Source organism: Pavona decussata, unplaced genomic scaffold (genome assembly GCF_977016875.1).
Source record: "Pavona decussata unplaced genomic scaffold, jaPavDecu1.1 SCAFFOLD_51, whole genome shotgun sequence".
In the NCBI taxonomy this organism is placed as follows: Eukaryota; Metazoa; Cnidaria; class Anthozoa; order Scleractinia; family Agariciidae; genus Pavona; species Pavona decussata.
The window spans coordinates 3,480,001-3,532,500 of record NW_028145473.1 but is presented as its reverse complement, the minus strand read 5'-3'; the positions used below and the strand labels follow the sequence as shown (position 1 = coordinate 3,532,500).

The 52,500-nt window shown below is 39.0% G+C and overlaps 3 protein-coding genes and 1 long non-coding RNA gene across 4 annotated transcripts in view; 1 reads left to right on the top strand and 3 right to left on the bottom strand.

Annotated features, from left to right (window-relative positions):
* The first annotated feature begins 10,655 nt into the window (after positions 1-10,655).
* On the top strand, positions 10,656-14,595 carry LOC146481115 (uncharacterized). Its single transcript, XR_014864534.1, has 2 exons — positions 10,656-11,549; positions 14,508-14,595. It is a non-coding gene; the product is annotated as an uncharacterized LOC146481115 (long non-coding RNA).
* Positions 14,596-33,983: 19,388 nt separating this feature from the next.
* Positions 33,984-35,334, bottom strand: LOC146481114 (uncharacterized). Its single transcript, XM_085108832.1, has 3 exons — positions 34,890-35,334; positions 34,651-34,787; positions 33,984-34,185 (listed from the first exon to the last, which is right to left on the bottom strand). Exons 1-3 carry the CDS (start codon positions 34,995-34,997, stop codon positions 33,999-34,001), a joined length of 432 nt encoding a protein of 143 aa, XP_084964958.1. The 5' UTR covers positions 34,998-35,334; the 3' UTR covers positions 33,984-33,998.
* Positions 35,335-35,880: 546 nt separating this feature from the next.
* Positions 35,881-39,983, bottom strand: LOC146481113 (uncharacterized). Its single transcript, XM_085109014.1, has 3 exons — positions 39,388-39,983; positions 38,776-38,964; positions 35,881-36,018 (listed from the first exon to the last, which is right to left on the bottom strand). The coding sequence occupies exons 1-3, from the start codon at positions 39,601-39,603 to the stop codon at positions 35,881-35,883; spliced, it is 543 nt and encodes a 180-aa protein (XP_084965140.1). The 5' UTR covers positions 39,604-39,983.
* Positions 39,984-52,253: 12,270 nt separating this feature from the next.
* LOC146481112 (uncharacterized) overlaps positions 52,254-52,500 on the bottom strand; it is a 14,716-nt gene continuing 14,469 nt past the window's right edge. The window contains exon 2 of the mRNA XM_085109013.1: positions 52,254-52,352. Within this exon, the coding sequence (XP_084965139.1) occupies positions 52,254-52,352 (99 nt within the window). The remainder of the gene's footprint in view (positions 52,353-52,500) is intronic.

Sequence of the window (52,500 nt, the reverse complement as noted above, 5' to 3'; positions counted from 1 at the left end):
ACTTCAAATTCCGTAACTTGGTCTCTGAAACGGAACCCTGGGCAAGTTTGCTTCTAGATAGTAGAAATGTGGAAGTAGACACACCTGCAAATACTGCAGAACACCATAGTTGAAAATTCCTCTTGTGTCAAAAGTTTCAGAAGTTCCTTGATCCTTGCAGAGCGATGGTAGGCAGGGACGTCCAGGAAATGATTTGCTGCAGCAGCAGCTTGCAACGGTGGTCTTCTAAGGTTTTCTTTGCGCTTGTGGCCTGGGTACGTTTGGAAATGTTTTCTTACTCCTTCACCTGTTTGGTAGGTTTTCACGCAGTCGAAACAACTAAAGACCTTGGGCATGGTAACAGTTTAAAGTATTACTCAAACACAAAAACTCATGGGTGCATCTAGTGATGACGTGATCGTAGCTGCAGGGTAAACATCTGACAAGGGGTCACCCGAGGAGCCTCTTAAACTTCCCAGAATATTTAAATGGTTTAAATAGACGTGATATTTATATTTTCTTATTAAGCCTAATTTTATGTCCAGGGTTTTAATTCTGCCAGAACGTGCTGCTAGATTCCAAAGCCATTGACTGATGAAAATGTTTGGGTCGGGGTAAATCATAGCGGAGAAATTTATACACGCGATTGACTCGTTGCAGCTAAATATCTTAAGAAATAACCACACTTTGAGCAGTTCGTTTTATTTCAGTAATGTTAGGCTTCTCTGATCATTAGTCCGTCTGAAACTAAAAAGGAAACTGTCTGAAGTAATTCGGGAGAAATGGATCGAAATACGAACTCCTGGCCAAGAACGAATTTTTGTTTTAGCAGGTGAGTTAACTGAACTAGCTTCGAGCTGAGGTGTAGTGTACCTATTTTCCCCACGTCCAATTATAAAGAAAGCCTATTTTCAAACCCAAAGTACAAAGTAAAGTGCCAAAGAAAGGTTATTTTCTCCCGGCTAACAATGAAAATAAACCGACGCCATTTTTTCTGCGCATGACTTTTACAATGGGAGACTGGAGCTAGTTCCCCCAAATTTTTAATGCAACATGCACCGCAACTTCCGGTAGAAATCAGCAGGATGTTTTACAAACCCATTTCACATTGTTGTTGGGTTTGAAAACATAACAAAATTAGCCTTGCTTTGTCTTATCATAAGCTACTTTTAACTTTTTAGTATAGTTCTTGGTTCTCAAAATCACAAAAATAAAACTGGAAGTCATTTATTTGCAGCCAGGACTTCTGTAATTTCCTCACCTTCATCAAAATAAAGGTTGTATGCTTTCACACGTTGCAACTGAGATTTAATATGTGGGTGGACTAGTACTTCCAGTACTGGACTCAACTGATTCGGTTGACTCAGATGCACTGTCTGTTGACAGCACTTCTTCTCTGGTAAAGGGTCTATCTTTCTGCTGGCATCTCTCGGCTCCCTGATTTTCTTTAAAACTGTTTCCAGGACTGCTTCTCTACCTAATCCACATTCTGTAAAAAGATGAGTGTCATCTTCGACCAGTTTTGCCACAAACTTGTCTACTTGGATAGCATCTGCCCTATTTCTATAAACTGGTAAGGCACTTCCAGGGGGCCATCTTTTCTCTACTTCCTTTGTAATCTTTTTTTTTCGTGGTAAAAGAGATTAATATTTATTTACAAACTGCTGTTTGATCTTATGTTTTTTCTGATAGACACAGGACCTCAAAGTCATCAGAACGTAAGTTGACCATCAAGTGTTACCGCAATAATTTGGAAGAGAAATTCCACTCATAACAGAAAATCATCTTAGTTTTTCATATTTGTGTGATTTTCTAAGTGGCAAGAGGTTCTTGGCACTACCAGTAATCAAGTCAGTTTCATAAAAGCACAAGAAAAATTATGTTAACGTGATCCTCAGGTTAACTGCCAGAATAGCACACAAAATACTTTACAATACTTATTTGTGCTATTTATACCTACTTTGTATTGTAAATGCCCTTTTCCTTGCAACTTAGCTGCTCTCTTTCTCCTCTTGTAAGCAGCCTGTCATAATCCTTGAATGATGATCTGTCAATCTTCTTTCTCTTGTGACAACTGCCAAAATGTTGGAGATAACTAAGAAAGGAGCAATAAAATAATATTGACAGTTCTGAGATTACATGTGGTTTCCAGTTCTAAGAGAGATTTTATACTCTGCGTGATCATAGTTAATAGTGGTGTGATGAAGGAGAATACCTCGTACCAGTAATGCGAAAAACTTAGATTTCTGGGATGATTTGACCCCCGCATTACCAAAAAATTTTTGAGGAGGGCTTAATCTTGGCAATGCTTGCGTTAAAAGTAGAGTTAAATAATAAGTTAGAAAATAACTTAGCCAAGGAAGAATATTTACCATTCACAACGGGTTTAATAGCCATGAGCTCCCTTGAGAAGCGTTCTTTCTTCCCAATTGTTGTCACCCCCAGTTTTTCAAGTGTTGAATCCTCTTCCAAGTGTTTGCCTAATGTCGCTTTTCCATCTATCTCTTCTACGAATTTTTGACCAATTGACTCGCCAAAAAACATGCAAATCAACGTTTTTACTTGTTCTGGTGTCCAGCCTGCAAATAAAAAATGTACCATCACCAGTATCAAAGAAATAGGAGACACTTAAAGGAGCTACGACACGATATTTTGAGTCATTTCTTCGGCCACGATTAAATTGTTGGGAAACCTAAAACTAATGGTTTGCAAAGGAAGAAAAACACCAAAAAGGAAAAAAGGAACAAGGATGGTTGAGGATGGAGAAGATTGAAACGGATTAAAAATGACGATTTTGAAAGTACTTCAAATTTATTTCCTGATCGTAGCCGCTTCCTAGACTTTGGTCTATAATATATGATCTCTTACTCTAATATGTAATAAACGCAAGCTTCGACTTGAGAAGTGGAAAATGATGTTAAACTTTGTCGGTTTAAATTAAGCTTAATTTGCCTTCGAATATATTATTATCAAGTGAATCCTCTATTTTGCAATTCGATATAATTTCCCATTCCATCCAGGGAAACACACAAAAAAAAAACCACCAGAACAACCCTTGCATCGGGAGCGTGGCCAGACCGCGGAAAACCGTGGCCAAAGCCTGGTCTGAAAGCCGAGGTAAGCTCGGCCACAAGCCGAGCTTTGGCCAAGCTGGCCAAAGGATAAAAAAAACTTGGTTTCCGCGTGTGAGATAACAGGCCAGGAAGGCCAGGTTAGCGTGGCCAAACTGGTTAAAAAAAACTTGCGAAAACTGCGGCTGCATGGCCAGCTTGGCCAAAGTGACCTGGTGAGGAACGAAAATGTATTGGCTGGCCACAGTGACTACATAGGCCGAGATATGTCCAGAAATGTAGGCAATGGCAAATTTGACGATATTTCGCTAAAGGTTGAAATTCAGTTAAACGAGCTCAAGAGAAGGGTACCAACGTAGCGGCGAATCCGACGAATTTGGCGAATGTGGCGATTGTGACGATATTTCGCCAAAGGTTGAAATTCCGTTGGAAATTCAACGAATTAGGCGAATATGGCAAATTGACATTTTTTCGCCAAAGGTTGTAATTCAGTTGAATGAGCTCAAGAGAAGAATACCAACAGAGCGGCGATTTTGGCGAAAATGGCAAATTTGACGATAGTCCGCCAAAGGTTGAAATTTAGTTAAACGAGCTCAAGAGAAGGGTACCAACAGAGCGGCAAATTTGACGATGTTTATTTACTTGTTAAGTTTTGAACGACCAGTAGATTTCTATGTGTAATAGCTGATTCGGGGTGCACCCTCATCAGCTATCATGTGATAGAAATCTCAAGCTCATCATCTGGTTATGACCAAATTATAATTTTTACTCTACCACCTGATGTCTCGATGTTTCTTGACCACTCTCTCTCATGCTTTATATAGACCAGTCTCTTGTGTAGTTTGACTTACTTAGATTTATTAATATAATCTCATGCCAATCACAACAGTAACAACTTGCTATTTAAAGGCAGCCTCTTATAATCATTTTTTTACTAAAGCTAAAATGCAAATGATTTGTAGAAATTGTGCTCTCTCAATTGTGCATGCATATTATAAACGCACGTCAGTAAAATAAGTTTATAATTATTATAAACGTATAGCATATTTATATTTTGGAAAGTAGACCCTCTATAATACATCTTTTATCAGCAATATACAAAAGAATTAAGTTATTAGTGACATTTATAGTTTGCATTATTTTAACAAATTTATGTGAAAATGCCCTGAAATGAAATAGTGACCTCATTTAAATAGGGAAAATGGCTATGGTCTTGTTTTTAGAACATGTAAAATGTATCTGAATAAACCTATTCGGCTAACGCAATGCTGTACATAAAATGTTTCGTTTTAAGTATTTCCATATCATCTAAATGGGAATGCATGTTCTGAAAAATGCTTTTAGCAGAACAACCTGTGTGATGTGTTGATTTAGGTGAGAAAATAAAACTGAAAAATATGCATGGGTATTGTGAGGTGGACTCTGAGATACTTTTGATTTAGCCATCAAATTTTTAAAACAAAGATTTACTAATTTCACAATAAAAAATTGGAATTCTCTGTAAATAGCAACGTGGGAAAATTTCAACATGGTATCATATGTTGAACTTAATAAGCGTAATTTAAAACAGGATGATAAAAGAAGCTTGCTTATACTGTAAACAGTGCTTTGTATAAAATCACTGGTCAGTGAAGGTAGATGTTGTACCATTGTCTAATTTTGCACGGTTCGCTGATGGTTGCTGTTCTTGACATTGGTCATATTGTGCAATTGTGTCAACAGCATTTGGATGTGTCACATTGCGGTATGCACCATTGCACGTTTCCGGAGTTATCCCCAGCTTCTGGAGGGTCATCAGGAATATTGGTATTTCTTCTTCTGCGAGGGTTTTACTGTCCTGTTTAATGAAGAATGTCACCTGACATGCAAGAAAAGAAAATTATGCGAATTACTTGTCAGAAGAGTTTTGTTAAAAAAACAAATAGTGACCATCTAGCTTGTAAAGTAATTATATTTATGTATAAGTATATGTTATCGTATGACGCCAAGTAGAATCAAGGATTAATTTTCACATGTATTTTCAAAGTTTTCCCAAGTAGTTTTTTGGCACAAACAATGCGGCTTTAAAGGTCAAACTTCAAAGAACCTGAAAGAAGTTGTTGTTGTTGCGACCCAAAATGAAGAAACCAACTAAATGCAGAAATAGCATGCTCAGCCAATCAGGAGCAAGTATTTCGCCACTCAACCAATCAGGAGTGTCAAATTTTGCCCTCGGTGAAAGGAAAATTAAGAAAAAATGCCCTCTATTTTAACCAACCAGCACTAAGAAATTTTGCGCTCTATTTTTTTGCATGTGATACCTACAGAACATTAACCCATTGCCCCCTCAGAGCGTGACGCGTGACATTATGCTAATTTCCTAGTAATTTTGGAGTAAAGACTGCGTGATCCAAACGCTTGAAATTAACCATATGCGCAGTGGCACTATAGACGGGATCAGGTTTCAAAGCAAAGCTCATCCGAAAGAGGAGGAATTTTGCTGCCGGAAAGTGTAAAAGTTTTATCATTTGATGCATGGACATATAGGACAGGGAGAAGAGCACAAATCAAATTAATTTTTTCTGTGTTTTACGCGCGGCGAGCTCCAAATATGAATAATTAGCGGCCGCATAAAACTGTTAAGACAGGTCATGTCAAGAACCGAAAATGGGTAAAATCACTGTTGTATACATCAAACATGAATTTTAACTGTATTTATTGAAGTTTTCTTGCAGATTCAAGGCCATTTAAAGGCAGGCAAGGATAAGAGAAGGAGAGAATGACTCGAGCCGCACAAGAACTCTTCGCAAAAAGCAAAGTACAAACGCATCGCATCGCAAACAAAAACTCACGCAGCGCAAGGAACGACATAACAAACAAGTAGAGATTCCAAGTCAGTTCTATTTACAAGATAAAGAATTCGGCAGCCAAAATGTGACAAGTGACGCTAAATAAAAACTTAAATCGTGCCAAATAAAGGCCAAATTCGTGTGACCGGTCCAAACCAAAATGAGATTCAAAATACTATATTCTACGCATCATTGAAAAACAATTCGCGGCCTTATTGCAAACTAGTGAAACGTGTCACTATTACTGGCCAAAGGTTATTTAACCAAGAAAAGATCTCAAATATTGATTAGGCCAAAATGCAATGAAATCATTATCGTATATACTTTCGAAACTCACTGATAGTTCATAGAGCGCAGCGTCGCAGATGGGGACTCAGGTTATAAAGAATGCAATTTCAAGCCGCGTGGTATTCATGAAAGCAAGTCTTGCAAAGCGCTACACTACATGGTAAACACTGAAAAGTGGTCTCTACTGAACGTCCCCCACTTGTTTTTCTACCCACCCTCTTATAATGCACACAAACTTTCTTCGTACCTTCAATTTTAAAACTAAAATGCTTCCCAATATTTTCTGGGGCGACCCACAAATTATCAATCTTGCGGCGCTTTGAAAAGGCGATCGAAATTTTCAGCACCACGAGCGGGCTCCTTAGTTGAATCGTTAAAATGCAAATACTGACTTATTTCCTCAAACCTGTTCTTAGTCATTACCCTTTTGATACCCTGGTTGCCAAAAAAATCATCGTTAGACCAAAATAAAGCATGAATTGGGCGGCGATTTATTCCCATGATTAAATTTATCCCGATAAAAGCCTTTAATTCCGCACGCGTGATTTGATGAAAACTAGCAAATCGATCGCCTAACTTTTACTGCGCATAGCGATTACTTTCCTTTACAACTCTATCCCACAAATCGTCTCCTAAAAAATTCAAAAAGACATCTAATTCGGAAGGATTATCTAAGGCTATATTAGGACCAGACGCTGCCACGAACGGAGGAACTTGAACATCTGAGAGGTGAGCCGTCCATCTCGCTTCTTCTTCTTCATCGTCTGTGTCATGGCTTGGCTGTGGAACTTAAGCTTCTTCTTGATCAACAGCATCTTCTTGGTCTTCTTCAGTGTCTAGGCCCTTGAAATCTAAATATAAATCATCGTCACTACTAGATCCTCCCTCCCCAAACCCATCAAAGCTTTCTTCATCCCCCGAGTCCCCCAAAAGGGCCGCTCTATCTGTATCATTTTCGAGCGCATTTGCCATTATCTTGCAAATTTCAATTACCTCGCGCGATGAAAAAATTACTGACCTTGGGGTGCTTGACATGACCTGTCAAAAAATGCGCAAAAGATGGCATTTGATTGGTTAACCATCTCTTTTGATCTCCATGACAACAAAAAAAACGAAAAAGCCACCAGGGGGAGGTAGAGAGGCAAAGAACCAGCCGCCATTTTGGACGGGCGGTCTCGGGCGTTTCAGGAAATTCGGGGGTCGCGCACGGTCAGTTACGGGCGTTTGAGGGGTCAATGGGTTAATTGACCCTTAAGGTCTAAATTTGCTACATTTTGGAATATTTGGCAATTAACTAGTATACTATGGTGTTACTGACATGTTGTTAAGTTTCATTGGATGCAATTCCTGTTCAATAAATGACAGGCGATGATTTTAGTAATGTTAATATTTTTGTAACAGGGGTTGTTAAGGTAATGATTGTGATCATTGAGTACATGTGTAAAAGTAAAAGTAAGTAAATGGAGATTTTACATAAAATGTTATTTTAAGTGTCTTAATATAGACTGCTACCTTCCCTCTTTTCCTACCAAAAAACAAATTAAGTTACATGTTGTCAAGGACATTTGGCACTTCCTTGTTTTTAGCATGTTGAATTGTGCCAAGGTTTTTGTGCTCCAAGGCAGTTAATGTCATCAGCACTTTTTGTTTCCCGCCATCTCGACGAAATTTGCTTAAGTTGTTCAGCTTTGAAGCACTTACATACTTCCCAGGGTACGTTAACACCATTTGAGTTTTGCAATAATTCTTTGTTGGTGATGACTAACATGCATGAAAAAGCCTTATACAACTTGAAGTCAAGAGTAAAGCATAAATATTTTGAAAGTAAACGTGTCACAGTTTCTAAAAATTTATTAACCCTTTGACTCCTGTCGTGTTTCCATGGTTTTCGCACAAATTACCTTTTTCCTAGAGCGGTTTTACTCGTTAATTGTGCTGTAGATAAATAAATATTCTTGGCTTCCAAAATTAACTGCATATTAAACTGGAATGATTAAACAAATGTTTTCCGACGTAAAATAATATGGTTACCGATTAATCATTTGCCGAAAAACACACTTGAACGCAAAAATTGCTAAAATTCACGGCATGTTGATGAAGACCTTTGACATAAGAAATTTCAACCCGGTTATGCAAATTGTTCTTGATTACGCATCTGTTGCTTCTCAAACGAATATATGAATTGACAAAGAGACAAAAATCAACAAAAAACTTTTCCAACAAAACTTTTTATTGAAATAAACAATATACAGTCGAACCTCATTTTGCGACCACCTCTCGTAATCGACCACCTCTCATTAGCGACCACTTTTCCAAAATACAAAAAGTTTTCAAGTCGAATCCCTGTAGATGGAACCTCTCGTAGGCGACCACCTCTCGTAAGCGATCACTTTTAGAGATGATTGTTTAAAATTTTCAATTTTCAATTGTTTTTAACCTCCCGTAGGCGACCACTTGACACATAATCTGCTGTTTCCCTCACGGGCGGAAATTGCAAAATGTGTCGCTGTAACATATTGGCCCACATCATTACAGCGGACGCCGTATTAAAATTTCACAGCCGGAGCTACCGGAAGTGTCTCCCGAAATAGCTTGAGCATTGAAACAATTGATAACATACACATGCACAAAAGTGTACACTGAAATAAACTTTAATCAGGTCGAATCCCTTGTGGGAAAGAAACTCTCTTATCTTGTAAATAGCATGTACATGCATGGCCGGTGATGACTCTCTCAACCTTGTATTACTCAACAGAAAAATTGTGGCGATAAAGAACGTCAAATGGATTATTGTAACAAACAAACAAACAAACGCGAATATTGTAGATACTTTATGCTTGAAATGTAACATTGCAAAACTGCCGTTTTCTATTTGCTCCTAAATCAGGCAGCTTAAAGAAAAGTTATTACTTTGGGTTTCGATAAGCACTGGCAAAAGGGTTAGGTCTCCACAATTACCATATGTAAATTACCCGAAATTTAGACCCCCTAAGGTCTTAACTCTGGTAAGCGACCACCTCCCGTAAGCGACCACATATCCTTGACATTATGGGTGGTCGCTTACGAGAGGTTCGACTGTATTTGCTATTCGAGGCAAAAAACTTTCAGTTTTTTTGCGTGCGTGCAAACACGCCTGTAAAATTTGAAGACGCTCCCTGTTTGTACAAGGTGATCACTCGCAGTAAATTCGCGCACGTTTGCGATGAAAATTACAGAAGTTACAGAATTCTGGTTTAAATCGTCACTTAAACTATTTGTAAAAAGCAAATCAACATCGGGAAACATCATTTACTGTGTTGTCAACATTGTCCTGTTCTCATAAACTCTGTTTGAAGCCCGCGGTTCGGTTTTAACTTTTGAGGCATATTTCGGTAGCGGCTTGGAAATTGAAGAGATCCCAACGCGAAACGGCTTTTCGCTGTTTTTTAACGCCTCCAAGTTCTCTTCTTTGATGGTAGATTATTGTTCACGGTTATTCCTTTCCATTGTGAGCTTAAAAAAGATGTACTTGCTTTAAAAGATGAAAAAAACATGTCTCGAAACTTCAGGACCGATTCACGCGCGGCACCATTTTGTAGTTTTGCTCAGCTCCATACGGTAGGTTCAGAAGGATCTTTTCCCCTACCCTCTAAAATGCCTTAAAATATGCGCAAAAGACAGATTCTGATTGGTTTATCATTCTACTAGCTATTGTGACCTTTTCAAGACGAAAAAATCCCCAGGAGGGGAGGGAGAACGTATTGAGTTTCACGCGCGGAGCATGCGCGTGGGACGGCCGGTTTTGGCCAGTGTAGGAGTCAATGGGTTAAATTTTGAGTAGGGTTTGGAACGTTACCCACCATGGCATGAACCACCGTGGGATGAACCACCATGGCATGAACCACCATGACGTGAACCACCATGACGTGAACCACCATGGGATGAACCACCGTGGCATGAACCACCATGGCATGAACCACCGTGGGATGAACAACGGTGGCATGAACCACCATGGCATGAACCACCGTGGCATGAACCACCATGGCATGAACCACCGTGGCATGAACCACCATGGCATGAACCACCATGACGTGAACCACCATGGCATGAACCACCATAGGATGAACCACCGTGGGATGAACCACCGTGGCATGAACCACCATGGCACGAACCACCGTGGCATGAACCACCGTGGCATGAACCACCATGGCATGAACCACCGTGGGATGAATCACCGTGGCATGAACCACCATGGCATGAACCACTGTGGGATGAACCACCGTGGCATGAACCACCATGGCATGAACCACCGTGGGATGAACCACCGTGGGATGAACCACCGTGGCATGAACCACCATGGCATGAACCAGCGTGACACGAACAACAATGAGCTCATGTCACGCTGGTTCATCTCGTATGAGAGGAACCAGCGTGACATGAACCACCACCGTGACATTAATCACCGTGGAATTAAATACCGTGACATAAATTACTGTGGGATTGAACACCGTGACATGAACTAGCGTGGTATTAAATACCATTATGTGAGCTAGCGTGGGATTAAGAACTACCGTGGTATACCGTACTGTGACATGAACCGTGGAACGCAAACTACTCAAACTTTGATTTCAACTTTTATTTCTCTTAGTAAACCGCTTCACTAAGAATCCTTGGAGTACTATAGATAAATACTTCCCCATATTTTCATTAAGCCATCAAAATAGCCGAGTCTTAATTCTACATGAAATGAACTCAACCATTTATTTACTAGCCTGCGACAGCAGATGCCTTTCTGGTTTTTGTTTCACCCTACGCGAAATCCGGAAATGCCGTCTGCTCCCGTAAGCTATTAATTCAGTTCCAATCTAGTAAACGTTTTTAAATTAATCATTTTAGTCATTTTATTTTAATCATTTTTTCTCATTTTAATGCATTAATCTAATACTTACCGGAATCTTTCCTCGGCCGAAAAAGTGCGACTTGTCGTTACTCTCTTCTCAGTTTATTCAGGGAAAAGGTTCAAATTAGTACGACTTGATCACTAGACGTAAAGTTAGATTCGTTCTCGTTTACTATGCTTTTCAAGGATAATAACCTCCCAGTTTATCTAAATGACTATGAAACTGCATGAGAAAAATGCATACAGAATTAAGAATTACATACAAGTTATATGCTAATCTTGAGTCTAAAATATAGTCCTTGCTTTTCAAGCAAGGAAATAGTGGGGAGACAATTGTCAGTGTAAAAAGGAAAGAAGATAGGCCTGCGCGACTCCCACTCGCGTGTTTTTATCCATGTTCAGTTATAGTTTTGCTACAACGAGTATGTCTTTCAGGGAAAGCCCTCTCTTGTATGAGCGGTGCCGCTCCCTGTAAATTTAAGTTTAATTTTAAATTTAATGTAAGTCTAAGGCGTAATCAAAACACAGCAGGAAAATACTAAGCTCCCGCAACATAAACACAAACCTCAGTTACAGAGCGGAGCGGAGCAATGACAAAAAACACAGCCGTAACTAAAGCGGCATTTAGCCCTCAAATTAACGCATTGTACAGCTTTTTTAAAAAGTAGCTCCAATGCTAAAGAAAGGACAAATAACCGTGACAAGTAACAGAACATCTTGCCACAAAAGCCGGGACCGGCGATACAAAAGCTGCAAGATAATGATTATTACTCGGTTCAAATCCTATCCTTACAATTACAAAGATAAAAAGAGAGGCTATACTGTCGCAAGACACTGAAATGAGCCGTACGAAGCCTGAACCAATTGCCACAAACGGCATAAGAACGACAGTCGCTAAACTGAAACAACAAGAGGTCAAATAGATAGAACACAAAACCCAGAAATGACCTTTGAGATCAAAATACAAAACATGTGACATTTAAGCAAATGGCTTTGTTCAGTGACTATCACGCAAATCCTCCAAACCATAAATGGTATTTAATAAGAAGAAAATACAGCGCTAAAAGGAAATTTGCAGGGAGCACCGCTCATACAAGAGAGGGTTTTCCCTGAAAGACATACTCATCTTAGCAAAACTATAACTGAACATGGCTAAAAACGCGCGAGTGGGAGTCGCGCAGGCCTATCTTCTTTCCTTTTTACACTGAGCCCGCAAAACGTAGCTAAACTTTAATCTGAGCCCTCGTTTTAGTTTCGGCCTTCCATGCCAAATCACAAAACAGTCTGAATATACCACTGTCGTCCGATTTACCCAATAAAATTGTCATCGTATCAAATTTTTAAAATTTCTATTAGTTGCATGAACCATTTTATAAAAGTAATAAAAAAGAATGGTGTAGCATTGCGCTATTTTCGATTCCGGGTGATTGAGTGATACAGTCTTTCCACTACTTTAGCTAAACGACCCGTGTGCAGCTACATAATAGTTGTTTTATTTTTTCAGTACTAGTTGCGAATTAAAGTGACTGTTTACTGTGTGGTGAAGCATGCACCAAAGCACATGCATGGCAAGTTACATTTGTCACTTAATTAAAATTGAAAACCGCCCCGATTAAAAGAAATACAGTCGAACCTCCCTTTGCGACCACCTCTCGTAAGCGTCCACCTCTCATTAGCGACCACTTTTCCAAAATACCAAAAGTTTTCGAGTCAAATCACTATAGATGGAAGCCTTCGTAGGCGACCACCTCTCGTAAACGACCACTTTTAGAGATGATTGTTTATAATTTTCAATTGATTTTTACCTCCCGTGGGCGACCACTTTACGCACAATCTGCTGTATCTCTCACGGACAGAAATCGAAAAAATCTGTCTTAACATATTGGCTACATCATTACAGCAGACGCCGTAAACGATAAATCTTACAGTCGGAGCTCTCGGAAGTGTTTCCCGATATAGCTTAGCATTGAAACAATTGATAAAATACACATGCACTATACTTCACACTGAAATAACATTTAATCCATACATTTCCCTGTATTTTTTCCCGCGAACCATTTTTAGTAGCAGTTCACGCCTGGCTCGCTATACAGACAAATGTATGGAAATTTCAAAACACGGCTGGACGCTTTCTGGCACAGCTACATCCCTCCAATTTTTCTCTTAAAATCCTTTTCCTAGTGCCAAAAGTTTCCAATTCATGAATTTTTCAGAAGTGATGTTTTATGAAAATTATTTGACATGGGATTTCCATACAAACACTGTTATTTCAAGCCTGTTTGCCTACTCGTCAAAATGGCGTCGAAAACCGTGATAAGGCCTATTACCATATGTAAATTACCCGAGATTTAGACCCCCTGTGGTCTGACCTCTGGTAAGCAACCACCTCCCGTAAGCGACCACATATCCTTGACATTATGGGTAGTCGCTTGTGGGAGGTTCGACTGTAGGACTCAATAACAGATGATTTCATTCTTCCTCCTCCTCATCGAAGCGACGCAAGATTTCGCCAGTGACAAAGGCTAAACAATTAGCTGCCATTTTTTGTCGTCTGCCCTGTACCCTCTCTTCTGTTCCACCCCAGATGCGTTGGAAAGCGTCTGATAAGATCTTCCTCTAAAGCATTTGCTAGAACTTCCGAAGCACTCAACCGTGCATTTGTATTCCGGCTGAAAGCTGTTATCACTTTTCGTCTTTGTAGTTACATCCAGGAAAGCAGCCAGTCCCCTTCCGCTACCTCGGCCGAGATGCTTTGCAACGCCCTTGCTTTCTTTCACTGCCTTGTTAATGATCGATTGGAGTTCCCCTTTCTTTTTCAATTCATCTAGCATGGCTTTCACCTTCCTTTTCGCTACCTCCTCCTCCTCTTCTGTTTCATCGGTATGTTGGTGAAAGAGAAATCTCCTGGCAATTATTATTTTTTATTCATTTATAGAAAAAAAAATAATGCTTCATGGCTTATTCGAAATGCCATTATTATAGGCCTGAAAAACAGCGGGAAAATGGACAATACCGGCTGACAAACATCATTGATTTCAAAATGTGCCATGACCACATGCGGCGCATTGCTCAGTGATCCAAATGGCTAACCAGAAACCTAACCAGAAAACCTTGCCATCACTTCAGCGTGACATACTAAATTCTACATTGCATGATTTCTTCTTGAAAGATAGGGAATCAGGACGCACAAGTTGTGATCCGAGTCTAACCATGACAGGACACCCTGTGGTTTCAGTGCTTTTTCTTAAAATGGTCCTTGAGGATGCATGCCTTTGTGCCCTTTTTTGCGGATTTCACGCAAAGAAAACAATGGTACAGAGTCCCTTCACACGAGCAGTCTGCGTCTTCACATCTTTGAAACGTTTCTGGGCACTCTGCATCACCTGGGACAATGGACAAGTGAACAATAAAACAGTGCGGTTTGTAAAATGGAATGAACACTTTAATAAAGTGCGCTCTAAGGTTAGTTGTTATAAAAGTTGTCTCAAGTAGGATCGACATAACGGTTAACTTGTATGTAATGAAACAACATCTAATGCTTTCAGTACAACCTGTGTACGTGTACTGTGATGGTGTTTGTGGTAATCTGAACAATAGGGCAGCCCGTATAATTACCTAGCAAGGCTACTTGGTACGAGATCTGTTGATCTCCTTTACTTTTTCAAATGGGATAATGATCCAGTGAGAAGGGATAAACGGCTTCCCCTCATTAGACTTATTACATGAGACACATTTCACAAAAATGTGCATAAATATGTTTTCGGTCTGTTCCCGATCAGCAGTAACAGAAACTCTAAGATTTCGTCTTAGAGAAAATATTTCAGTTTAAGAACCTCTCCACAACGGCCACCTTGGGGACAGAAGAAAGTGGCCGTTGTGGAGAGGTGGTCGATATGGGAAGGTAAGGGTGTAATATGACACCTTTTTTTTCGGGAAGTACAACATGTTTATTGTGCTAAGTTCATGCTTACTGTAGCCTATAACGGCAATCCAATCTTAAATAATATATATATAGATAAAATACACAATAAAACGTAAATAATGTTTTGAATCAAAATGTTAGCAAGACGAAACGAGCAAGGTTCGCAACATTCGCTATATTATTGTAGACAATTTATGCTTACTGCAGCATTTAAATGGAACACAATCAAAATACGTATATCGTTAAAATGGATACAGAAACGTAATATTCCGAAGATAAATGTCGATTACTGCATCAGTTTATAAAAATGTGTTTTTTACAAAAAAGAACTGTACTGGCCGTTGTCGAGAGGTTATTTTGGCAGTTGGGGACGCACTTTAGTGGCCGTTGCCATTGTAGAGAGGCGGCCGTTGTAGAGAGGTTTAAACAAGAGCTAATGTATGGACTGTCCGCCGGGACAAAAAAATGTGGCCGTTGCAGAGAGGTGGCCGTTGTGGAGAGGTGGCCGTTAGTGGAGGTTCGACTGTATATACAAAGGTTCATACAATTCTCTCCCTCTGTATTTAAAGTCTGCAGAATCAAAACTATTACGTGAAAAGAACCGATCAAACGCCGTCAGACCGTCCCTTGATACCTAAAAAGCTGTGGATGTCATTTGTGTCCTTTGACGCAGGAGTGTATTTTGTACATACACGTATAATAGGATGTTTTGTATTTGAGACGTAAATATTGTATCGCCTGTTTATCTACATACAAAAAAGTTATAACTAGTTTATTGACCTCATTTATTCACTCACTCAATAGTTTTATACCAATTGTATTAGAATTTATTGTATGATCTTTTAGTTGATTAGTTGTTATGATTAGTTATTCTAGTAGATATCACTAAACCTTTATTGTAATTAACAAGACCAATACCTCCCTATGGAGAGTAAGGCGTAATAAAAATGTACTGTTAGTGTTACTGTTACTCACTCACTCACTCACTCACTCACTCACTCACTCACTCACTCACTAACTCACTCACTCACTCACTCACTCACTCACTCACTAACTCACTCACTCAATCACCCACCCACCCACCCACCCACTCACTCACTCACTCACTCACTCACTCACTCTACGGCCTCGAATTTATTTGCAACGTCCAATTTGATAGGGTACTGATTTGCAGGTATGTTTAACTTCCCGGCGGGGGAACTCCCATATAAAAGTGACGGGGGTGATCGTCGCACATTTTGTAGAGTAGGTAAAGGTAACAGAATTCTGTTTTGTGGGTGTGGCCCAAGCAAATTTTTTGACCCCTAAGAGATAACAAATCAGTTGACTTCCTCTCATATGTTTCGGCTCAATACCCGGCTAAAAGGGTAACACTATACCTCTGACGAAAGTAATTTCAGATTTTACCATCCTAACGGGTACCAAACCCCCAGGGGGGCACTCCCCTATATGGGCTATACGGAGACGTGCCGCTGGATAGGGTATGGTTTTGGGCCCCTCTGTCCTGAACAGGGTATATAATTTCATGCGCAAGTCTGTCACGGACCCGTCATAGACAGGGTATGGTTGCAAGACTGTCGTCGAGTATTTGGCAATCCGAAATCAGAGACGTTAGTCTGCATTTACTTTAGATAACAATGCTTCACGTCAATTGAGTTTCCACTTAAGGTTCAACGCTGTTAATGCGAAATTTTGGGATTTTTCGCCATCACTTCTAGGAAGTGTATTATTTTATCTGTTGTAATTGGTATTCGCGTTTCAATGCGTGGAACATCACGTCCAGTAAGTGACAGTGGGCCTTTAAATGTTATCATTATTGCCAATAAACACTTGTGTAACACAAGAGCTAGATGTTGTCCTCTGTCCTAAATAGGTCTTAAAATTGAGGACATTGTCCTACACAGGGTAGGTATTTAAGGTTATTTTCGTCCTAAACAGGGTCAGGGTTTCAAACCCCCAGCGGCACCCCTACACCCAAACATGGGTCAAGTGCCCCCCCCCCCCCCCCCCCGGGACCAAACCGCACATTTTTAACCTCTAAAAGCTATGACGATCACGCCCGTCACTTTTATACGGGAGTCCCCCAACCCGGAGGCTAAACTGTCTCTTTAAACAGTATGTGATCCTGACTAGCTAATCCTGTTCTGTAAAATAAATCGTAGTGTTCACTTTTAAATTTGTGTCTGGGGATAAGATAGAATATATGCAACATTCATAGAGTAATTAAAACCAAAAAATGTGTTTCTAATCTTATCACTTGTCCGATAATGACAACAGAAGCTAATCAGGGTGTTTGGCCTTGGCGATGACCCCTTAGGTTTCTTTTACTTGAGAAGAGGGTTGAAATCCATGGAACGCAAAAATATGTTGAAATATTATTTATGTGAAGATTCTAATCCAAAACAGAACATGTTAATGCTAACGAGAAATTTAACGGTGCCGTTTTAGTCAAAGCATGTTGTTAAACCTCAGAGTGAGGCCCTCTTGAAAATGGGAGAGTGAGGCCCTCTTGAAATGGGGGACTTTTATTAATTTTGAACAATCAGTGATTATCTTTCACACAAGGCTTGTGAAACACACAGGAGTCACCTTGAGTCTACCTTGAACCGTTCAAGGTAGAACGGCATTGTTTAAATGCGGCAAAGCACTTACCGTCATCTCATGGGGCTCTGTTTAAAACAAGAGAGGATCTTTCCCTTCCGAAATCTTAGCTGAGTTCACCGCCAATTCAAGATTTGCAACGTTTGTACAAACAGACTATCAGATAAAATTCCCCACTAAACCTCACGTGAGATACGTATTTCGTAATTTTTATGTGTTATTCCCCGCGTTTAAGAACCGTAAACTTTAAGATTTATTGATAGCTTAATCCGTAAAATTAATAGGAAATTGTGGTGCCCAGTCCTCTGGTTCATGTGGCGGGGGTTTTGTGGTTCATCCTACGGTGGTTCATCCCATGGTGGTTCATGTCACGGTGGTTCATGCTGCGGTGGGTGAACGTTGCAACCTTATATGTAAATTTTAGTCAGTGATAAACAAGCTATTTATTAAATTCAAAATGGCGACTGAAATGTGAAAAATCGACTTTTTTACATATACTCGTCAACCAATTTTAAGCCCTGTATAATAGAAATGTATATAGATGGAAAGTAGATAAAGTACTCAAAAACAGTGAAGTACAAAATCGTACACTATTTTCTCCTGTCTTCTTATATTTGACCCTAAAGTCAAGATGTTTAAAGATATCTAGTAGGGGTTTAGGGGTTTAAACAAGGATTCCATCTCAAAGTCAAACGTTGGCCTATGTTCAAGGCATCTAAATTCAGGGTACTGAACCCCCAACCTTTCATTAATCGCACTCCATTGGACAAGGGATTTTGCCAGGCAACTGTTTGTTGTTGTTGATGTCTTCCACCTGATACTTCAAGTGATGGAGCGGTGGAGGTATGTGGCGTGAATAATCGGACTAATTTGACTACGAATTGCGGCCGTTATATGGTGCTTCAAGGACTATTTGCTGAATCTTGCCATATCATTAATAGAAGGCGTCATTTTTAGAGGCCTCGCAAACACAGATAGCAGAAAGTCGAATATTGAGGAAAGCAAAACGAATACATAAACATTTGTATGTAAGGGACATGAAATGTCTTGAGGCACCAAATGGGACCCTTATGAGTCTTTTTGGGTCAAAACGTACCCCTTAATACACCTTATTTGGAAGCGCGCATAAACGTAGCTAATCAACTAGCGAATGTGTGCGGGAATATTCAATGTACCCTACATGAAAAAATTTCAAAAACTGTCAGTTCCGAAAACGGCATGGAGAAGGAAAGCTATGGATTCGCTAAATGTTCCTGAGAGATTTTGGGGAAGGTTTTACGAGCGAAAAGCTATCCCAGGGAGATGTCTAATAGTGAAGAGGAACTGACATCGGCTGCTTAAAATGAAAGCAAAGAATTGAGGTTAATTGTGAAGGAAACAGTCGCTTAAGCTGCTTGAGGTAGAAATGCATGCATGCTTTTGCTGTCCAAAACCCTGGCGAGTTGCAGTGAGATTATATTTAGTTTTGCTAACTTGTATTCGTTACTTAGTCGTGAGTCGCAATTTGCCAATTTTGTGTAAAAAAAATTGTAATTAATCATGCCCTGGGTACCTACCACAATGTTTATACTTGTTGATTTACGATTAAAGAACGAGGTATACGTGCATTATTTTTTTGTTAGGGTTTGGTTTGTTAAAATATTTTCTCTTATTTTACGTGTAGACCGATGTTTAAAGAACGAGGTATACATGCATTATTTTTTTGGGTTGAGTTTGTTTGAGTATTGTCCCCCAATGTTACTTGTGAACTCACCTTAAATAACGAAGTATACTTGTGTTATATTTTTTTGCGCTGTTTGGTGAATGTGACGATTTTTATTCCAATGTCTGGAATTTGTCATATTTTCTACAACTGTAATATTACTCCATCATCATGATTGGCTTTTATATGTTTGACTAACTTACATACATTTTTCAATTTGACAAACTTTGGCCAACTTTTTTCACATTTTCCAGAATCATCTAATCCGCCAATATGGCAGGCTTCCATGTGTTAACCTTAATACTCGGGTTGAAGGCCACTTATATCCAGAAATGTAGGGTCTTTGGCCATTTGCCCTTGGTACCCTTGTCTTGAGCTTATTCACCTAAATTGTGGTCTTTGGCGAAATATCATCAAATTTGCCAAATTCGCCGTATTCGTCAAATTCGCCGCTTTGTTGGTACCCTTGTCTTGAGCTCATTCGCTTGAATTTTGGTCCTTGGTGAAATATCGTCAAATTTGCCATATTCGCCAAATTCGCCACTTTGTTGGTACCCTTGTCTTGAGCTCATTCACTTAAAATTTGGTCTTTGGCGAAATATCGTCAAATTTGCCATATTTTCTAAATTCGCTGTATTCATCAAATGCGCCACTTTGTTGGTACCCTTGTCTCGATGCATTTGGCACGTTGACAAAATTTTGCCAAATTTGTCACATTCGCCAAAATCTTCAAATCCACCAACATGGCAGGCTTCCATGTGTTTAGCTTATTTGCATTTATTTGGGAATTTGGCAAAATCTTGCCAAACTCGTTTCATCAAAATTGGCAAATTTGTTACTGCCTGCATTTCTGGACATAAGTGCATAAGCCTGGCCGTTTATGATTGTTGACGCAATTTTCTTTGCCATTTTTACTCTGTCAGAGTCTTACATAAAGGATTGCACTAATCAGTGTGAGGGAATACATAGATTTTATTATATCTTGGCTCGTGATGTTCATAAACACTGAACAGTGATAAATAATAACAAAATTAATTTTATAAAAATATTTAATAATGGAAAAATATTTCAATAAATTCATGATTTAAATTTTCAAAATTAGATTAAATAATTATTAATTTTATTAAATGGAAAATACATTATTTATTGTCTTCATAAATCCATTTAAGTTGGCCTACTTCTTATGACTCATGATCATAATATTTAATGAAAGATATTTAATGGCGGAAAAATATTTCAATGAATTCATGATTTAACTTTTCAAAATTTAAGAATAGATATTGGTAAAATGGAAAATACATGATTGTCTTCGTGAAACCATTTAAGTTGGTCTACTTCTTATGACTCATGATCATAATATTTAATGAAAGATATTTAATGACGGAAAAATATTTCAACAAATTCATGATTCAAATTTTGAAAATTTAAGAATAGATATTGGTAAAATGGAAAATACATTATTGTCTTCATGAAACCATTTAAGTTGGCCTACTTCTTATGACTCATGATCATACCAGCAACGTAACTGACCTACACAAAAACAGACAAATAAAATTAAAAATTAATATTTGAAAGATATAAAAAATGTACATGCTGCAACAGGCTCTTTTGGTTGCCTTGCTTGTTTCTTTTTCAGAAAGTCTTAGAAAAGCGATTGATTCTGGCAGCTTCAGTTGTAGGAAAAACCCTTGTGACTCTGGCTGCAAATGAAAAACAAGTTAGCACAAAAATTTGCCTGGTAAATATTGTACCTTTTTAAGAGAGTAAATATATTTAACAGATTACCAGAGATTACTCTGTAAGTTGCAAAAGTTTAAGTGCTGCGAGAGCAACTGCAGATGTGTATAACAGGACAAGTATTTTTGTATCAGGCTCTGAAATTTTAATATTGACTCCTCCGAAAAAATGGTCCTTAAAATAAAATTCAGTTTATATTCTCAATTTCTAAATTTACTACTTACAGATTAAAAATGTCAGTCTTGTCGCTTCCAGGGCTTTTCGCTGTTCTACAGCCTTGTTTGTATGTCGACCCCACACTGTGCACTCCAGGAGCTCTTCTTTCATAAAAAATATTTTTGCAACCTGTCTTACTGCATCCCCAGCAGTATTTGCACTTTTACAAGCCTCCCTTGCTTGCCTCTGCAGATTTATAAGTAAACATCAATTAATATTTGTCATTGTCCTAATTAACTTAAAGCAATAAGTGTCATTAGCAAATTAGAGAGCCAGAATTTAAATTTGTTATATTTATTAAATGTTTTCCTTTTGGTATTGTGTTTCACTTAATTGAAAACCATTCACAAATAAGAACACAACTGTGAGAATTAGTACAGAAGAACTACAAGAAATTATGTGACTGTAAAACTAATCTCATCACAATTTTAACAACATTTCATTCAAACAGATTATGCTTGACTGCAGTTACAAAATCATCCTACATTCCTTTAAACTTTGGTCCAGTTGGCCAACATTTTCCTAGAATAACAAGAAATGATATTGGCTAAATATTCGACCCAGTAGTAAAAATAAAATACTGGAAGAACAGCGACAACAATTCCTTGGGATTCCAGGAGGAATTCCACTCGATTTTGCCTGGAATTCTGGTGAACTCTAGAGTGGAATACCAACACAATTTCACTGGAATTTCGGAACAGTTTTTGCTAGGGGACACTGTTCTGGCAACAAAGACTAGGTAAATTACTCATTCAAATAACCACCATGTATTAGATGAAACATACATTTATTCCTTGCAGTAAGCCACCACAAACGAAAAAAGATGTATATACTTACTTCTTTTTGTTCCCCTCGACTGGAATTTATGGTGCTTATGGAAACTTGAAGAAGCAAGCGCAGAACCTTTTCACAGTTTCTTAACCTTTCTTCTATTCCGATGCCAACTGAATACATTGTTTGGATTGCCTTCTGCAATGCCTCCTCATGGCCAGATACTGATAAACCTTAAATTAATGAGATCATTGTCACAGTAAAGTGTTTTTTTAACAAGAGTTTCATTTGTGCATATCAATACTTAAGTTACTTGGTTAACATACTACCAACGAATGCACACTTAACTCCTGTCATCACATGATTAAGGTGTAATTAATTAATAACAGTTCATTACAGGAGCTGTCAGCCTAGTTCTTAATCAGTGGCAATTGGTGTAACACAAATACTAGTCTTAAAATCGTAAAAAAAATTATGTTTTGTTTAAATGACCAAATGTTTTCCCAGGAGTTCTTTGGCAGGAGATGTGTATAGATTCACATGAAAACTAAAAAAAAAATACTAGGTTGAGCACTTTAAGCTACAATCACAGATGGAATAAAAAGAGAAATTATACCTCCCTCATCACCCCCCGAATCAAGGATGAATTCGTACACAAACCAAAGCATGCCATTTTTTCCATCCTTGAAATTGGGGGAGGGGAGAGGGCTGGTCTTAATTTTTTATTGAAATTGTTTAACATTGTAGTCTGCAAAGCGCAAATGCAAGCACAAGCAAAAGGAATATTATTGTTCTATCACTGCAATTGCATTAATTTCCTGTTGCTTACACATGCATTTGAATTTGCCTGGCTGCCTGGCTTTGCAGGCTGTACTGCTTTGTGTGTAAATAAACAAATTAACATTAATTAACTTCTTTGGTAAATGTGGTGAGGATTGCATGACTCAAGTGTTTATTGTTACCTGAAGTGATAATGATAATGATAATACTTTATTGAACACTCCCCAGAGGGGCTTCTCGGTGATCAATACATCATGTTTAAAATGCAAATAAGGTAAATTAATTGTATATAAATATAAGAGCAATACATAAAGGGTAGAAAATTACTAATCGAAAGTCTATAAATACCTAAGTGTCCCGCAATATATGCTTACGTTTACACTTAAAAACCTCATGATTTTCACTAAGTTTAAGATCTTTATCTAAACTGTTCCATAAACTGACAGCTCTGTACTAGAAGGACCGCTGACCGGTAGCTGTTCTAAATAAAAGGGATGTTCAACTGTTGCGAATTTCGTGTCAAGCGACCGGAAGCTTGGCCCCTGGTAACTAGCTTGATTCTAAGGTAGTCAGGGGCGCAACCCGTCATACATTTGAAAGTAAAAACAGCGTCTCTTAGGTAAAGTTGCTGTGTTACAGTTCGCCAGCGTAACTCCCGTAGCACTGGAGTAATGTGATCGAATTTTCTCTTTCCACTTATTATTCGGGCGGGAAAGTTCTGTACATGTTGCAATTTACGTAAATTTTTGTCAGATGTATTAGACCAGACCATGGAACAGTAATAGAGTCTACTAAAGACTACCACGTTAATTATATTTACAAGTAGGTTTGGATTAAAAGCATGCTTTGCACGATTTATCTTAGCAAGCCTGGAGATACAAGTAGCAGCGAGAGCTGTGGTGTGAGAGTCAAAAGACAGAGTAGGATCAAACATCACTCCTAAGTCCTTAACGGAGTCCATCGGTAAGAGTTCCTTTCCCAAGAAAGACAGCTTAAAGCTTGGCAATTTACAAATCATCTGATGACTGCCAAACACCATTAATTTTGTTTTGTCTGGGTTCAACAGGAGGTAGTTCTCAAAGCACCAATCACGGATTCGTTGTAGGTCAGTGTTGATTTTTTCTTCAGTAGCGTGACACTCATCAACTGTGAACGAAAGAATCAATTTCGTGCCGTCTACGTAGCACGCAGATGAGCACACCTCACTGACTGCTGGTAGGTCATTTACGTAAATGCTAAATAATAGAGCTCCAAGCACGCTACCTTGTGGCACTCCATACATTACAGGCAGAGCATCACACAGCTCAGCATTTATGCGGACCACTTGAGATCTTTGAGACGAATAGCTGTTGAACCAGGAGATTGCCGATGGGGCCAGCCCAATGGCTTTGTGATGCTTCTGTGTGTTGTTACCTCCAAGGGGAACGGACAGGAAACTGTGAAATTATAGGAAGCTGCCTTTTTTGGGTGTGTACTGGCGACAGAGCTGGGGACGGATGTTCCCTTTGAGGAGAGTGGACAGGAGACCATGCAGTTGAAGGACGGAGCCTTGGTGAGTAGCAGATTGGTGACTTTGTGGCTGACTGATTCCGCGTTGTTGGGGTGTGTACTTGAGACAGAGCTGGGGAAGGATGTTTCCTTTGAGGAGAGTGGACAGGAGACTGTGCAGTTGAAGGATAGTGCCTTGGTGAGAAGCGGATGGGTGACTTTGTGGCTGACTGATGCTGCCTTGTTGGGGTGTGTACTAAAGACAGCTGGGTACAAATGTTTCCTTTTAGGAGAGTGGACAGGAGAGTGTGCAGTTGAAGAACGGTGCCTTGGTGACTTATTGGCTGACTGATGCCGCCTTGTTGGGGTGTGTACTGAAGCTGGGGACAGATGTTCCGTTTGAGGAGAGTGGACAGGAGACTGTGCAGATGAAGGACGGTGCCTTGGTGACTTGAGGATTGGTGACTCTCTGGCTGACTGATGCTGCCTTGTTGGGGTGCGCACTGGAGACTTCTCCTGTCTTGGTGTGCTGTGGAGAGGAGACTTTGAGGTACAGCCCTGAGATGCACCCAACTGGTTGGCAGCTGTTAAGGTGACTTGACCCAGCACACATGCAACGACCACGCTTACCTGACTTCCGAATGCACTCATTGGACATTGCACGCGTGCTGAATAAGAATGCTGTATCATGACAGACTATAAACAATAGAAAACTCCCAAAGCACAAACTCAGCCAAAACGCTAAAAATCTTCAATGTTTACTCAAGTTTGGGCTTAAAGAAGATAATGTCACAGTTTTTCAATAACATGAAATTTAGAATCCAGGTAGTAAGTTAAACAGTTGTGGCCCTGAAAAAATTTGAAGGAAAAAAAACTACGAATTTTTTAAAAAAGGCATTTTTTGTGAGAAGAACTCTGAAACGCTGACAAGCGTTAACAAATAGCTAAAACTATCATTTCTTTATGTTTCCATTGCTCGAAATCTCACGCATTTACAAGGCCCTAAAGCTTTTTTTGCTTTATCTGTAATAAAGATTCCCAAAATAAAGGAATAAATCTCATAGTTTATTAGATATAATCGTGTAAAGTTTCCTTATCATTTTTACATAAATTATGACCTAAATTTGGAAAGCGCTAAATTTCTCGAATCCGATCTTTGCGATTTTGTTGAAACTCTGTTCAGCGCAAGGCATTTATGCGCACTATGTGTAGCCGAGAAATTTTTACGAAAAAAAGCCGGCAACAGCAGAATTTCGACTCAGACCTTAAAGGGGCGTGGCACTATAACCACGTGACATTTACTCCGATTGCCAAATTTTGTTGCTATATTGTAGATTGATCTATATGTTATCCATTCTATGTGTTACACTTACGATAAAAGTAAAGGTGGGGATACCAGAGAGCTTCAAAGTAGGGTGGTACCGCCAAAAAATACCTGGGGCGAGTATTACACTGCAAAATGTAACAACTAACGCAAAATGTAACATTAACGTGAAAGGTAACATCTTCTGACGCAAAATGTAACAATTTCTTTAACGCTAATTGTAACAACTTTCTAACGCAATATGTAACAACTTCTTTAACGCGAAATATAACAACGCAAAATGTAACAACTCTGGTCTTGAAATATAAAGAAGGATATTTAGCCCTCTTGTCAAGCTAAACATCTCCTGACAGGCAAATTATAACAACCTACAGATCACATGGTCAGTTCAAGATTTTCTTTTGTTGAAATGAAAAGTTCCGTTGTTTTTGGAAAAAAAAACCCATTGTGTTTTTCATGCCAAGTCTGTATCTGTCCGTTCGTGCTCAAGGACGGACGGCAACTCGACTAACTTAATATCTTTAACATATTTTACGGGGAGGCGGATTGGCCAAGTGGTTAGAGCGCCGGACTCGGGCCCAGGGTCCATAGCAGGAAAGTTTTATTATGTTACGTGGAGCGATAGTTATTAATTGTATATGTAAGAAACTGTTTGATTAAAAATGCATTTGTTATCAAGAAAATCCTGTCTGGACTTGACGTTAACTCCCACCCCTAAGTTTCACCACTGGAAACAAAAATAATTTGTATTGGTCATAAACTTTATTACAGTTGGTGGCTTCTAAAGAAGCCGTTTTAATTGAGCAGCATTTGGTTCACTGCATGCGTCCGGCAAAATAACTCTTCATAAACTTGATTTGCACTTTTTCCATTGGGCGGGAAGATGTTTTGCGGCCTTGCTCATCTAAGAAGGCAGGCGACTTGCCGAGAAACAGCTTTAAGTTGACCGGAGCGTTGACGCAACATCCACCGCCCATCACTGTCATACACTTCCTAAGGGAAGAACTAAGGCCTGCTGTCACCAGCTCCTCTTCACTGGGGGGTATGGAGTCCCACGGAGGTCTGACGGCAAACCAGGAAAGATCGCTCACAGCACACTGTGTCGCATTGTGATCATTTCGTTGCAGGCCAGGGGGAGCTTTTAAACCCTTCTCGAAGAGAAGGGCGAACCTCTCTCTGCACTCATTGGCGCGAACTGGTTCGACAGACCTGTTCTCAAAGGCAGCAATAAGATCTTCGGGTAAATGTTCGGCTGTTTCCCACGTATTTTTAGTCGTAGAGTAGTTCTCCACTGGATAAAGCACTCTGCTTTGCCTCCTCAAACTCTTTTCACGACGACTTGCTCAACTTCGTAAATACCCATAACAGTGGGCTTAACCTTAGGTCGGTATTTTAAATTACAGCTGCGATCGCGAACATCTTTCAGTAATGATTCGTAGTAGCCCATCGGATGTCTCGCTTGCTTGGACATGATGACTACACAGCAGTTTTTAGCCACTGAACCTATAGAAATAAACTAAAGGTTTTATATTATTGGATAAGTCAAGACGGATCCAAATTTGAATAATTGTCATGTTCGAGGCGGGCGTTTTTTTGCCGGCTTTTAAACTACCTGCTCTGAATAAAATTAATTTAGAATATTGGGCCTATTTAGTCTACTTTGGTTGCACATCTGGGTGGCAAAAGTGAAAAAGTGAAGTGTTTACTTTTTTACTGAAAATGCTGCAATGCGCCAGCGGAGAAGCGTGAATATAACTGCCGCGGCTAATTTTTTAACTAACATTTTCCAGCATTAGCCCATCCTCCACTGATAAAACAACTCAAACAACTGGTACGCGCATCGCACTAGCTATGAAACTACGATTAGGTCAATTTTTTTGCTTTTCGTTCTCTTGACGAGGTTCGCATGAAAACCAACAATAAGTGAGATGAAAAACGACGCAGAAAATTTCCTATGATCACAGGTCGATTTGTTAAAGCGCTGTTTGTAAAACCATGCGTTCTTATGGTTTTAGAAGTCAGATGCCTGACCATCGGATTCCATCGTGTTAAATAAAAATTTCGCTGCATGTGAACTTTTTGATAAAATTTTTTTTAAGAGTGCGGCGCGTCTTTAATTAGAGTGCTATTGTTAACTTCATCCCACCTTGGGATTTACTTAGCGCGTCCAACCGTTTGATTGACAGCAGCTGAAATGTGCAAAGGGACTTGCGTATTCCCAAAACTAGACCTGTTGACCAATTACAGCCAAGTAGTTCCACATACGCAAATTATGCCACCCGTTGATAAACTAGGAACTGCAAGTTCATGTCGCCAAAGACAATAGCATTCTGGGCGATGTGTTATTGATAACAGAAGGGACATATTTGTAGAAATAAACATTTCCTTGTGGAGCTCAATTTTCGAAGTGAAGATTGGTAAATACATTTTTCTTGTTTGTTTTGATAAAGTAACTTATCTAATAATCTCCCATACAGTAACCCATTATGGAAACTGAATGGATGGGGTTTTTTGTTTTACAAGCAAGATACAAATGTGGAAATCTGGTAATTTTTTATTAACAAAATACATATTTGGAAAAGAAATTCAGTGTAAAAATGACATTTTCCAGATACAGGTTGGAAAATAACGTTTCCATCTTTGTTTTTAGTATGGAAAACTAAGGTGAAGCTACTATACATGTAATTTTACAAACTGTAACCAAGTTTGGAAACTGAATGGATTTGGATTTCCTATTTTACCAACAAAGTAAACATCTGGAAATCATGTATTTTGTTTCTGGACAAAGTAACATACTTGGAAAATAGAAAAGTCACTGTAGAAGTTCAATTTTACAAGTTAACATTGGAAAATGACACTTCCATGGTTGTTTTTCGTATGGCTAACTAAAGTGGGGTATGTTATCCAGCAATTTTCCATACAAAACCCAAATGTGGAAACTAAATGGATGTGGATTTCCTATTTTACATACAAAGTACATATGCAGAAATTGGGTATTTTTTCCAGTGTAACTGATGGTTGATTTGGCTCCTTTGCCGGTAGAAGGAGCGTCCTCTTTGATAAAATTGACCTGTCTGGGTAGGCCTTCGCAAATTACACCAAATACTCCACACTTTCTAGGAGTCTTAAAGTAGATAGGTCCAGGTTGGAAGGGCTTGCTGGGGATATGAACCTGCTGAGCGTTATAGAAGGAATAGTGAATTGTAGCATAAGAGAGCAGGCCTCCCGGCTTCCACTTCTCAGAAAGGTTTCAGTTCCAATTCTTTCCAGAGTGTTCTTGGAGCCGAGACATGAGTCCCTGTAAAACTGTTTTTCTGTCGAGTGCAGTTTAGATGCTCCTGGTGAGCTTTTACGCATTCCAACTTTACGCTATCTGACAGGTTTGCGGTTCTTTGTAATTTTGTAGTGTTCTGCTGGCAGGTGAAACAGAGATCAGTCATTGGTTTGGCGACCACCACGTTGGGATAAATTGTTCCCATAGCTGTAGGAACTTCGTGTAACAAACTGCTTGGAAATCTGAAAGTTCACATCCACTTCATATGCTCGCCACATGCTTTTCTTGGTTTTGGACAAAGATAGGACTTTAATTCCATCACTCTTAAACCCTGGAATCCTCCCAGGGAGGGAGATCGCATTTTCCTCCACATAGTTTGACAAGAATGCCTTAACTCCTTCGTGGTGTGTGTCAGTCTCTTCATGTTGCCATGTGTTCTCAGAGAGACACCTTGATTTTGGTAACACTCTTTCAGCCGTCGAAATAGTGAGTCACTCAGTCGGTATAAGTGTAGGAATACTTCTTTGCAAATAGGTAGTGACTGAAACTAGAAGCTGCATCGAGGGTTCCTACTTCGTTTGGTTCCACTGGTCTCATGGTAAGTGAAAGCTTGAAGAGTTTGGATACAGTGCGAGCCAGCGAGGCCATGCAAGGCATGCGAGTCATACAAGCGAGCCGTGGCGAGCCATAGCTGCGAGCCATGCAAGCCATGTGAAAAAAAATCGTAAATATCGCAAAGCGTTTCTACAGCGTTTGGACAGCACCGCTTATGGCAAACAGCCATAAGCCAATGTGAAAAGACAATTAATGTTTGAACACCAGCATTTAAAGCGTTAAATATATTTTCGTACAGAAAAATGACAACAAGAATATATTATATTTCAACTTGCTTAAGACACACTTTTCAAGAAATCTAAGACGCAACCGACTTGCAAGCTCATTGACGTCAAGAAATCCATGATTTCAATACTTCTGCGACAATTCCAAATAAAAACAATAATTTTATGAAATTATAGGCCGAAAACAATGGGGTAGGGGGGTAGGGGGGAGCAGATATGGGGGAGCATTTTTGCTCGAATTATTTTTCATTTTTTTCAATTGTTATATAAACATGTTAAAAGCGCGTTGTAACTTGTATCTATATCAGACGGATGTATTTAGTTGCTGTAAGTTGGATGTAAATGCCCAAAAAGCTTCGGGAAAGTTATTCCTTAAGGGGGGATTTCACCTGAAGTTGAGTGTAATGTTAAGAGGTTTAAAGGAGGGATAAAAGAAAGAAAATATGTTTTGAAACACCGCCAGACAGTTGAGCCCCACGCCACAGCACCTTCACTTTCGGTAGTCATGACCATATTCGGTAAGTCACGTGAACAAAAAACTCTATAAACTCACACAGCTTAGATCTTTCTCCAATGAAACAAAAGCCGATGGGTAGAGTGCATTTAGATGCAAAATCTGTAGCATGGATTTTTTGAAATTCATGTTGTTGAAAAAGTGATGACGTCACAAGAACTTAATGACGTCATTTCTTTTTGTCTAACACAAATTTTAACAAGTCCATCCGCAAATCTTGCTTCTCAATGCACTCTTCTCGTAGGCATTGGTTTCAATAAAGATGTAAGCTGGGCGAGTTTATAGGGTTTTCGTGTTCTGGTCACGTGACTTACTAAATATGGTCATGACTATCAAAACTGAAGGCACCTCTAACAGAACAAACATGGCCGAAAATTAAACACAGGATACTAAGGGAGCCCAAGATACGACAGTTAGAAGTCATCCGTAACATCCATTTTGTAGTTAAGGGTCTTCCCCCTTAACAATCTTACTAGAGAACACCGAGTATAAAATTATGAAAACGTTGAGGCAAAAATAGAACTCAATCAAATTTAATAATAATAATAATAATAATAATAATAATAATAATTATAATAATAATAATAACAACAATAATAATAATAATATTTTTGTCCGTATAGAAACAACAACAACAGGAACATCGCAAGTGAACACCGAATACAAAATTATGAAAACGTCGCGCCTAAATCGAACTCAATAGCATTTTTACTTTCTTGGAATTATATTCGAGTACCTATTATGAAAATGCACTGGTATCACGGATATTTGTCACAGGTCAAAGCCTGTAGAGCGAACAACCTACACTGATTATATTCATGACTGTCTGCATACACAACGCAACTATAATAATTAATTGTACGTACTGATTTTTCCTTTCACAAAAAAGTACTATCGCCATCCTGCGCAGTGAAGATACTATTTCTATCTTTCACATTTGAAGATATTGCGTTTTACCTAGAAATGTCATAAGTATCTATAAACAAACAGAACATTGCAAATTTTATCTTTACGTCCTGATATTAGGGTTTATACGAGAAAAACCAGACGCGGCTTAAACTGGGGGTCCATTAAGATTTGTAGCAAGAGGGCATCAGGACTCAGCACCCTGGCATATGGGAGGACATGTTCTTAGTACGTACAGTTGAGTTGAAAGCACAGGATTAAAAACAGTCGGGCAAATTCGTGCTCACAATTGGTAGTCACTTTGCCCTTTGTCCGGCCCTTAATGAACCCCCTGGGCTTAAATAAGACGCAAATTATCTCTCAAGAGTGAGCGTAGCTAACAACGAGAGATACTAATACTAATACTAATATCGTTTCCACGCACGACCAATATAAGGGGCGCACCATTAGAAATTGCGGGATAGGTCCTACAATTCCCTAAATAAATTATCTGCTACTGCAAGCAGTCCACCATCCAAAAAGCGACTGACAAAAAATAATCCAACAGACAACTAGAAATTTGTGCACTGGAAATCTTTTGCATCCACTCCCGCGATTTCTAATAGTCCAATCCCAATACCCTCTTTATGTCAAGAATTACAAGCGGCAGTTCAAAGCTTACTCCAGCTAAGTTCAAATCTATGTTTTTGTTCTGGGGTCAAGGAAGGGCTAAGGGTTAACATCATTGTCAAGGGACAAAATGGGCTGATAAAACTTTTTCTCGGAATCTTGGTAACACATTTTATGAGAGGACAAAAGTAGAACGTCTGTATTACCCACTTGCGCATGATTGTACGATAGGGGCCTTCTGTGCTGACTTGCAAATCGCCCAGCTTTAATTCTGTCTTGCGAGTCGCACACTTGGCAGTTCTTGATGTTCTTGAACTGACAGAATAACCTTTCTCAGCAAATGGAGGAATTTGCGTAACTCGTACTGATTCAGGAAATGCGTTCACCAATTTGGTCCACTCTAAGGATGTAAATTTCATTTTGTAAATCAGTGGTTCTTCTTTTTTGAACCCCAAAATGTGGTTGAACAGGCAGATCATGTGTTGACATTTCTGTCTGCATGCCAAGGAAGAGCAGCAGACTGAATCACTTGTAAGAATAACAGTCTCCAGGCATCCCATGGTGTCTAGAACTTTGAACTCGAATTGGCTCATGGAGCTTTTGTATTCCAGCAGATCAAGTGTTATATTGGTGACGTACTTTTCGAAGTACCTCAACTGAGCATTGGACACCTCTTTCGTGACCACCTTCTCTTTGCTGGTTTTTTTAGCTTTTCTTTTGTCCGCTCTATGGCTGTCCCGTGTGTTGACTTTGTAGTCACTCTGTGGCTTTTCGAAGTTCGTCAGGGTATCGAAGTGATCCGTCAATTGATCCGCATTTTCAGAAATATACTGTACAGCATCCGAACAAGCAGCTGTATTCTTTTCCAGGGTTGCTTGTTGTCTTTCATTTCCGTCAAACGCTGTTGGTCCTTCACCGACCGTTTTAAGACCATTTTCTTGACGCTTAACTTCAGCTGCTTCCAGAATTGCTGCTGAGCACTCTGCAGTGACAACGTCCAACAGGCGTTTTCTATAGCCAGAGGCGCTAATAGCCTTAGCGTTGGAAACCTCTGCAGACGATGCTGAGCTTGTTGAATATGATTTGCACCACTGCTGCCAGCGCGCTCTTCTTCTCCACCACCATTTTTTGAAGTTCATCATTTTAGATGGGTCCGAGGAACACCTTTCAATGAGAGAGTCTAGAGCTTTCGAAGCCTGTTCCGCTTGAATTGATGTTGGTGCGTTGGAAGCTTCGTTCATTAACTTTTTGAATTTATTTTGATCTCGACTGGTTTTACATCCTGCTTTAAATGAAATGCATCGGAAATTGATTTGTTCTTGGCGTTGTCACCCTTCGCTTTCTGTAAACCACTCCACAATGCCCCTCCCTTATCACCAACATAAGAATGGGGGTCTAAGCCGTTTCCAGCAAAGTCATCGGGATTTAGCTCAAACTCTCGGGCTACAGTGGGTAGAATTTTGTTTACAGCACTGTCAAAGGCGGTAACCATCCTCTCCACATTCTCAGCGTTTTCACCGGGTTTTGGTGCAAACATGCTCACAAGTTTCACATTTCGTCGAAGAGTTGGAGAATAGGTAGTCATTTCAATTTCCGTGAATTCCTTCTCATGGCTTTCGCACCCATCCAAGCTAATGGGCTCTGTTACTAAGCCTAGCGTTATTTGAGCCGCAATGCGAATTTTCACCTCCGATGACAGGATAACATAGTCCTCCCCAACCTCCAGTATTAAGTTTTTGTCTAGACCACGTTTTACAAAATCTTCCTTTAGAACGCGGATAGCCTCAATATCCTTTCCCCCAGGGCAGGCCTTTTGCTTTATGGACTTATGAAGAAACTTTAAGTGTCTTTTGTTACTATACTCCATAGCAACATTATTTACCTCATTTGCATCTTTTCCACTCAACAACGCCTCCCTGATTTTGTCAATTTGGAGCGCCCCAGGAGTAATGGTTGGTTTTACACAAAGAATACTTTCTACATCTTCTTTCGGGGTTTTTTTCTCCACTGCTCTTGGAGTGCAATTATGTTCTCCAATATAGATTACTGTCATCTCTTTATGGCAGCGATCGTTCTCCACATATTTTCTCGCTGTGCACTCGATAGAATCTGCTGGATGTTTACAATGAATACAATTCTTTGCTCTGGTGAAGTCGACTGTGTTTTTCTTTTTGTTTATTTTTTGAAATGGACACTTCGGATTTGGACACTGTAGCAATCCCCGACAAATCTGAAGGGTCCGCCTTCCTCCAGCACAGAAACCTTTCCTCTTACATGGTTGACTGCGACCCCAGTTCCGAAACGGACGACAAAGGATCTTTTTCATTGTACGAGACAAGGTATTTTACGGGAGCTATGGGCGTTGGGGGAACTGTTTCAACTTCTGTTTCTTCCATGTTATCCACTTCCTCTTGGTTAAGGTAGGACCGACTGCCTTTTTGCGTGAAGATAGCATCTCTTAAAAAAAAGAAAGAGTATGACAGATCACACAGTGTTTGCAACTGACATACATGTATAAATGAATGCATTATGGACTTTCCTCATAAGGGCTTTTCAAAGACAATATTAATCAAATGATTACTTAAAAAATTAGAACCCCACGTTAACAATTATGGACACAATATAATTTTATTGAGTCGTTCAATTTTCAATTTTCAGGGTGTTCACACATCTACCAGATGCCTAATCTTTGAATGGCATTTCATTAATAAATTTTGAATTTTCCTGACAGAAACAATGTTCAAAGATTAGTTAAGAGAAAGGGAGGTCTCAATACAAAGCCTCCTACTATTTCTTAGTTTATGAACAATGATAGGAGTTGATATCTCAAAAACAAAACAGTTAGATATCTTGACCAAACACAAACCTGTCATCGGACAACACGTTTATAAAACAGAAATGTGTTTTGGCATGAAAATTTACCTTTCCTCGGCAAACAGCTTCTTTGGGCAAACATCTGACGAGCTTGCCTTTGAGGATTGAGGGATTTTGGAGGGAGTACTATCAGCAGAGCTAAGGCCACTCATACCACGGGACAGCTCCTCCATGGTGGAATCCATCTGAAATATTAAACAACATACCGGTAATGTTTTTTTTTTACTTTTGGATTTGGATTTCACCTGTGCAGGCATGGGAAATTTAAATCACCTTGTTGAACGTACCTGTTTCTGGATTTTCTTCTTTTTCTGTTTTTTGACAAGAGTGCTGTTGCAGGAGCTTAAACCACTGAGAGCATCACAAAGATCATCAGAGGACGAAACCACCTGCATGTTCAAATGGGGAGAAAGTGACTAATTTCACATCCATACTAGCTGACTACTGCATGATGCAGGTGGAGCACCACTGTTAAGATAAAATGTATGCATTTTCCCAGCGAGTTTGTTTAGAACATCAAATTAGCTAACTGATGATGTCACAAGTGGTTCCAGTATGGTACCAAAACACAATATCAATAATATCTCTGCAAATAATAAAGCGATGGTAATAAAACTTGGCACCAGTACTGTACCCTAAGAAATGCCTGACGTTTTGATGTTGCTATGGCAACACTGTTGATTTCAGATCTCTTTTATGCAGAATGGGAATCCCTGTTTTGTTTTAATAAGTTGTTTTTTCACTTTACATAAAGTTACATAAGATAGAACTACAGTCGATTCCGATAACTCAGAAATAAAAAAATGTTCGAGTTATCTGAAGTTCAAGTAATTGAGGGTAACTTTATATAGAAAATGTCCCGAATGGACATGAAAATTACGTTGACTTAGTTGGAGGTTCGAGATAGCGACCGTTTTAGTTATCGGGAGTCAACTGTAATTCTCCAGTAAAAGCTTTAGTTAATTTTGTACATACTTGAGCCCGTTTAACTGCCTTTTACGTTTTCTTTGGCTGGTATAGGATGGAGCAAACACACTTTCTTCCATACTTTCCCTAGATGACACAGATGACAACACCTATGGTAATGTCAGTAATGTTTTTTACAGGACAGTGTTACAGAATGGAATTTTTTCTATGAAATTTACTATTCACTTACAATGGACAGCCTTCCAGCATATTACTTAACTGACAGGAGTAACTGAGTTGGAACATTTAAGATAAAGGTGTTTACATATGCACATCTCATGTAAACAAAAGATTTTAATGAAATAAAGTTATTTATACACTCACTATTTCTGGGACATCATGCTCCTCATGCTCATCAGAGCTGATGAAGATTGGTGAGCTTTGCATTTCATTTCTTAGCTCCATTTTAGTATGTGGACACTGGAAAGGTTCTGTCTTGACAGCTTCCAACTGTTCAAAGAAAGTATAGAAGTATTTCCATTTCATGAAATGACAAGCGAAACCATTACAACTGTCACCTATTTTGTAAGGACATGTAGCACTTTAACATCGTAAGCCTAACTATTTTAAATATCGGAAGCTTGCTGCCTTCCCTAAAGTACTATACTACACATGTACACCACACATTAGCATGGACTCACCTTTATTGACTGGCCCTTGAAGACACTTATGCCAGGGTTGAAGCCCTCAGGTCCACAGTCAAAGAATTGTGGCGCACCCCTGTGCTTCTTAGGTACTATTACAGTCGAACCAGGTCAAGCGTACCCCCCTAGACTCTATTAATGGATCGATTATTTGAAAATTGAACCCATTAGTCGTTTCAAAGAATGCATTCATTTATTCATTGTTAACGCGGATCAATGATCAAATTAAAATTCGCAGAACATAAATCCGCGCTAACAGTAAAATTACTAGCCTGTAAAATTCAAACTACAGTACATTTGAAACAGCTCGTTCGTTCAAACTGTTCCTGCATGTTGTTGAGACATTCATATAATTCGTTATGCAAATTTGGTCATGGCAAGAGCACAAAGTTAAGCGCTTGCAAATGAGTCGGGCTGAAAAATTCCAATTTATCTTTCATGTATAGCATTACCTACCTTGTAACATGAAAAAGTTTGGTATATATTATTATTTCACCAGACTGTCCATTATACGTCGATGAACAGCGCAACACATGTGCTGCCATTGTCGAAGGTCAACTGAAATGAACATCTTTCACTGTGAGTTCGCATACTTTTCGCTAACTTAATTTGCATATACCTCAAAAAGAGAACCGTTTATTATAATAAAACGCTTCCAGTCCTTTTTCATTTTTGTTTTTGAATACCTAACGGAAAAAACGCAAGTGTACAAACGTAAAATGTTCATTTAGTGATCATTAGTGAGTTTAAATTTACGCGACACGACCCACCGTGCCCGGTTTAAAATGGCGAATTTTCTTTCTGACAGTACGCGTTGACTGCTGTAAATCACGAGAAATCTGCTTTTTGGAAAATCCACTGTTATATAAATCAAGAATTGCCGCTCTGAATATATTGAGAGGGGTTTTTCCCGCGGGCTTTCTGGTTTTCCGGGTCATGCATAATTTGTACCCTGGTTCGTATAACCAATCAGAAATCAAATTTTGATTTGAATACTTGAAACGACTAACGGGTTCAATTTTCAAATAATAGATTCATTAATAGAATCTAGGGGGGTACGCTTGACCTGGTTCGACTGTAATTAACAAATACAATTGATTAATCTATGGATTGACTTGTCTGGAACTGTGCCAGTTCAACTCCTTATAAAGAACACAGGAAATTTTACCAGAAACAGGTGAGCTCTTGTCTGCATAACTGAGACTTCCATTTATAGCTGACAACAACATGTAGTGTGCTCCAGTATATGCCATATAGACATCCTCCTTGCCATAACCGTTGAAGGGAGCAGTTAATGTCTCTCTTTTTAAAGGTAGACAGTAAAAGTGTGTGAACAGAATGCTTGCCTTTAAATTTTACCTTGTTAATTATTGTTAATCTTATTCTTTAGCTCATTCATTGCATCATAGTGCAATGAATGCGTATGGTGAGAATCAAATGTGGAATGGAATGTGTAGACAAAATGGAATGTCTATGTAGACGGGAATGAACAAGGGTTTCGAATGAGGCTGAGGCCGGAACTAATTTTTTCTTCAATAAAGCTGAATTTACACATGTTCAAGAATACAAATGTTTCTACAGTTGAAAATGATAGACAAATAACTTCAATCTTAAGTGCTATGTAGATCAAGAAGTCAAAATCTTTTTTGAATGTGCACTGATAACATTCATTACCACTGGTTTTCTTTTTATTATGCGGTTTGTCTGTTTCAGTCTCTTCATAGGAAAAGGCAGGATTCTAGTCATGAACGCTGTTGATTTGATTCAGAATATCTGACAAAGACTTTACATTCCACACCACAAAATTGGGGCTTATTCCATGACCCTTGCAATATTTTAGGCTAAACAACCAAAAATGTCACGCAATCTTTTGTGACTTTCAAGTGACGTGGAAAATTATCTTGGGTCTTGCTGTTGTTAAATGAGGAAAGTATAAAAAGTGCAAATATCTTATCTTATACCTAATTGTATACAGTATGTAGGTATGTATGTGATTTATTGGATGTTTGGTTGTATTACTGACATTACAGCTGTACCTTATGGAGTTGTATTCGTGGCAAGTCATATCTCCTTGTTGCTTCTTTGTGTGAGGTCACTTGATGATTCACTGGCTTAGAACAATAGACTATTGTTTTCAGTTTAGTTTTGTCTACTTACTTATGTAAATTTTCTTCATTTTCTTGATAATGATGACAGGATGTCATCGAAACGTCGAAATCTCTCCGCGTTAGTTTTTCTGCTAAATCTAAGTTTATTTACTCATTTCCTATTTATTATTCTAATCCCTTGACAGTGTTTTCACTAACAGTCTTTTGTTACCCTTGTTGGTTTGCATTACAGGGGCTCAAGTGTACCAATATGTCAGAGGATAATATGCAGTCACCAATTAGAACTGGGGTAGAATTAGTGCAGCACATTTGGTTTTTGTCTTATGTTCTTTTTTTTAAAATCTTCTCTTTTTCTACTCTTTAAAACCTCCTATTGCTAGACCCTCGCTTTAATGTTCTGCTTTAGTGTGGTTGGCTGTGCTTTACAGATGAAATGGGCATATTAGTGTACTTACACCCAACCAATCGATGATGTGAATATTACATGAGAAGAAGGAGGCAGCAGATCTAATAACAACATGATTTGCCATCTCGTCTCTAAGGCCTAGGATGCATTCCTTCCAAGCAGTTGGTCGCTTTCCGCTGGCCTTGAAGTCTCCATCTGAGAGAAAGCTCCAGAGGTCAGCTGTTGCAAATGATCCGTCCTGAATAACAATGAAAATCAACTACAGTAAATGTTAATGCTCTAACAAGCCCCCCTCTTTGCTTCCTCCTCTCAAGAAAATAATCTACAACAAACAGACACCCCCCTAACCCCCCTGTTAACGAGATTTTCTGAAGGGCTTCCAAAACGCCTGCACTCTTTGATCTTTCCAAAATTTCTGAAGGGGTCGGGAAAAAACAGCTATTTTTCTGAGGGGGTGACGTGTTGGCACTTCGATTTTTTAAGGGGGGGGGGAGTGTCAAAATGTAGAATGGCCATTGTAAGGTGGCGAGAAGATATTAACTATTTAACTTCAAGCGTCTATTTTATAGGTAAAAAAATTACGTAAAAAAAATTAAAATTATACGTAAAAGTAATAATTAAAAATTATACCTAAGTCTAAGTCTAAAACATAACATCTTACCTCATTTTTAACAGAAACCAGTCGGTGATTAAGCATGTAGTTCTCTAACATGTCGATTAGTCCTTGCACATCTTTCATCCCCAAATGCTTTGCCAAACACTGGTAAAAGCAACGGCTTCTTTCCCCGCTTGGATCGATGTTTAGCGTGAAACCACGCTTCGTTGCTTCTACGAGACACTGCGTGCGTCGATTTGCCATCTGTGAACTGAATAACATACATAAAACATTAGCAATGATGAATAATTCATTGCACAAAACAGCTGACAACAGACTAAAGCGAAGGTAAATCAGGTAAATACTCACTTTTTCAAGCAGTTTATTTCTAGATGGATTCCATTGAACTGGATTGTCCACAAGGATGGAAGATTTTTTGAAGATCCGGCCACGAGCACGCTGAACGGTTCGCACGATCAAAACAGGACAGAAAGACTATCGGAGAGGGGAGAGAAAGTCAAAATTTGTCGCTCTCCCTCGACCCAGACTGTTCGCGTCCAAAATAACATGGCCGCCGCGTGAGCCATTGCGGTTTAACATATTCGCGATTGAAAGCACGTTTCCAATAACAAAACAAACTATTTCCAATTAAAATATTTTTAAAAATTGATATTTTCTGATGGCTCGCATGCCTCGCTGGCTCGCAGATTATCTGGACCCAGCTTGAATACTTGCTAATATCACCAAGTCAAGTTCGTCATTTGATAGGTCCAAGCAATTATTTAAGTTAAATAAAATATCTGCTTCCGAAAACTGCCCAGAACATGGACCACCCTTTGCTCCAAGACCACAGCCACATCCATCATGCAATATTTTTTGACTTTTTCAATAACTTTTTCGTTCTCCATTTTCTTGATAGGTCTCAGCCATAGCATTGTTTAAAACTTTCCTGCTTGATTGCGCCTCACCAAAAAGCATAGTTTTAATGGTTGCCACAACAGTTTTCTGTTGTCATGGTAATGGAAAATCAGTGGAAAATTAGCATTTTGACGACCAGTGCTGCTTTACTTGAAGGCCAGTTCTTGACACTTGACCACTGTTTACCTCCCCGAACGTCGCATGGTAATTTAGTTGTCATCAACCTCAGAGGTTAGAATCTCAAAAAAGTTTGTCTTACTTACCTCTCACGACTTTGTGGTTCGCTCAGCCACTTTGCTACCTCGCACGGCCTTAGCTAACGCATGCTACTCACAGGTACACTTATTTAAAATTCTACAGTTCTTTGATGTTCCCATGCTTACAGTCTCTAGTGCAAACAAAGGACTTGGATATGTCTCAAAGAGTTTTTCGTAATGCGTTAGTGATAGAATTTTATTCAGGTTATACATTATCCGTCAACAGCACAAACCAATCGTCAAAACCGTTGCCAGATGTACAATAAAATAATTTGATTTGTCTTTTTCCCTCTTGCGACTGTGTTGCTCTCTCATGATCAGTCTCTTTCTGAGCCGTTGTAAGGAATTTGTTCAGGATATGCCTGCAAACGAGAATTTTGCTAGCTCGTCTGCTTCGTGACCTGAAAAACCCACTTTTAGCAAAATCTTTCTTCATGTACAGTTCAATGAAACTTCTGGCCAAAACATGACTTATTCTCACGTAATTCTAAGGGGGGATAGTAAATGGTTGATCTATCTGTTTAATGTAAGGTAATTTTTTCCGAACAACATATACAAGGCAGTGGTCGCAGTCAATCACTCTATGAGACACAACTCTTGATTCTTGGTTTGTAAAAATTAAATTGATTAACAATTCTGAAGTTACCATTATTCTGGTTGGTTTGTTTATAATTCTGTGAGTTGGTAGACTTCACTGATTACAGTTGAATGGATCAGTTCAGAATTTCTACTTTCAGCCAAATAATTACAGTTCATGTCACCAATGCCAATAATCTCTTTGTTTTCAAAGTCGAGAGATTTAATTACATCTTCATGAACATATACGAACATATTTTGACTTGATAATGAGGTTTAGCTAACGTCGTCGTTTTTTAGCAAAGTTTTTTAATCTTAAAATGATTTTAAGAAATATTTTATCGCAATTTTTTATAGTTAAATCTTCATAATATCAAAAGAACTCATCTTCGGTTCCCCGGGGCCTATAAACAGCAACAATAGAAAAAGGGTGAGACTTTGGTTTAAATATTCCAACAACAATTGCATCGTAAATGTCCCTCATGAGATTTAATCTTGTTTTGAAATGTATTGAAGAGTGGATGTAGAGACATACTCCTCCACTGTTACGATTTGTATCTCTTCTGGCTATGTCATGTCTTTGTATGTGAATGCAAGAGTTATCAATTGAATAACTTAGTCTTGTTTCATTAATCACTAAAACATCCAGATTTTTATCATCCATTAGAAGGACACACTCACCTTTGTGACTGTGCTGACCTGGACACTAGTTTTGTCAATTTTGAAAAACGTCCACCTCAACCCGAAATCAAAAGTATGTGTCAAATGCATCTAGAAATCCGCTTCAATCTTCCCTGTGTTTTATTGGATTTTCAATCTTTTACTGGAAACCTGTTTCTGAGTATGCTTTTGCTCATCCTATAGTATTATGTTATCATATTTGGCGTTCATTCACTGACTCTGAAGGTAAACTTACAATGTTTGTTGTATTAAGAGTACAACGTAAAAGTACCACGTTCAAAACACGACTGGACACTTCCTGGCACAGCTACATCCCTCCAGTTTTTTTTCTTAATCCTTTTTCTAGTGCGAAAAGTTTCCAATTCATGAATTTTTCAGAAGTGATGTTTTACGAAAATTATTTGACATCGGATTTCCATACAAACACTGTTATTTCAAGCCTGTTCGCCTACATGTCAAAATGGCGTTGGAAACCGTGATAAGACCTATTTTGCCCTCACTTTAAGTCCACTCCTACATACATGCAGGCGCCTTATTTATATCTACTACTAATTGTACTTATAAACTTTTTGTCAAGGAAAATGTAAATAAATGAGTAAAACTGCGAAAATGGAAAGTATGAAAAATGCCAAACTATTTCTACAATAAACAATTATCTACAGTAAAAAGGTCCGGCAGGTCTATTCCGGGGGTGAGGGGTGGGGGGTGAGGGGTGGGGGGTGAGGGGTGAGGGGTGGGGGGTGAGGGGTGAGGGGTGGGGGGTGGGGGTGAGGGGTGGGGGGTGAGGGGTGAGGGGTGAGCCAATTGTTCGAAACGAATTCTAGTCTGAAATGTCAGCTGTCTCTTCTCCCTAACCCACAGGGGGTTATGGGGAGGAGACAGCTGACATTTCAGACTATAACAATTCAAGATTCAAGACTGTAGTTTCTTTCCCCTATTTAACTGAGATCTGAGACGCATCTAATACCCGACATTCACTAATGGAGTGTATTGTAACATGGTACATGTGACACTGATAAGTTTCCTGAGAACTATAATTTTTACCTTGTTGCTAATTTATTTGAGTTTAATCAGTGATTTAATTCACACACTATCTTAGGTGCTAAAACAAAATGGGTTCCATAGCAGCCCAGAAACCCCTTTCCCTTTGTCATACTGTCTCCATATGTGACCCTCCACGCGAAAAGAGGGCTTATGGATTTCACTCCAAATAGTGAATTTTTTTCACGGTCACGGCGCGTGTATTTGAAACTTCACACTGTGAGGTGGAAATTTCACGCCGTGTTCACGCTATTCCGAAACGTTTTCACTCTGGGAGTGAATCTGAAGACTGGGAAATAAATTCACGCCGCCCAGTCACGCCGTGAAAGTAAAATTATAAAGGAGTGAAATATTTCACGCCGTGAAATGTAAACCTCGCCGTGAAACTTTCCAATGGCGTCAGAGTGAAAAATAATGAAAATAATTTACTAGGATCGCGGCGAGTTTAATAAACAAAATGCCCCAGTAAACATACTTCTGAAGTATTATAAAGCTTAATCCATTATTTACGCCAAAATTTCACAAATAAAACACAATATCCTTAATAATAGTGTTTTGCTTTTGTTCAGCCAGGTCAACTTTCAAGTCAACTTAAGAACGTGTTTTGTGATCATTTGCATGAAATCAACATCTTGTGATAATGTTGTCAACAGCCTGTCAAAGTTCATTATTCCATTGGTTGGTTTATCGGTAGCCTGAGAAATGAGGCGCCTCTTATCGCGCTTTAGTATGAATTGAGACGCGGTTGTTGGCAGACGTAGTATCGCAGAACTATAAACCTGTGATCAGGCTCTCAGTCTTGGTATTTTAAAAACCATTCCTGCAAAAATTTAGCGAGCGACCGCGTAAAAATAAATTAGAGCACTGCTAAAATTGGGCCTTATCACAGGTTTAATGGGGAAACCGACTGAACTTCTGTCAAGGGACATTTAAACTCACCCCAGTTAAACTCACCCCCACCCCCACCCCTCACCCCTCACCCCTCACCCCCACCCCCTCACCCCTCACCCCTCACCCCTCACCCCCCACCCCTCACCCCTCACCCCACCCCCCACCCCTCACCCCTCACCCCCCACCCCTCACCCCTCACCCCTCACCCCCCACCCCTCACCCCCGGAATAGACCTGCCGAAAAAGGTCTGCCTTCAGATGATGGGAATGTAAAAGCTAGAATGAAACTAAGAAAAGGGAAAAAACTGGAATAGCTAACATTACAATAAATAATTCTTAGCAGGTTTTCAAGGACACCCAAAGTTCTCTTTGGTGGAGTTATGGGCAATCGGATATTTAGACAAAATACTCAAGATGTTCAATTTTCAAAAGAAACTGTGGTGTTTGGTGAAATGTTTGGTTTATAGACAGGTAAATACTGCACATAATGTGATTGGCAAAAGGTGAACGCTCAAAACTCCAGCACTGGAATATTTCATTTACGGTGGCCAAATTACCTTTTCAAATAAATCTGTTAATAAACCAAACATTATCCCAGATCGTTTTGAATCTTTTTTGAAAGGCATATATGTACAAGCGAATTCCTTCTGGATAGATATTCATCGAAATGAACCCTTGGGTGGCCCAACTACATAAAACGTTCATTCCTCGTCAGTCATTTCAACAGACAGGGTAGTGTTCTCCCGAAAGAGTTCTCTTAATGAAGAGCCATTGTTTGGGATACTTTTGGCAGATACTGAGTCTCTTAGGTTGAACTGCTCGCTCGGTAAGCCCAGGAAAGCAAAGGCTGCAAGGAAGAGAACCTGAAAATATAGAATTAAAGAAAGGGATGTCAGTGCCACAATTTGCTACAGCAGGTTTATTCCTGGGCAAACGTGACCTTTGGTTTAACTATATGTACTAATCCTTAACGATTCGTCCAAAAAGTTATTGTCTCTCAGTTTTGCCTTAGACTTTTCTATAACATTAGATTACAATGAGCCTTTAAAATCATCTTTAATGAGCGAGTTGAAAACCTCAGGAACAAAAATCGGTTTCGAAAAAACCCTGCCCGCCAAAAGAAAGCCAATCTCTTACCCAGAGTCCTCAGGCCCTTTGGCCAGTGGTTAGTCGCCGGCATTGCCTCGCTGACAGAGGGCTCAACGATCTTTTCCAAGAGGAGGCCATCGGCCAAAAATAACAAGATGCATGATGAGGCAATTACGGTTGAGACGGGAATTACCAGAACAACCCAGGTATGGTTTTATATTACGTTTGCCAGTTCTTTAAAAAAAGGGTATTCACAAAGCAAATGACATTTTTCAAACTCGCGCTTGCAAACTGAACGGTTTTGAGACGCTTGCTTTCACTTCTGATTTGTTTGGTGAGTCATGCTGTTTAATTAATTTGCATTAAGCCTAGGTTCTATTTATTTCCAAAAGTTTGCCAACTTTCTTTACTTTACCCATGCCAACTGAGATTTTTTAACTTTATTTTGAAATGTTAAGGCACCCTAATACCTCAACTATTGAGAAATGGAACGCATTTAAACAAATAATTGCTTTCTTTTTAGGCTTGTTATAGGTAGCTTATTTAAGGAAACAGGTTTGAGTTATACCTGTTTATTTTATATTAAGGGATTTGAGAAATTTTTAACATCTGTAATTTTGATCTTTTTGGAACTTTTCAGCAACCGAAATAACAACACATGCGGCAAAAAAAGGAATTACATGTAAAGGCTTAGCAATCTTAAATCTTCTTCATTTTTCTTGGAATTTAGAAATTTAGTTATGAATCAACAATAATACAGTCGAACCTGTATTAAGCGGCACCGTATTAAGCGGTCACCCTCTATTAAGCGGTCAGTTGTCAAAGTCCCGAAAATTACTTCCCTTAATTACTGTAATCCTGACCTGTATTAAACGGTCACCTCTATTAAGCGGTCGCGGTCACCCAAAACTAAGTCCCAACGAGCTGATTTCTATTGTCTTGACCTGTTTTAAACGGTCACTTTGTAAAAGGAAACCATTTAAATATGGTAAAAAATAGCGTGCCAGGCAATTGAGTTTCTAATGAGCTGCACAATCGTGGCGATAATGTTTTACTAGTCCGTTTCAATACCATGCCCTCCTTTGTCATACCATTTTAACGCCGAACTTTCTTGTCCAAGTAAGTGATGTATTCTGTACAACCTGTATTAAGCGGCCACTTAGCCATTCCCCGAGGGTGACCGCTCAATACAGGTTCGACTGTATTACCTCCGTGGTGTCCACAGCATAAAAGGTTCTTCTTATGTCGTTGCCCTGAGGTCCTCGTAGTCTGATTGTTAATGTATCTTCGTTTTCCAAGGGCTCTTCTGGTAGCAGCCCTCTTACTTCTCTAATGGCCCTTTCGTTAGCCTTAAAATATAATATTAGAAAATCACATATAAAGTCCCTATATGAGCAGCTTTTCTTTATCTTGTGTTTTGTAGGGGGTGTCTACCGATAAAGTGGTCGATACTTTGCTCAACTGTCGGTTGATATATCGGACAGTATTATATTGGTTGCAGTCAAGAATAAGTCATTATATGGCTGACACATTGGCTGATCATCGGTGAACCGTCGGCTGACATATCAACTGGCAGTTGGTCAATCGGTCAAGTATTGGTTTAGCATCGCATATATATATGTTGTACATGAAGTTAATTTTTAGTCTTTGTTGACTTTGTTGTCATCCATCCATGACAACACTAAAATTAACTGAGGATCAATACAACAAATGCAACTTTTTTGCAAGGCACTAAGGAAGGGAATGCTAGTTGTCCAACAAGGTACATGCAGTCAACTGATCTTGGTCAAAACATGTTGAAATTGTTGAGATTTTATTTTATTTTACCTAAACAAAATACACCACCACATAATTATTATTGTTATTATTATTATTATTATTATTATTATTATTATTATTATTATTATTATTATTATTATTGTGCATAAATACAAAAGCATGATCGGATCTCTGGAACATTCTTTTTTCTTCAGAAGACATAATTTTAACCTTCTAACGTTTACGGGATTCATTACCTCAATTGCAACTCTTCTCCTTTCCATTCCTTCTTCCGCTTCTAATCTCTGCCGATCCTGGTAAGGTCCAAGCCAAGAAACTTATTAATATTATGCATGAATGTGCTATCATCACCTCAATTATTGCTAGGAAGTCTTGACTAATTCAAGTCAAGTTACATACAGTAAATGTTATAAATATCTGTATGTCTAAACTTTCTAAAAGGGCATCCCGCAGCTTCTTTTAGTTCTTACAGCTTTTTCACGATCAAATCCATTATTGGTTAAAACTAAAATGTCACATAACTGTTTCAAAAATAAATATTTTCTGCAAGTTACTTCATGTCTTGGGTACATGTTCCTGAAAGGGCTTTGCGCAAACCTATTTTTTTCTTGGCCAACTGGAGAGCACTTTCAAATGACCCTTGGGATGTGGATACTACATTTTTTGATCATGGTTTCACTTGATTGATTTGAGGTGTACACTGTAGATTATGTTCTAAGCTTATTTTTCCTATAAGTCTTTCCAACTTATTCAGTTAATAACATTCACAATGGACATGTTCAAATGCACCCACAAAAACAGGAGAAATTTTCATTGGATTTAATAAGAGATTAATTCCTTTTTGTTGAGAAAAGGGAACTTAAATGACCTTTCACAGGAAGAGCAAGAGAATTCCCAACATTTTTAAATTGGGGTTACCTTGTTTCTAACTTGGGTCTTCTTTGGGTCTAGTTTGGAAATAATCTTGGGAAATATAAAATTCCCAAAGTAGCATTTCAAGTTGGGAAATGGGAACAACTCCCAAGTTATTACCAACCTAGGTTGTAATAGGGAATTACGAAATTTACAATATAGACCCATATTTGCCCCAAATTAATACCAATTTAGTTCCAAAGTAGGGTTTATCTGATCCCAACTTTTTCCCAAAGTAACGACCAAGTGATCCCAAGTAAGGTCAGTATAGGGAATTTAGCAAAGTACCATTTGCCTCAAAATAGACCCAGAGTTGAGTCCAACTGATCCCAGCTTTGTTCCAAGTATTGTTCAAGTGGTCCCAAAAGGACAGATTGGAAAGTTAACAAGAACCAATTATATATGTTTTTATAATTAATAACATCAATCACAATCCAGTTACATTCTGAGCTTTGTTGTCAACAGTAATGTTTATTTAACCTCAAGTTTTAGGGTCAACACATGGATTTCAAAATTATACAAAGCTTTATTTTTAAAAAATGAACATTCCCTCAAATAAAAACTTAAGAAAACTATCATTGTCTTTTTTTTCTTGATATGCATGAGTCTAAATACATGTACAATCCGATGACTCATTATACTTAATCTCAACTGGTTATTTTTATAAAAAAACATACATAGGCATTGATAGTTATTATTGAACCATGCATATTACCTAGCATTTTGTTTTTAAATTTTTTCGTTGTAAACACTGCCCTTGTCATCTTCATTTCTGTGTATCATGACATTTTCTTTTCCATCCTGCTGAACGTCTTGACAAAATTCTTCAATTCAGTCTCAATGCCTGACCATCCGATTTTGTTATCTTCCTCTGTATACGATAAACAATCTTTACAAGCCATTAGATCTCAAAACAGTGGCTAAATAAAGAAATTTCAATCCAATTTGTAAGAGCATTTGAAAACACGTGTTCACTCGTTTAACTCTCGAGAGGGAGAGATTGGAGTCGAGATTGTATGGAATAACATCGAATGAATGAGTCTTTGCATGCGTATCTTGCAGATTTTGCAGGGGTGGATGACATCATCACCAACTTGAGGACAGAGTACGCCTGGGATCGAACAAAAGCACTCCCTAATGTTTGCACAAATAAATAGAGCAATAAACACAGGACAACTAAACAATGTCATTTTCAAGCTTTAAAATAAATTTCTTTCGGATATGGATAACAATTAGCATTCCGACCTGCAAGTTAACATTCATCAAACTTTAAATGAAACTTGTTGTATACCAACATTCAATGTATGCTAGAAACTGTTTAGAGGCTCAGAAATACAATTTCTACATACATTGAATGTTGATATACAACCAAAAGGCAAAGTAGCCAGCAGTAAACCGCTGGTAGGTAGCTGGCTTCTATAGATAAATTTATGTATTATTATGCAAGAAGATTAATAGTTTCATATTTTATAAAACTATAATTAGCTGCAGGATAATATCAAACCAACACCACCTGGACGGTGAAAAGTGACAGTGAAAAGTAATTGCAATCATATAAATCTATACACATTTGACTCAATTGCAATCACCTTCATTGGGAATCCAATGTCACCCGCATCACATCCACTCCACATTGGCCCTGCAAATAAGCGCTTTAATCACCCAGGAAATTCAGTGTCCATGGTCTCGAGCCAATTGCAGTAATCATCAGGCTTTTTGAGCTATCAAAGAACAATACGAACCATCTGAATTGTCACATTTATTGATGACTGTCTTGAGTACAAAATAGCTGGGTTAATGTACACTATTATGTAGCCAATAAGCGAGGTTCGTAAACAAAGCAATTCAAATTAATAATACTATCAGTTTGAAGAAATATTCACAAATCATTCATGAACTGACATTATTGGTGAGAGAGCCCAGACCCAATATATTAACCCAGACTTGGAAGCATGCACCTGAAAACCAAAAAAAGTCACTCCCTTTAAATGCACCCCTTAATAATTTCAAAGTTTACAAAAACTAAGTTCTTTTGTGGCATATTAGTCAAGAAATTATGGTGCAAGAAAAAAAAAAGATATGTGTTTACCTGATGAATGCTAGTGCACGCAAAGAATAATTCAATGTTGTACTCAATCAAACCAAATGGCATCTATGGCTGCTTTGTTCCAGGGCGATCTTTCCCCAAACAGGCACAGAAATCGTAAACCAGATTGGGCTTTCCTTTGTGTTTAAGGCGCCTCATTGCCTCCAAAGACAGTGGCACAAAGTCTACTGGATTTGTGTTAATGCCTATTTCAGTGGCTAGATTCATGTATATGGCATTCCCAGCAGCAACACGGCTATCCCTGTTTGTTAGCCACAACAATTCCAGGGCCAAAGAAAGCAATGCTTTTTTTGTCAAATGCTTCTCACATACTTCCTCAAGAAATGAGGTCCTTGCTTCCTGGGGCTGTTTTGCAAAGATTTTAAGAAGAGCATCCCTACTCTGCTGAAGAGTGAGATGCTGAATTGCCTCTGACAAGTCTGGGCAGTGAACACTTGTGCCTGACTGAACTGCGGGTCGTTCATCTGCGAGATATGCCTCTACAGGGCGCCCCATCCCATCTTCAGATTCGTCAGGAGTGTTGTACAATTTGACTAAAGTACGTAACACTTGCTGTCTCACAGATAAGCCTGCGATAAATTTATTAACCATTAATTAATAAAATTATTGGATTAAACGTTTTATCTTGCCATGTGAAATATTCAGTAATTCACAGACATCTGAACATCATTGCATTGATCACCATGCAGTTAATTCAAAATGATTTTAAATACCTTTTCTTAAATATGCAGTTCCTGCTACTTTCTTGATGTAGTCGGCTGCTTCATTCCAATACTTATGATTTGCTCTCATCGATGGCCACTCTTTAGGCGAATCCTGCAAGTCTTTATGCAGCGCAACAAACTGCACAAGGGCAACATTTTCAGCCTTGGTCCAGAGGTGTTTCTTGGGGGGTGATTTTGCCTTGGCCAATATTTTAAGAGCAGCCTGAACCACAAGTAACAGAAGAAAATTGAACTACATCTATCAACTACAGTTGTAAAGTTTATTACTCGTACGATAAAACAACATTCTAAGCACGTATAAAGGCAATTAAATAGAACAAATCTAAACTCACAAGATAGGAAGGGCTCTTTTCTGGAGAGAAAAGACTTCTTGATGATCTCCTCGATTTTGGTGTTAAAGACCCTGAACTTGGAGCAAGTCTAACTCTCTTCTTTTTCGGCAATTTACCGCTTGAAGCACGTTTCGTGCCTTTGTCGGCGACCTTGTCAGATGTTGAGGGTAATGGCTCCTACAATAAAACGAAATACTTGAAGCGAAAACATGTAAAGAAAAGCTCGAATACTAGGAGCTTGGGAACATGAGTCCCAAGCAATAAATACAGGTTCGAATCATGACACAAATCGCGCCAAAAATGCCTCACATTCAACTTCAAAATTTTTGTTGAAAACGTGGAGTCAATAGGAGTCGATCAGTTCCCAGTGAAACTTTGAAATATAAAAGCTCATACAGTGAAACCTCTATTGAGCGGACCCCCAATTAAGCGGACACCCTCTATTAAGCAGACACTAAGCCGGGTCCTGAAATTAACGTCTTATATTTCCCATTATGACGAACTCCTATTGAGCGGACACCTCTATTAAGCGGACGCGGACACTAAAATAAATTGTATTTGGCTAATTTCTATTGTTAAAAACCTCTATTAAGCGGACAATATATATAGTATTGGATTGCGTCCTTGAAAGTAGTCGGTTAATAAAGCTGTCAATAAACTGTCGATTAGACCGATATCCGGCCGGATTATTATTATCCTCCATGAAAGTTCACCCAAGAGTCTTGCACAAAGCACAGCACAGCTATGCACAATCAAATCCTTCTTTGGCTAATTGTTTCTTTAGCCACTCACATGAGAACTTATCACCATAAAAGAGGTATTCGCAGGGAAGCTCTAAGCCATATCCGACACCTCGGTTTATCCTTTTCCCCGTAACTGTTACCTTGCCAGAATTTGTCGGTCTCTTCAAAAACTTTGTCACTTGTAGTGCCATTAGCTTAGGAAGATGGCCAACCACTTCCTCGTGTCCGGGTTCAAACTCGTTGGGGTGTTTGAGTGGTTCTGTATTCGAGAATTCTTGCTTCCTCGCCATGGTGTCACTTGCAACACCACCAACCACTGCGACTGCATTAGAGTCCCATTTGTTTTGAGGTTCTCGCATTAACATTGCTTCTTGACCAATTTTAGCTTCCCATATTTCTTTGTACTCATGATACCCTCTCACGAACCATTTAACTCGTAGAACATCCTTACTTGTCTCCACCTCGTAAAGTTGAAGTGAACCAACTACATAGAGTCCACTTTTTGCCAACTTCATTAACTGCTATTTTAGCAAACAATCACTCCGGCTGGTATGTTTTGTAGGGGCAAAGGTCAACGTGATTATGATGTAGACTTCTTACTATATTACATGCCCTTCACTCATATCTTTATCGTATCAAACTTCTCGGACTGTGCTGTTTTCTGATGTTTGATGATGTCTCAGTTGGCTTGTTGGAACTGTAAAGAGAACACAACATATATCGATGTCTCAAATGTGCTAAGCCTGTGTGTAATCGCAGCAGTAGTTGCCATGTAGCTGCATCAGAGGATGAGCCAGGATGGAAAGCAGGACATTGCGTAGCATTCTGTGTCCCGTGCTCTGCTTGCTCAAGAGAATCTTCCGAAATCGCAACTGAATCCATTCAGTCCACTTCATCATCACCATCATCATCATAATCATCAAACTCCTCTTTTGTGAAGCAGTCAAAGAAGAAAAGCTGTAACTCCAGCTGCAACAGAGCCTGCCTGACATTGGAAAGGTGACATGAAATAATACAGTTTGCAAAGGACAATCCGACATTGGGCTACCGAAACCTCGCTAAAAAGTTTAGCGTTAGAAAAACCCAAATACAAAGCATCATGAAGAAGAAACAGGAAATTTTAGAGGCA

What these genes read in the sequence shown, in the direction of transcription:
- LOC146481114 (XM_085108832.1), bottom strand. Translation starts at nt 34,997, where the DNA reads ATGCAGGTGGTTTCGTCCTCTGATGATCTTTGTGATGCTCTCAGTGGT. An exon ending in AGAAGAAAATCCAGAAACAG is followed by an intron (nt 34,788 to 34,889) that starts GTACGTTCAACA and finishes TTAATATTTCAG; the next exon opens with ATGGATTCCACCATGGAGGA. An exon ending in AAGCTGTTTGCCGAGGAAAG is followed by an intron (nt 34,186 to 34,650) that starts GTAAATTTTCAT and finishes CTTTTTTTTAAG; the next exon opens with AGATGCTATCTTCACGCAAA.
- LOC146481113 (XM_085109014.1), bottom strand. Translation starts at nt 39,603, where the DNA reads ATGTTATTCAGTTCACAGATGGCAAATCGACGCACGCAGTGTCTCGTA. An exon ending in TGGTTTCTGTTAAAAATGAG is followed by an intron (nt 38,965 to 39,387) that starts GTAAGATGTTAT and finishes ATTGTTATTCAG; the next exon opens with GACGGATCATTTGCAACAGC. An exon ending in ACATCATCGATTGGTTGGGT is followed by an intron (nt 36,019 to 38,775) that starts GTAAGTACACTA and finishes TTCTTTGAACAG; the next exon opens with TTGGAAGCTGTCAAGACAGA.